Source organism: Ceratotherium simum, chromosome 3, assembly GCF_057802395.1.
Source record: "Ceratotherium simum simum isolate JZ-2026a chromosome 3, ASM5780239v1, whole genome shotgun sequence".
Classification (NCBI taxonomy): Eukaryota; Metazoa; Chordata; class Mammalia; order Perissodactyla; family Rhinocerotidae; genus Ceratotherium; species Ceratotherium simum.
This window is the reverse complement of record NC_141902.1, coordinates 26567485-26639573: the sequence shown is the minus strand read 5'-3', so window position 1 is coordinate 26639573 and position 72089 is coordinate 26567485. Positions and strand designations below refer to the sequence as shown.

At 39.3% G+C, this 72089-nt stretch overlaps 1 pseudogene and 1 gene segment (V, D, J or C); both read left to right on the top strand.

The window, feature by feature from the left end:
* The first annotated feature begins 9893 nt into the window (after nt 1-9893).
* Nucleotides 9894-10401, top strand: LOC147917467 (T cell receptor alpha variable 8-4-like). The segment is given in 2 exon segments: nt 9894-9905; nt 9997-10401. Coding segments are annotated over 2 exon segments (417 nt in total).
* Nucleotides 10402-17525: 7124 nt separating this feature from the next.
* LOC101392596 (uncharacterized) lies at nt 17526-52044 on the top strand (annotated as a pseudogene).
* Nucleotides 52045-72089: the final 20045 nt, after the last annotated feature.

Sequence of the window (72089 nt, the reverse complement as noted above, 5' to 3'; positions counted from 1 at the left end):
ACCTCACCTTATCAGGTGTGATCTGAATGAACTGGGTACACCTGAAGGCTAGTAATCCCATGGTGAAATATCTAAAAGACATATCGAAAAGACACTGGAAAGTACAAAAGTAACTTCAAGTCAAATAATTATGAGAACACGTCAAAGTTTTATTTCAAATTACTGCAAGAGAAAAGCTCCTCAGGAAACGAATTCAAATAATTAGCCCTGGTAGAGACATTTCATAGACTAGATTAATTTTTAAAAGTCTGGTTAAAGATCACTAGTATGATCAAGGACTGATTCAGGTTAAGTGGTCACAGCCTTACATTGTTGGCACACCCAGCAAGACATGTAGAGGTGAGAGAGACTCACAGTGAATTTTCAACAATAACCACTCCAAGGTCCTATATTGTGTTAGTTTCTAGAAATTTTTCTCACGAGTATGCTACTCCTTCAGCCATTCTGATTAATCTGACTGACAGAGACTGAGGCTACATCCATTTGATTTGTCTCATTTGATTTGATTAAAGCTACTATTAGCAGAACTCTGAGCAGCAGGTTGAGACCAATCTGCAGCATTAACCTCAATCATGCTTCCTAGGATCCAAGGTTCAGTCAACTGTGAATAAGTCCCAGGATACAGACAGCTAGGATGTAGTGTGATATTCATCGTGATTCATGTATGGGAGTTTAGACTGACACACTGATCTTTGGTTTAATTGCCAAAAAGGGACAATAAAGCAATGACCATTCCCAATGGAAAGATGTTCTGTCACCCCTTTCTCCCCAGATGTAAACATATAACCCAAAAGAGTACAGGTTAATCCAGTGTGGGATTAGTTGTTAAACTTGATTAGAATAAGCATTACATCACTTCAGTTAAGCTATATGAGCAGTGTTACTGTGTATTTGCAACCTCAAGAGCCATTCATGAGGCATAACTCATGACTGCTTAGACATCAGAAACATATACATTTGTACCAGTCAGACTGAAATAAGCTTGTGCTGATTTATGTGTTTGTACACATATGGGGATGGGAATCCATGTTGCAAAGCCTCCATCGATGGTGTCAGGTACAGCAGAATAGTTCAGGATAGGCCACATTCATATGAGTTTTTCTGTTTTCGTAGAACGTGAAAGACAATGACAAACAAGAGCAGGTCAGATTGCCAACTGCAGCTGTTGCTTGGCTCCAGCAGACCATATGGTTGTTTTGCTGGGCTGCAGTGCTAGATCTAGAATACAAAGAGGGCATTGATGCCCCACGCTCCCACTTTCCAGGGTCTAAGGTTTCCCTTTGCAGATGCCAGGGTTGTTGCTCTTTCTCCACCACCACAAAATTGGTGCACCATTTTAGTAGCCATTACTTTACTTCTTTTTCCAGTGTTTTCCTAATCACACTCAAAACTTTAAAAAAAAAGAGTAAACAGCAAGAGAGACAGGGGCATTTTCATGCCATTTAGAGAGACCAATTGTATTCACCATCTTGGTCCTCCTGGGCCACTGTGAGTGAAGTCTTAGAGCGGTGTATTCAAACAAATGGCAGCTATCTTCATGATATAGGACCATATTTATGCAACAAAAGGATCCAGATGGTTGAACCTGAATTAAATTTTAATACAATTTTGACTGGGCTGCTACTAGGAGGGTGTACCAACCAAGATGGTCTGAGATTTCTGTGTAGAGCAAAAAACAAGAACAATGCTTTCTACTTTTGAAAAATTGGAGTAGGTGTACTTTTTCCTACTCCCCCTCTTAAGCACAGCTAAAACCACTGGACCTTATGTAAAAACAAAACAAAACAAAAACAAAACATAAGAGAAGAAGCCAGACTAGCTAAGGAACTCGGGACCTGAGGAATGATAGAGCAGTGAGTTCCCTGAGTTTTGTTTTCCCTCAAATAACCCAACTGAGTCCTGGAGAAGCCAGTAACCTGGAAATGCCAACTGGTGAAGGGAAAAATCCAAGAAAATCCTTCTCTCTCTAACCAAAGGACCAAGAAAAGGGCAGCTTAGAAAGACGGAAAACTTTAAGACAATAACCAGTCTACTCCAGACAACACCACAGAAGGTTGTTCAGCAATCAAGCAAACACTTAAGAAAAAGGTAACTGAAACCTGGTAGGAGAGCGTTGTGGCATTTTAACTTACCCATGCTCTGTCTTCTCATCACTGGCTCCATGAGAGTTTTTAGACGGCAGCCTGCATTCCCAGTGTGGATTCCTGGTGGGGGAGGGAGCAGAGCAGACTTTGCTATCAAAGAATAGTGCTTAACTGCTTTGACCTCTCAGGTGGCTAGCTGAAGGACTAATGCAAAGGCTTGCCTATATTTCACATAACTCGGAACTCCCTCAGGACAGAGAAGCAGCAACACAGAGGAAATTTTCTAAGAAAAAAATTCACTAGAGGGATTCAACAGAAGATTTGGGTAGGCAGGAGAAAGAATCTGCAAACTTGAAGATATGTCAATTGAAATTATCCAGTCTGAGATCAGAAAGAAACAAGAAAGAAGAAATATGAATAGAACCTGAGAGACCTGTGGGACGTTGTAAAATGTACTGACATAAATATAACAGGAGTCCCAGAAGGGGAGGAGAGAAAGAGAGAAAGAGGCAGGAAGAATATTTAAAGAAATAATAACCAAAAACTTCTCAAATTTAATGGAACATGAATCTACATATCCAAGCAGTTCAACAAGCACCAAGTAGGATAAAAGCAAAGAAAATCACATTGAGATACATAATAATTAAACTATCAAAAGATAAAGACAAATTGAGAATCTTGAAACCTGTAAGAGAGAAGGGATTAATTACAAACAAATAAGATTAACAATCAATTTCTCATAGAAACCATGGAAGCCAGAAGGCAGTGGGATGATATATTTAAAGTTCTGAAAGAAAAAAACTGTTCACTCTAAATTCTATATCTGGCAAAACTATCTTTCAAAAGGAAAGGAGAAATTAAGGCATTCCCAGATAAACAAAACCTGAGGGTGTTCATCACTTGTAGATCTGCCTTACAAGAAATTCTAAAGGGGGTCCCTCATGCTGAAATGAAATTGCACCTAGGCAGTAACTTGGAGCCATACAAAAAATAATGAACAATGGTAAAGGTAACTACATAGATAAATATAAAGCCAGTATTTTTGTATTTTTTGTTTGTATATCCTATTTTTTCCTATATAGTTTAAAAACAAATGCATAAACAATAATTATAAAATTATGTTAATAGGAACACTATGTGTAAAGATGTGTATGTTTCCACATGTATAAAGATCTCCTTTGCCTTTTGTTTTTAATAGTACAACTCATATATTTCAAATGTGTACAAAATTAGTAGCATTTACAGTATCATAAGATAAATTGTCTTTGAATGGGAGCTTGCTTTGCGGTACTTTGAGGTTCATAAGACATACCTAAAAAGTTTATTACTGTGGAAAATGAAGACTACTGAAATCACATGGGGGAGGGGACCGTTGTTTTTCTTTTTGATTGATTGCCATAACGCTGTCCTTCAGTCATCTGAAGGAGTTTCACATATTCCTGAGACATCACTAAGAACAGAAGCTTTTGCGTGCAGGACCACTTTGATGCTATACCTATTCTGTCATTTTGCTAGCACTGATATGGCTTTGGATCCAATATTAGATCTATTAACCCATTTATATTAATTTTATTACAAATCTTAAAAACGAGAGTACTTATAAAAACTGTGCTTCAGGTCCACATTCTATTTTTAAGGTCATATTTGGTTTTCATAAATTTTCTAAGACTGTGTTGGTTGCTGTCTTATGTTGCTGTCACATCTGCTTTGTTTTTTATATTTCCTGAGAAATGGCTGTGTGGTTTCTGTGAAATGCAATATACCCTCAGAGAAAGGGATTTCAATATTAGCATCTTTTCCCTCATTCTGTTCCCTACACTGTTCTTGGTGGGAGTCCATCTTCAATGGGGACTGATTACATGGTTCTGGAAAAGGGCCTGCTGCATTACTGATCTCCAGCCACCAGCTTCTGCAAGGCCATGAGGCAGGTTGTGGAACAAGGAGGAACAGGATTTAACTGTGCTTGTTTCTCTGTAGACCCAGTTAAGCTTCTCGCATAGACAGACCTCTGATAAATCTGGTTTGCTGGTTAGGGCAGGGTGGAACTGCAGAGAGAGCGAGACCAGATCCATAACTTTTGCTGATTAATCCCTAGATACTAGGGCTTTATACAAGAAAAGGGAATAAGAGGAATTAGACAAATGAGCAGGAACATTGTGTTTTATTTACAGTCTAGGTACCGAAGGTCTCTATTGCAATAACAACAACAAAAATAGTAATAGCCTAAGGAAGCACAGATGTGTCATTGGTGCAAAATGGAGTGGAGAAACCTAAGCTCTTTTAGTCCCTGAGCTTGTTAAAAAATATTGCCCAGTTGTGAGCTGGAAACATGTTTGTTCAGTCATATTTTAGGCCATTCTGTCTTGAAATGATTCTTTTGAGTTAGAACAGATTTCTTTAAAAGTTAGAGGTAAGGGAATGAGATAGGTGGTGTCTGGCTGAAGTGGAGAAGAGCTACACGATGTGAAATCCTCCTTAAACTATGAGAACCTCACGCAGACCTCTAGAGTAGAGTACTTCATGACTGATTTCTCAGTGCAGTAAAGTGGCTCTTTGATACAAGTACTTTTGCTTAGACAAGAGTTCCAATTTGACGTAAAACACATACACATACACATTCCCCCTCCCCATACACCTTGACTTGGACCACGTGATTCTCCAATTCTTAATTTAACTAAAGTGGCAGATTTTTATTTTAATCAATTCACGTAATACGGGGCTATATTTTGAATATGTCTTTGATCACTGTCATAAGTCCACAAGATGGCAGTGTCTTCTCAGGGACTCGGAGGAAAGCTCTCAAGTACTCCTGTGTGTGTGCGAAGGCAAGAGAGAGACAGAGACAGAGAGATGAGAGGAAGGGCTGGCTGGTGTAGCAGGCGTAGTGAAAAAAGTCTCTTTTTTCTAATTGGTAGAACAGATTCTTTTTATGATTCCTAAAGCTGAGGAATTAGAAATGTCTGAGCTAGACTGATTTTTTAGGGTTTAAAATTTGAATCCTCAGTGAACCAGGGGAGGAAAGAATGATGAAATCCTCGGGAATTTTACTAGTGATCCTGTGGCTTCAGTTAACCTGTGAGTTTGGGGCATCTCTATGGGAATATAAAGAGCAATGTTTGGAATTATTGTCTATTCTGGGGCCATGGGTAGAAACGTGAATGTATTTTCCCTGTAACTAAGGGAGGGTAGGGGTGGGAGGCCTGTGAAAAGATAACGTAAATTCTGGAAAGTAAGCTTCCACTACCTGACCAATCCTCTTGGACTGACCATTGTCTTTTTGCATAGGGATGAGGAGCCAACAGAACAGAGTGGAACAGAGTCCTGGATCTCTGAGTGTTTCAGAGGGAGCCATTGTCTCTCTCAACTGCACTTACAGTGACCGTGCCTCCCAGAACTTCATGTGGTACAGACAGTATTCCGGGAAAGGTCCTGAGTTGCTGATGTACATATATTCCAATGGTGACAAGGATGAAGGGAGATTTACAGCACAGCTCAATAAAGCCAGCCTGTATGTCTCTCTGCTCATCAGAGATTCCCAGCCCAGCGATTCAGCCACCTACCTCTGTGCAGTGAGAACACAGTGCTCCCTCAGCACCTGCAGTCTGTACCCAAACCTGCTTGGGCCCCAGGGACGACTGATATAGAGATTAGGCTGAAAGGCAGAGAAATTCTGTTTGCTGTCTAGATGCGAATATAAATTAAAGGCATTAGCCATAGCCAGAGAATGCATCATATCCACAGGCAGGGTGCAGGAGCACAGAATGACTTCAGGTTTTCTGAAAAGGATCTTTGAGCAAGTATCTAAAAGAATTCCAGACACTGAAGAGCTTTGTTATGGTGATTAAAGACCTACATAGATCAATTATCAAAGACCACATCGTGTTGAGGATGTCTTAAAAAACAATGGTGAGGAAAGATGGAAACTCCAAAGATCATATGAATGCCCCTGTCCCCTGACTCCTTGGAACTATGGAATTGCCCTAGAACTTATGTCTAAGTCCAGGAAAAATGTCTGTGGCCCGATAGAAATAAGGCCTTCTAATAAATATTACAATTCTAGGAAAAAATTGAATTACAGGGAAAAAATTAAAAGTCACATTTACTGTAAAGCTGAAGATGTGGTCTGTTAGACATGACAGTGTTTATGTAGTCCAAAATGTGGGAAAACTTGGAAATGGGGAATTAAGATTTCTGTTCAGTTTTGTTCACATAGTCACTGACTAAAAGGATGCATCCCACTCAGGATTTGCTTCAAATTCTAAATCTGCATACTGAAGACTTTGCATGAATATTTTCAAATCATGGAAGAAAGATTTGTAAGGCAGTGAGAAAGAGCAGAAAGTTGTGCAGGAATCAAGATACTCGAATTCTAGTTCGACTTTATTGTGTGCTTCTGGTGTCTTGACACAGTGGAAAGAACCTGATTTGTGGTACCCGTTTGAATATCTTTTATGTTGTGAATGGGCCATTTGTTCTTAGCCTATACTGTTACATATATATTTCAGAATTGCTTCCAGGATTAAATGAGATAGCATATTGTTTTAGGTTGAGTTTCTAAAGGCAGAGCCTGGATTGGGGTTTCTTGTGCCATAATTTATTGAGGAAAGCAGGTTAAGACAGGAGGGAAAAGGCTAAGCATGGATGTAGTTCAGCTGGAGTTTTGATTCAGCCTGATCTTATGGGGAGCTCTGGAGTAGGAATTGCACCACAGAGTTGATCCCTCCCACCTTGAGTCAAGGGGGCAGACAGCTGAACTTTTGTACCCCCAGATAAGGTAGTCATTGGCTGTGGTCTTTCTTTGGGGTCGGAGTGTAATCTATTGGACAATGGTGACTATTATTGGCAGAGGTCAGTTTTCTGGGGAAGAGGGCAACAATGAGCCAAGAGTAGCCAACACTCACAGCTGGGGATTGGGTTCACCGGCCTGGAAAAGGGGATCTAGGCTTGGCACCAACAGTGTCTACTGTTAACATGGAACTGTCCTGACACGTGTCAGCATTCAATATATGATAGACAATATAATTACTGTACTCGAAATTTTAATTTCTTTCTCCATTTAATGAGGTTTATAAAGTTGGTCTTACCAATATGGAAGAACTGGAATAATGTAACTTAAAGCACTTGTTGAGAGAAAAAATCTAAATAAATATAAAGCCAAGACAGCCAAGACTTAGGATTTTTTGACAATAGTGACCAGGGAACCAGTGTATTATTCTCTTAGCTCCTTTGGCCAGTCTCAAAACACTACATTCCTATACTACAAGACCATAGAGCGTGACATTCTGCCATCACTTTGCATCCAGGTATAAATGTCTCTGATTATTGACACTTGGTGACTCTGGGCTTCTGTCTATGGAGAAACAGATGGAAAGAGCTACTATCTATATTTATAAATGACTAATGTTACCTTATTCTTGGTTTATATTTAAGAATGAAGGGCCAAGTAGCAGGATGGACTCCTTATGTTATTGTGCCTATCTTCCCCACAAAGTTTCTTCCTGAGCAGGGGGGTTGGCCAGTAGTCTGGGAAATCCGTGTTATATGGGCATACCGTGTTAATTGGCAGGCTTCTTATTAGGATGAGTGAGCAGGGAACTCGTTAAGTTGTTCCTCCCCTTCCCCTGCACTTAATGTCAGTTTTCAGGTGGCTTAAGTCTGTCAGCTACTCACACTAAAAGCTTAGCATTCCCAGGGGTGTTATTTCAACTTTAGTGAAGATTAAATGCCAGTGTAAAGGCTGGCCTACTAGGATTCTCACAGATAAGTATAGTATCAGGTTGGAGAGTACAGAGAACTAGTGTAGTTATTCCACAGGTTGACCTTCAATTTGTCCCTATGTTGTGCCCCTCCTGCCCTCCATCATACCCACTGTCTTTCTCAGCCAAGAACATCTCTAGGGTCCTAAGGAGTGGAGTAGTTTTCCTTCACTCACATGGCCACTGAAATCTTCTCATGGTTCATCCTGGGCTGTGTTTTCTCCTCTTGGTCTCACCATCAATGTACTCACATCCACTTTCTATCTTATGGAGATTGTTGATATCCTTCATCTTTTTATTATCTTCCCATTACAGATTTAGGTTCATCCTCTTTATATTTCTAAATTTTATTTCAGTAGGAATTTTGGAGAGAGAGGTAGAGAGTACACATCTTAGATATTTTGAATCAGAAGCATACCCTTGGCAACATTTAAAGTTTCAAACTGACTATATGATTTACTCTCACATATGAAAGAAAATCTATAGGCAGAGTCAAGAAGTAAATCAGAAGCCCGAGGGAGAACTGATTTCAAGCTGGTACAAGTCAACAGAATACTCAGAAAGGAGTGAGTTGTTCAGACCTTGTGAAAAGGACTCTTGTTGGCCAGATTCTCGTCTCACCCAAGATTTCTCTCCCTAGTTAGTTATTTCAGTTTTAGGTTCCAGCGGTCTCTATGCTAAAATAAATTGGGTGGCGATGAAGCTCTTCAGAGCTTCATCTTACTATCAGACCATAGAGCGACTTCTCTTGCTGATAGGCCCCGTCTCCCACCCGCATGAGACTGCTGCTTGCCTAGCCATGTCAAGTGTCACTGTCAACCTACTCCCACGTCTTCTATACCCCCCAGAATTTCCTCTCAGTCTGGTCTGCTCTCCTTCTCTGGTTGTACTCCTTCCAGCTTTATGGAGTCCATATAAGTTTACTTTCTTTTTTTCCTCCTTAATTCTTTCCAGAATCACTTATTTATATGTCATATTTTCCTTACATTTATAATTCTGCTCAGATTTCTCTGCCGATGTTCTTCTGTCAATGTTCTTAGTGTGAGGTCCTCATAATTTGGCATAACATATTAGTCTATTCTGATCACTGACAACTGGAACAGGACTCTCACTTTCTCCACTTAAACACATGGTGCCTAAGTATTTTCTCACAGCCTTAATATCAAACTTGCTCACCTGAAACCAAGGAGTCTTCTTCATACTTTCTGCTTAACAAAGAAAATTATTGCCTTTATTAGTTTGCATTGATTAGGTAATTAATGAAATGTATTACAAGCTGATTTTAAGTATGAGTCTCTCGTCTAATTTATTTTTGTTTCCTTTTAGCACCAAATAAAGGAATAATCTCTTTCCCCTGCTCTGATGCTCACATCCAGCGGCATAGGGCCATATAAAGCTCAGCTCATCTGAGGCAATTGATCTTATTATTTCAACCTGATGAATGGCTTTAAAAAACAATATAGAGGCCCGTAATGGTGTTCCAAAGTCTAGAATAGTCTTCTGTGACTAATGTCCTGGTGAAGTAAATTACTCTTCTGTTTCTACATGACTCTCATATCTATTAGGATTAAAACTACATACTACAGAAGGTGGCATCATGACAGATTCGGGAAGGAAGAAACACATTCTGTTGAAGTTGTGATGATCACATCTCTGAAATGAGAAGGAAACACAGCTCTCTTGCATCTCCGGTCCTGCCTCTGGCCTCCAGAGGGCGATGTTGCACAAATGAGATGTTTCTTCTGCTGCAAATCAGCACCATCCACGGAGCCCCTCCTCGACGCAGCTGGGTGATGTATCCTCACTGATGTCTGTGTAGATAGGAACCTGGGATGGGAACAAGAGGCCAGAAAAAATCCAAACTCATTAAGAGACAGAATCTCTTTTAACAGTTTTTGAAACTTTTCAAAGCAAGAGACTCATCCAGCCTAACCTCCCCACTTTTCCTAGCTCCGAAGGCTCAGTGACCTCAGCTGCTGTCCTCCCTGCTCCTCCTCCCGAGCCTGCAGCGTTTCCACTGCTCAGCCTCCTGCTGCTCATCCCAGCGCTTGAGATGGTTTTTGCCGTAAGTAACAAACATTCCATTCCCTTTCCTACTTTCATAAAACTAACCGTGTTTTAACTGAAATCTAAATAGAGACTTCCTTTCTTCATAGCTAAATCTACCCTGCTTTTACTTATACAGCGTTGATGTTTCAGGAGGGACCGGAGCCCAGTCGGTGACCCAGCCTGACGTCCACATCACTGTCTCTGAGGGAGCCCCTCTGGAGCTGAGGTGCAACTACTCAACTTCTCTTCCGTCGTATCTCTTCTGGTACGTGCAATATCCCAACCAAGGACTCCAGCTGCTCCTGAAGTACACGTCTGGAAATAGCCTTGTTTCAGGCATCAAAAGTTTTGAGGCTGAATTTAAGAAGAGTGAAATCTCCTTCCACCTGAGGAAACCTTCAGCCCATTGGAGCGACTTGGCCGAGTACTTCTGTGCTCTGAGTGCCACACGGTGCCTGGGACTGCAGGGGGAGCTGAACACAAACCTCCTGAGACACTGGAACTTTCTGTGATTCAAGACCTCAACCCGGGGAGTTTTCAAGAAGGTCTCTTTTTCTGTGAAGGCAAATAGGGCAGGATGGGCTGAGCCCTGGGGAGTGCTTGTCTCCTGAATAGTTGTTTCAACATCAATGCTGTGCCACATTCGGTTAGACTTTGTACCAGATGGAGGTCTTCTGATGAATTTCTCCAGGAGAGACCCCACCTACTCCCCACCCCCACTGCCGCACTGAAGAAAGCACATCATAAAGTGTCAGAGTTCTGAAGTAAAAAAGGCAAGAGCATTTTTATAAAAAAATCATTTCTAGCATTCATTGTGATAATTAGCACTGCCTCAGGTGTTGGTCAATATGTGGAAAACTGAAATACTTGGTTACACTGTTAGCTGACAAGCTGTGCCCCATATGTTCTCAACTAGGGCACCCTCTACAGCAGATTCTTAATTAGTGCAGTATGAATTCTCAACCTAGATATAAAGCTTAACTTCTGGCACATATATGATATCCCACTGTGTGATATTGACATATTTTAAAGTAAATTAGATATCATGTCACCAAGATTTCTAATCTTGTAAGCATTACACAAAACCAATATATAAACTGAATGTAATTGTTAATAGAATATTGAAAATCTAAAAGCCACCCAATTGGAATCGTTTTTTGAAAGAGTTATTCCAGTAATTTCCAAATATACATGTTATTAAACTTGGTATTATTTTCTCCTGCTAAAAAAAAAAATTTGAGGCCACTAACCCATAAAAATATGTCAAGTACAATAGATTAAACTACTGAAAAACTTTTAGGCATTTTATTTTTAGAGATCACACCAATTCATGATGTAATATAAAATTACATACTCAACAAAAATTTCCAGTCTTTCAAAGCACGTTAACAAACTTCATAGGAAAATAGACCTTCACTACCAAAGTCCACAATATGAGAGATTATGTTAATTCTAATAGGGATATTTAAGACCAGGGAACATATTTATTTCCTCTCAAATATTTGTACCAAAATCCAACATGTTTAAGATATTTTATACCCATTTTATATATATATATAATCCAAATTGTTATTTGTGATTTTTTTTTCAATATTCTATTTTTTTGTAGCACAGGATTCTCCCTGAGCTAGATAACGTCTGTTGCCAATCTTCCTCTTTTTCTTTTTGATTCTCCACAAAGCTCCAGTACATGATTGTATATCCTAGTTGTAAGTCCTTCTAATTCTTCTATGTGTGCTGCCACCACAGCATGGCAACTGACAGATGGGTGGTGTGGTTCCGCGACCACCTGGGAAACAAACCCAGGCCGCTGAAGCAGTGGGAGCACCAAACTTTAACCTCTAGACCATCAGGGCTGGCTCTGTTAATTTGTGATTTGATTCATATGATAGGATTAAAATAACTGCCCCCCAAAATATTACAAAAAGTTTACACACACAGAACTTAAGCCTCCCTTAATTTAACATTTCATAACTTCTAGTGGCAGAAATTATGAGGTGAATGATTTCACTTCTTAAAAAAATTTATAATTACCTAAATCTAATTTTTAAAAATGAGTTGAGGTAGGATCCTCATCTTATTATAAATGTGTCTCTAGAGTTATTAAAACATGCATTTAAAAATAGTTTATAAAAATAGTTCTATGAATTGAAAAGAAAGTAGACAGTCTATGTTCAAAGATATACACACTTGGCTTTTTCCTCTCTTGCATCAAAGATTCATCTGTTCTCAATTTTATTTCTTTGGCTGCTGTTGATTCCTTAGTTTCTAAGTCTTGGGGTGCCACCTCTTCCAATTTTCCTTTTGTTCCCCTTTTCATTTTTGTTTGGAGATTTTCTGACTGAAGATTTGTCTTGTCATTATGCCTTTTATGGTCCTTTAATTTTGCTTCGATCACGTCTTCCAGGGACAAGATTCTCACGGTTCTCCTCTGGGCTCCTCCTTCCCTTGTCCTTCACCAGAACCGACCTTCCTCCTGGGCATCTTGTTGAATGTGGGGCTCGCAGTGGTCGTGGTGCTGACTGGAGGCAGCCACTCTATGGCAGCTCGATCATATGCTTCCAACTTTCTTTGTCATTTAATTTTATTTTATTGTGCCTCTTAGGCAGTAGAGAACTAGATTTTGAAATGATACAGACTCTCTGTATCTTAATAGGAAAATTTAGCCTTTTTGTATTTATATATACATGCATTTATTAGTACAACTAGTATTTTTAACTTGTCTTACTTGGAGTAACATCTTAGTCAGTTGGGCCAAAGTACCATAGACTAGGTGGCTTATCAACAACAGGAATTTATCTCTCACAGTTCTGGAGGCTAGAATTCTGAGATCAGGGTGCCAGCATGTTTGGGTTCGGGCGAGAGCTCTCTTCTATTTTGCAGACTGATGACTTCTAGTTGTATCCTCACATGGCAGAGAGCACAGAGAGAAGCGAGCTTTATTGTGTCTCTTATAACGGCACCAATACCCTCATAAGGGCCCCACCTCCATGACCTAATTTCCTCCTAAAGTCCCCACCTCCTAAAACCATCACTTTGGGAGATTAGAGTTTCAACATATGAATTCTGGGGGACACAGGCATTCAGTCCATAGCAAAGAGTGTCAACATTTGACATTATAGAACACCTCCTTCTTGAAATACTTTATTTGGATTTAGAGAATCAGCAACTCATTCTTGATTCTCCTCCTATGTTGTCAGTTGCTCCTTCTCAATCTCGTTTGCTGGTATATTCTTCATCTTTCTGGTCTGTGAACATCAAAATGTCCCAGGAATTTATTCTTCGAACTCTTTACTCTCTACCAATACTTTATTCCCAGCTGATTCCATCCAGTCTCTTAGCTTTAAAAAACATTTAATTACATATATATATGGAACCCAGATGGGCTCCTCTAATTTCTGGACTCGTGTATGAAATGATCTATTTGACATCTCCTTCTTAATCCTCTGAAGATGATCTCTGATTTCGACCCCTTCAGCTCCTAAGCCCTGTTTACTTCACACCTGCTTCATGTGAACTCTTCCTCATTTAGGTAAAAGGCAATTCCATTTACCAATTTCTCTAGTCTCCTTGGCCAAAAACGTTGATGTCACCTGGGTCTTCTCAATTTTTCCCATACCCTTATTTGATCCATTAGGAAATCCAATCAGCTATTCCTTCAAAGTATACCTGGAATTGACCACTTTTCATGACCTCCAAGGCTCCCACCCTGATCCAAGGCACTCTCATCTCTTGGCGGGTTGATGGCAATGACCCTCACTGATCTCTCTTCTTTCATTCTTGCCCCTCTTCAGTCTGTTCTCCACCTAGCAGAGTGATCTTTTGAAAATATAATTCAGATCATGTGGTTTCTATGCTCACAACTCACCAGTTTCCCATCTCACTCAGATAAAAACCAAATTCTTTACTACAACCTACAAGGCTCTACTCCATCTGGCTCCCTGCCACCTCTTTGACATCAGCTGCTGTCTCCCCTCTTGCTAAGTCTCTCCAGCCTCATGCAGTTGCTGTTGCTCTAACATGGCAATTGTTTCCCTGCCCCAGAGTCTCTGCAGCTGCTCATTCCTCCACCTGGAGTGCATTGACCCCAGGTAGCCGCATAGTTTACTCCTTCACTTCATACTGGCCTCTGCTAAGGACACGTGCTCAAAACATTTATTGCAGTATTTGGTGGGGGGGTGGGGGTTGGTAATAGTGGAAAAAAGGAAAAGAAACACACAGATTTTTCTCACAGAGTGGCCAAAGAAGCAGAATAAATCCATTCTATAGACTATTATGAAGCAGATGTGTTAACATCAGTAGGTCATCAGGAACGTATAATCGAGTACTATAACTCAAGTTGCAAGCTGCTATGCATTTGGACAATGTAGTCAGATAAAAATTTTTATATACATGTATATAAAGAATTATATGTCCTTAAAATGATAAATTAATAACAAAGATTAGGCCATTATACTTCATATCCCCGAACTTCTTTCTACATCTCCATCTATCTCTTCCTCTTTCATTTTCATCTAGGAAGTGTCTCTGTTCCACTCCCAAGTGAATATCTCTCCTTCATCTCTTGATAACATTCCTTTCTATCTTTTCTAGGAAAAAGATAAAATCATCATGTTCTTATTAAATCTTTGTCTAAATGTCCTCTGTTATAAAAAAAAAGTCTTCTTATTTCTGCATTCATTTTGGGGGGCCACTTCATATATCAATACACATACACACACATTTGTCTTTCTTATCATGCTGCAATGTCTGTGGGTAGAGATCATTTTTCATTTATTTTTTAATTTCTTGAAATCTAGCACAAGATCTAGCTTATAGAAGACCTTCAATAAATTGCTGTGGACTTAGTTTGAAATAGATTGGAGAAATCACACTGTACCCTAAAAATGCAATTGTCAAAAGATTTTAAGATGGTAATCTGCATGAAATGGCATTTTGAAGAAGAAACAAGTTTACTTAAAAAAGAAATCCCCATCCAGCCTGAGAGTTCTTTTGCTCCTGATAATCTGTGGATGGTCCTCCGGAGAGAATGGAATGAGGGCTCTGGGGTTCTGGTGATGGCTGATGAATAGTTGGCCTGACGGTTTTAGACCATTAGGAGGCTCTCCAGAGCTTTGCTCCAAATGAGGAACTTTTTTCTCAACTTCTGAGATACTTATATGTTAGTGAAAATTTGAATGGGGTTTAGCAGCAGTTAGAGGAGCATCTGAACTAGTCATATACTATAAGAACAGGAGAAGTCTCCATATATTCATCTGCAAGGAAGGTCTGCCACTCTGATGAGTGCAACAGAGGTGATTCTCCAAGCACAACTGAACATAACTAGGGTCATGGTAAAGCTGAAAGCTCCTGAAGAAAACATCTACATTACCTATTTGCACTTTTGATTTTCATGACTAAAAATTCTGGAGTATGAGACTATACTCTCACTTAAAAATTATTGCAATGATTTCTACCTTCTATTATACCTCTTCTGAGATTAAAAAAAAAAAACAAGAAAAAAGGGGATGAAAACATGAAATGAGAGAAAAATAATAAATATATGTAGAGAAAGAGGGGAAAACAGAAAAGAAAAGAGACACTGGGGAGAAAGAAATAGGACACAATTACTTGAATTGTGGCCTGTACTTCACAGTCACAGAGCAGACTCAGCCAGGTCTACCTGCAAGGTGCAGGGGAAATTGTTGAACAGGAGAAGGGAGATGGACATGAGGTCAGGTGGCCATTGTATACATGTCCTATTTCTCTGTGTGTCAACCAAAGTCTTGTTGGAGATATTGTATTTGTTCATGATGACCATAAGGCTGAGGTTTACAGAATTCTCCTAATTTCATTTAATTGTATTTACTCCTTTAAGGGGATTACATAAGTATACCATGCTTTCAATGAGATATGCTTCCTTCATGAGAGCTTTCTTGTAGATGAGTTCTCAATCACTTTTCAAACTGTATGTCCTGATTTTTGGCTAAGGAAATTGGGTCACTGACTCTGATAATTTTTTAAGGCTATACTTCACCCAGATGAAGCCCTGTTCCTCTTTGAGGTATCCTCTCCCTTTCTTCATTCCCCTTCTGACATGTCTGCTTACAGGGGCACTTTAAGTGGAGGCAATCCTGTGAGACAGAAAAGCCTAGATGTTTCTGTGCCTGTGGTCAGCAGTGTAGCAGACAGCAGGGCACGGATATCAGCAGCAATAACAGCACCCTACTGAAAAACTAGAAGGAAATCTCTTTGCTCTTTGATGTCCTTGTACTCCTCCTCATGGAGGACATATGGGACTCAGCCTACCTTGACTTTCCTCTCAGCTATTTGGGGCCCAGAGGAGAGGCTTCTCAAGAGAATGAGTTTCCTTCTTAGAGGTCCACTGAGCTCTGCAGGTCAAGCTCCCTCCATGATCCATAGTTTTCTTCTCTTTATCCTGGAGTTCCCTGCTACCTGACCCCAGATTTAATTATGAGCCCCAAATGGGATACCTCACTTGAGCTCTCGTCATAGCCTGGCTGGTGACCACAGAAGCTCCTTGGCTGAGCACAGGGGATCAGAGACATTGTCAATCTACCATCTTTCTAGATCATCTTTCTAGAAATCTTTCTTTCTGCCATCTTTCTACCATCTTCATAGGCCAAATGATTGTTCCCGTGTTTATGGCCTAGTTTTTTAAAAATAAACTTGTAAAACTAAAATTTTGAAGGGCCACTTCCCAATTTGAGGAAGTTCAGAATGAATGATGGTGGATGGAAAATAGCTTCATCTGGTACTGTGTAAACATTTCATTGACGTACCTGTACAGAAATTTAAATTTCTATGAAGTGTGATCTATCAATATTTTCCCTTATGCTTTCTGTCATGCTTAGAAAATCCAGGACTATCCTAAATTTATTTTAAAAAGCTTATCTTTTATTTTATTTTGAAATATTAAATATTATTTCATTTGGATTTTATTTTGTAACAGATATTAAGGTAGGCATCCAAATTTATTTGTTAATTCCTAAATGACTCTCCTTTCATGAAGGCACATTTTACTGAATATACCGTCTTTTCTCCATTTTTATTATAAGTAAATTATCATAAGTAATTTTTATATTTGGACTTTCTGTTCTGTTCCATTGATCTCTCTATCTGGACCTTTTTAATAACATACTTTTCAATTAGTAGAGCATTACACTTTGTCTTATTAACTGTGGAGGAAATCCCTCTCCAATCTACTTGAGAATTTCAAAGTTTCCTAAAGCCTGAGATTATCTGCAGTATCAGATTTGGCCTCTAGAGGAAGATAATACACAATTGAACTTGGTAGAAAGCCAGAAAGCAACCAGCCCTTTGAGGAAGAGCTTTTGCTTTACCGCTGAGTAAACTCACTCACCGCTCTGTCAGAGTGTCCATGTGGCTGAATTGTTTCCAGAAAAGAGCCTCCTGTCTCCTCACAGCTCAGACAGGAAGCCCATCCTCATCTCAGTGCTTGTGATGATATTCACACTCAGTGAGTAAAGTCTCTTTTTATTCTGTCTTTCTATGGTCTTCTGATCTAGAATCAGTTTAAAGAAATATTGTCCTCAGTCTGCAAGACTCTCCCTGATTCAGAATTGGTGTTACAGGAGAAACAAGTCCCCAGACAGTGACTCAGCCTGAGGACCACATGTCTGTCTTCGAAGGGGCCCCGGTGCAGGTGAAGTGCAACTACTCGTATTCTGGGAGTCCTGATCTCTTCTGGTATGTCCAGTACCCCAAACAAGGCCTCCAGTTACTCCTGAAACATATCTCAAGAGAGACCATCAAAGGTTTCACGGCTGATCTTAACAAGGGTGATAGGTCCTTCCATCTGAAGAAACCATCAGCTCAAGAGGAAGACTCAGCTGTATATTACTGTGCTCTGAGTGCCACAGTGACTGGTTTTATAAGGGAGGCAGAGCACAAACCCTTTAGGGAGTTACAGAGAATATTTCTTTGTAAATTCTCCATATGGCCACAGAGGGGCATTCTTCCTCTAGAGACTGACATTGAGTTTACCTTTTAGATCCTATATCATCAGTTGTCAGTTAGCTATAGATTAACCTCAAAAATTTCTCCAAGAAAATTCTCATTACCTACCCTGCATAACTAGTTTTAAAAATAGTAAGTGTATATATTCTGTCTAGTTGTACCTGGAAAAAATAATTTTGAAATAAAAACTGCATAGCACAGCATAAAAAAGTCTTTTCTTGGCCCAGAAAAGAACCTGGGTCCCCCCAGGTTTAAGTGCTATGGTCCCACCTCTCCAACTCCTCTGCCAGCCCATCCACCCCCACATGTGTTCACCACCATATACTTAAGTTCAGTTCCTTAAAAGTATGGTACTGTTTCATGACGTGTGATTGCTGATCTTTCTGCATCTAATGCCTTTCCTGTTATGCACTTCACGGACTCCTACTATCTCAATCAAGGTGGAATCAGGAGAAAAAAAAAAACAGCAATATGAACAAGGAAAGTTTAATGTAAAGAATTATTAACTAAGAATGGAGAATTAATTACAAATGAGTAAAAAGAACTCAAAAGAACATAAGAATAGCATATGTAGGGAGAAGCTCTTAGCTTTGGGACTAAGCCAGAGTTCCAAAGTAGGTAACACATTGTAATACATACCATGTTCCCCAGCAGCAGAGATTCTCCTGATGAATCTATGATTCAGACCTCACTGGGGACTGTGTGTGGCTGTAGCCTGCTGGTTGGTGGAGAAGTGTGCTCAGGTGCCAGAGACAAAGGCTGCCAAGCAAGAAAACATCCACCAGGGTTTCAACAGAATTTATAGGAACCAGAAAAGGAGTGCTGATGAACTTGCTTGGGGTGCTCATGAAACTTGCCAAGAAACCACCTGTGGTCACTGAAGTTTGTTGGAGGTGAGTGTCACTGGGGTCCCACAGGCTGGCCAAGCACTGCAGGAACAAGAAGGTAGGAAAACATGCCAGAACCAGGAAGAGAAGCCTCTTCCTCCTACAGTGTCCTTCCAGTTCTCTCTACTGACAAAGCTTAATATCATGCCAGCCAGCAAGGGAGAAATGTGTACAAGGTCCAGGTCCAGAATCGCAAATTGGGCAACAAAGGGGGGGATTTGGAATTGAAAGTCAATAAATTGATAACTGGCATCCTACTGATTATTGGTCTTTCATAGGCACCCCTCCACACATTTGAACTTCCAAACAACAGTGAAATGACTCTATGTTCCCATCTAAAAAGCTAAAGCTATCCTTTGAACAAGTGAAGAAGTTCTCACCCTTTCCCCAAAATGAGGAGACTCCTAAAAACATAGTCCCAACATTCAAGGAAGTTTCACCGAATCTGCAGTGGAATTTAAATGCAGACTAAATTGTAAAGTTAATCTCTGACAATTTTTATATAAAATAATTATGGTGAGAGAGAAAAAGAAAATGGCAACATATACAAAAGAACACACACATATAACGAACAAAAAGAGAGTATAGAAATCTACTACATTCCTTGATTCCAGATTTGGTTATGAGGCTGCAAGTGACATAGACAGCTTATTTCTTTTATTACACATTTTGTATTTCCCTTGCCCTCAGCCATAACCTCAGTGGATTGGGTTATTTATCTTGTGGAGTGACCCAAATCTTCATTCTCAAAGAGTCTGAGTGCTCAACAATCTTGCCGTTTTATTTATTTCTGTAATTTTTCATTAACATTTACTTTGGGACATGAAAGCACCAAGAGGTTCCCCCAGAAAATCCCTTGGGTTCCAGACAGTCCTCTTTATATCTGTTATGTAGCAGCAACACAATTTCTCTTTGGTAATTGGCATCAATCGCTCCAGTCAGTAAAGTAATCTCTTGTTCTATTCATTGGTTCAGTGACATATGTAGCCCAAAATGGCCACATGGAAGTTTCATCTTCCAATTCAATGGAACCACTGTTGTGTCCCTTGGTGGAAGCATTTTTCCCCTTAGAGAATAAGACCTCCAAACTCTCACAGATCAAAGTTACAACGACTGGAAGCAAAAATTCTGCTAGTGAGTTACTGGTAATAACAGTGAGAGGATCCACTCCCAAGGACACTTCCTTGATGCCTGGACCCAAACATTCTGGCTATGGGTGAGACAACACCATATAATGGTCTCTGATATAAAGCATATATTGCATCTTGTAAGACAGAATCCCATATTTCCAGGGAATTGTTTTCCATCTGGTGCCATAACTGAATCAATAAGGCATTCTACATTTCAGCAGGCTAGCCACTTTTGGGTAAGGGGGTAAATGGTAAGACTGGATGATTCCATGGGCTTGTGCACACTGCTGTAATCCTTTGCTGTAAAAATAGTTCCTTCATCAGAAGAAATGCTATGGGGAATATCTTGATGAGAATAGGCATTCTGTGAGTTCATGAAAATGTCGCTGACAGAAGCATTACAAGCAAGGAAGACAAACACATCTGCAAGTATACAGATTCCACTGAGGACAAATTTCAGCCATCTCCATCATGGAAGAGGTCTAATGTGATCAACCTGTTACCATGTGTTTGGGCAGTCCTTCTGGGGAATGACACCATATCAGGGGCTCAGCATTAGTTTCTGTAGTTGACTAATTAGGCACTCAGCAGTAGCATTAGCTGGGTCAAACTTGATGAGGGGAAGTCAATATTTTTGAGCTTATGCATAACTTCTATTCCTGCTAACAAGTCCACTTTGTTCATGGAATCATTGAGCAAGCATTGGAGTGGCTGGGGAAAGATGTTGACACATCCATAGAGTTTATCATTTTGTTCATTATTAAGAGTTTCCACCGTAGTGGTTTTTGCCTTGGTCAGTATTCACATGGAGCATAACTATCTTGATAGTCTGTGCCCATTCTTAGGAGTCCTTCCAGTCACCTCTTCTCTAGATTTCCTTGTCACTAGTCTTGCAATCCTGTTCTTTCCAAGTCTCTTACCATCCAGAAAAACCATTAGCAACTGCCCGTGAATCAATGTATAGCAGTACTTCTAGCTGTCTCTCATTCTAGATGAAATGGAAAATCAAATGTACCATGTGATGTTTTCAGGGGATTTTCCTCCACCATTGTCCTTCAGTGAGGCTATAGTGCTAGTTTTGTGTGGTAGCAATATAATGTGCAAATCCATATGAAAAGTAGGCCTGATTTTTTTCTTCCTCAGTTCACTGATTGCAACGAACTCCCCAGGAGGCTAGGGGTATGGATTCAGGAAGAGTAGACAATACTAGAAAAGTTGGTGTCAAAGGAATCTGAGGCACTTACTCATGCAACTTACCTGTACCTTCTGGGTCTGCTTGAGCCCAATCGCTTATATATTATTTCCATTTGATGATAGATTTCTGCTGGGCGTGACTAACATTGTGGGTAAGTAGGTCAGACAACTCTTGGTTCACAATGGAAGTTCAAGCTTCATGGTCACTTGTTTTTCCTAAGTTGAATGTTCAGATTTCGCCAAGTCAATTTGCAAGTCAGAAACTGTTTCTCAAAAAAAGAATAGTTATTTGAAGAAAAGGCCATATATTCCCCCAAATGCTAGAGGACTATGTTGTGATTCTCCTACTGGTGTTTCCCAAAGTCTCCATCCTATTTGCCATGGAAACTTCAAGGATCATTGTTGGATCTGCTGGATCACAACACCAAAGTAGTAAAGTGAATTGCACTGAAGCCTGAACTTTCTGTACAGCTTCCTCTTGCACTGGTCCAGACTCAAAAATGGCAACTTTATAGGTGACTCTGCAAATAGGCAAAAGCAGCACACCCACATGAGGTATATGTGCCTCCCAAATCCAAAAAATCCTACCAACTGTTGTGCCTCTTTTTCTGTGGTAGATGATGTGAGGTGCAGCCACATGCCTTTCACCTTGGAGGTAACATATCAACATTCTCTAGACCATTGTACCCCTAGAAACTTCACTGAGGAGACAAGTCCTTGAACTGTTGTGACGCTTATCATCACACTTACTAATTTTTCAATTTCCAGCTCAATTGGCTTTTTATATTTTAAGCATCTCATGACTTCTGGAGCTACACCCTCACCCTCCCTTCTTACAAATGTACAATGTAGCTATTTTCACCCTGACGTCTGTCACAGTGCATTAAAACTTTACCCTGCCTCCTCTTCCTATTGGGCTGAAGGCTCCGGGGAACAGCTATTGTGTTCTCTCTGGTTTTTATCTAACTTTCTAACACAATTTTCAGCACACGATGTGTACTCATGAAAGGAATGTTAAGCAAATTATTGTAAAAATAAACGTAAGAGGTAACAATCCTTTTCCTTGCGACAGCCATCATAGATAGTAGATCAGAGATGTGCTTTATGTGTCCTTCCTATTTCATCACACAGAATATTAAAAAGATGTATACACAGCGGTCAAGATTTAACAATATTTTTTTTTTCTTCTTCATTAAGGACATTCCTAAGTAAAACTTTTTTTTCTTTTGCAAGTATGTGGTGGTGATGAGTAGATACAACAACTGCTAACACATTTTGGTGTCACTGATTTTTACTTGTGTTAAGATGTCAGCAATTTCATTTGCACCATCAATGTAAATGTCAACACAGTGAAAAACCCAAATAATATCTTAATGTTATTATTAAAAATAGTTTTTACCTTGCAGACCACCTGAAAGATTCTTGGGATCCTCCAGTGATCCGCAGACATACATTTGAGAAGTGCTGTTCTAACACTTACTGTTTCAGTGGAAATTAATCTGATTCTTTTTCTGGTAGGTAATTTTTTTTTCTTTGTCTAACTTGAAGATTATAAGACTTTACCACTTATTTGGGATAAAAAAAATTGAGTGTTACACTGAAAGGGCTGACAAACTGTCTAGTAGGATTGGCGATGGAGGACTGCACTAATACACAGCCATGTCCTAATACCATTTAGGATTCCTATATAAAGAGAATAATTCTTGAAATTTCAGATAGAAAAGAAAAAAAGCTACCTCTCCAGATTATTTTTCTAAAGGATGTATGAAAGATAAACTTCTTGAATCTGCTTTAGTTTGAAAATTCTTTGTTTTTCTGGTTAATATTAAATTTAAAAATTATTTTTCAAGTAGTATGAACTTTATAAAATTGACATTAATTTCTACTAATGTATAAAAATACACATTTCCTCTTTGTTTTATATTTCTTATAAAAGCTTTTAGTTTTCTTAGTTTGCTTAAGTTTCTTCCTAGATATTTAAATCTGTTTGTGGTATTATGAATAGAATCTTTTATATTATACTGTTATAAGGTTATTGTTGGGAAATTGTTTAATGAGTATTTATGAGTAACCTTTTCCTTTGTCTTAATTTTAAAATAAATGACATTTGTTTTTGACTATTGAGTATTTACATTTGCTAATAGTTTTTCGAACAGATGTGCTTATCTTGTAACAAGATTAGATATTTTATTTTTAACTAATTGAGACTTTGTATCAGGAATATATTTTGAAGTTTACTATTTTTTGTTATTTTGCAAAGTTATATGGATTTTGCTTTTTTCCACTTCAAGAATTATTTTAATGGGTATTCTAATGTTGAATCATCTTTGAGTTCCTGGAATAAAGCCTATTTGTTATATTTTTTCATTTATTTCATTTTTGAATGAGAAATGAATTCTCATGGTTTAAAATTCAAAAGGTACAATGAAAAGTTTCCCTTTCACTCCACTTAGCTAACCTCACAGTTCTCCTTCCCAGAGGACAGCAATGTTTCTGGTTTCTTTTTCTGCTCCTAGGTATACTTTTTGCATATACAGCCAAATATATACAAATATTAAGAGAACTAGATTCTTGCCCTCTTTGTTGTGAGACAGTGGACAAGTCTCTTAATTTCTTAGAGCCAAAGGGACATCATTTAACTAATATTCTAAATTTTCTCACAATTTTCAAAGCTATCTAGCACACAACAGAATAAAATTTAAACTTCTTAAATAGTTTTCTTAAATAACCTCACTTCCTTGCTCAAAAAGCTTGAATACTTCTTTGTTTCCTACTGACAAATCTTCAGATTTATTCTGGTAGTCATGCAACCCAAGCCATCTCCTCAACTCATCTCCTAGCACTCTCTAATCCATACATTGCTCCAGCCAACAAGCTCTTCCCTTCTTCCTTTCATCAAGGAAGAAGCAAGTTTTTTTTTTCCTTCTTCTCTTCCCCATCTCTCACTCCATTTTATGCACAGAATATTTTAAAATCAATTTTTGAAAACATTTATAAAATACCCTAGAAAATGTTTGCCATTCTTTTTGGCTTCTCAGCATCAGGACCCATTTTCTCGTAACAACAATAATTTTTGAGTCATTAGTAAGTGGAAGACCCTGCTCTAAAAAGCATTTTATTGTCTTATCAACAGCTTCAACAAGTCTAAAAAGGTAGCATTATTATTACTCATCATCCGTATTTTACAGCCAAGAGAATATAGGCAGAGAGGACATACACAGCTACTGAATAAGTAGATCTAATCTCAAGCTCAATGGCCTGACTGCAAAGCTTGGTCTCTTGGACTCTACCGCCTCCTGCCATAGAGACTGAAAATATCATATACTCATTGTTATGAGATGAATTCTATCCCCCAAAAAACTCGTATATTAGAGTCTTAACCCCCAGTACCTCAGAATGTGACTGTATTTGGAGATAGAACCTTTAATGAGGTAATTAAGTTAAAATGGGGGTGTTACGGTAGACCCTAATCCTATATGACTGGTGTCCTTATAAGAAGAGGAGATTAGGACACAGACAACACACACACACACACAGATGACCACGTGAAGACACGGCAAGAAGGTGGTTATCTGCAAGCTACAGAGAGAGACTTCAGAAAAAAACAAATCTGGCGATACCTTGATCTTGGACTTCCAGCCTCCAAAATTATGAGAAAGTAAATTACTGTTGTTTAAGCCACCCAGTCAATGGCAGTTTGTTATGGCAGCCCTAGCAAACTAATACACTCATATATCCACCCTACTGTGCAGATAAGTGTGGACACATGATCTTTCCCAAACTCTGACTCAGGAGCTACTTAGACAGAAAAGGAAAGATTGCTGGTAATTGCAACAAGATGAAGATGATAGCTCCAGGGCAACAGAGGCAGTGGATGTGCGGCTGTACACAGTGTCCTGTACTTGCAGCCTTGAAGGCACAGCCTGCAGTGGCTGGAGCTCAGAAGAGGAGCCTGTGGGACACTCAGAGGGACATTCTCCAGAGTGATTTTCTGTATTGTTCTTGACTCAACGGATTTGAGTCCAGTTCTCTGACCCTATTGGAGATTCTGAGGCAAAGCCAATATTAATTAGCATATTCCTTTTCTACTTATTTCAGCCAGAGTCAGTTTCTGTTGCTCACCAATAAGAACCCTGACTTATAAACAATCTCATTCCAGCATTAGGCAAATAGGAAAACAAAATGGAACTCATAGATACATTATCAGAGGTGATTGTAAGAAACCTAACAGTGCTTCTCAGAGGTATTCTAGAAGTACTGGGCACCAACATTCTTTCTTAATTGAATTCTTACCTGAATTAAACTGTATCTCTTCTTACTCTAGGCTGGAACTGGAGGTCAGTGAAGGCAGAGAATAGAAGAGCTTTGTACCTTCGTCTGAATCCGCTCTGTACGCACTTCACCTTTCCCGAGCACATTCTATCACAGGCACCACAAGAAGGCAGTGTCTCTCCTCAGACTCACTGGGTTTGAAATCACCGTGTGTGTTGAAAGCAAAGGGTTGAGCTTGCCTCTAATTGGCTAGGTAAGAAACCTGAGACTTTCTCTGGGATTTAGAGGGACTTGATATATATACCCGGTAAAGTGAGCTAACTCTTTAGGCTGAGGAAGCTGGCTCCGTTTCATGCCCCAGATCTGAGTCTTCTGTGATCCCAATAAGAAAGAAGAATGGAGAAACTCTTGGGAGTGTCTTTGGTGATTCTATGGCTTCAACTGGCCAGTGAGTTGGGGCTCTTGGTGACAGGAACAGGGTAAGCAAAATTCAGAGCCCACAAGACTGAGGGGCAAAGTCTCCTTGTTAACTTGGAAATGTACCAGAACATTACGGAAGGAAATGTAAACACTAGAGAGTAAAAATGCAATGACTAACTACTCATCTCTGGCCTGTGTTTCTGCCTAGGGGTGAACAGCCAACAAGGAAAACAGAATCTTCAGACTCTGAGCGTCCAGGAGGGTGAGAATGCCACCATGAACTGCAGTTATAAAACCACTATAACCATCTTACAGTGGTATAGACAAGATGCAGGTAGACGCCTTGCCCTACTGATTTTAATACGTTCAAATGAGAGAGAGAAACACAGTGGGAGACTGAGAGTCACGCTTGACACCTCCAGCAAAAGCAGCTGCCTGTCCATCAGGGCTTCCCGGGCTGCAGACGCTGCTGCTTACTTCTGTGCTGTGGATGCACAGTGTTCACCAGGCACCTGCAGCCCCTACACAAACTCTGCCAGAGCTGCCTCTTAGGAGCCCCAGCAGTGGGTAGAGTTGGTGGTTATGTCTTCCCACGGAGGAGAGTCTACAAACAGCTGGCAACATGAAAGGGAGGCCCTCTCAAATTTGTGATTTTTTTGGAAGCACCTTGACTAGGGCAAAGGGCATGTGATTCTGAATGGGAAACTAAAATGCCGAGTTCAGTTCTGCCAATCCCGGCTCCGTGGCCTTAGGCACACCATCAATGTAGCAGCCTTCGATTTCCTCACTGGAAATGAAGAATTTGGACTGATGAGCCCAAAAGACTCTTCAAGCTCTAATTTTATCCAAAAACTAGGCTCTGGACAGCTGTGGAGGATGAGGAGGGACCTCTCAGCACTAGAGGTCTCATCTGTTGTACGTACAAGCCCCTAAAGACTTCAGTGGGTCTTTGAGATGCATGAGATGACTTTTACAGTCCTCTAATTCCTGTATAGGAAACAGTAGATTCATCAGGCATTGGAATTAGAAAGCATCTTAGGACTCTTTCAACCAAACTTTTCATTTCAAAGGTGAGAAGTGGAAATATTATGTAAAAATAGAGATAAAGATCTGAATCTTTGGACTGTTTGAGACAAATCTGATTTTACCATTTACTAGCTGTGTGATTTCCAGGGCTCGATTTCTCCATTAGTAAAATGGGAACTTACAAGAAAGTCATAATTTTTCCCCTTCCCAGGGAGAGGTATGTGTTCTCCACTACCACATCCTGAAGTGTTGTTTTGTGAAAGTGGGTACTTGTATTATCAAATACATAACAATTTACCAACCATTTATTCTTATTCCTAGTAAGATAAATAAATGCTGAATATAGTTTTCTTAATACAGTTTTGATACTACTGAAAATGTGTTTGTGGACAAAATGAGGGAATTTGTATTTATGTGCATATTTGGTGAAAAAGATGGGAGAGGGCAAGGGATAAGTTTGTATAGGGCTGAGGTTCCCAAACGCCAGACCTTCAACCACCAACATGACTTGTATCAGAACCACCTAGAGCACCTTTGAAGATCTGATTATCAGGCTCTATCCCAGCTTATTCAGTCAGTCTCTGATGAAATGATGAACATCATCTGTATCAGTTAGATATTGGTTCAGCTTTTCAGTTACAGAAAACTCAAATAATAATGTTTTTAACAAGCTGGAGTTTATTTTTCTCTGACATAAAGAAACTCTATCATATGCAGGACTGGTATGCTAGCTTCATCATGTTGTAAGGGATTGAGGGTCTTTCTAGCTCACTGTATCTCATCCTTAAGGTGTCACTCTTGCTTTCACACTTTCAAGAAGCTGTTAGAGATTCATCCACTTTATACCCTTTCCATGCAGAAAGAAAGAGAAAGTCAAAGGCAGGTGGGCCCATGCTGGCTGAGTCAATCATTTCCAGAAAGTCCATCCAACAGCTTCTGCTTACATTTCATTTACAAGAGTATTATTTGAGGTCCCCACCCGCCCCCATCTGCAAGGGAGACTGAGATATAACAATTATTACTTTTTTTTATCTCAGTATGTTGCCACTAACATCAAAACTGGAGTTCTCTTAGTAAGAAGTAGGTGGGAATGCACATTGTATAGGGTGTCTAGCAGCTTCCACCATACCTTCACTTTAGGGAATATTAGGACTCATAGTGTTTTTTTTTTTTTTCTTTTCATAGTTATTTTTTTTTTTAAGGTAACTTTTTTTTTTGTTTGGAGGAAGATTGGCCCTGAGCTAACATCTGTTCCCAGTCTTCTTCCTTTTCTCCTTTTTTTTTCTCCTCAAGCCCCAGTAGATTGTCGTATGTCATAGTTGTACATCCTTCTAGTTGCTTTATGTGGGACGCTGCCTCACCATGTCTTGATGAGCTGTGTGTAGAGCCTCCCCCAGGTTCTGAACTCATGAAACCCGGGCCACTGAAGCAGAGCATGTGTACTTAACTGACTACCCCACCAGGCTGGCCCCTTATAGTTATTCATTTTTGAAATGCCACATCCAATCTGTCTCCCAGTCCTGTTGAATTTGCCTCCTAAAAGTCTTCCAGAAGACATCACAACCCTCACAATGCAATTCACCTCCACAATCCTAATCAAACATCCACCTCAATCCCTTGTTCCCCTGTCCCCAGCACATTTGACACACCCCATCACTCCTCAATCAGTGAGCGTGATCTTGTTAGAGAGCAAATTTGACCATGTCAATCGCCTGGATCCACATTTGCTCTTAGATTAAAGAAAAACTTCTTAATAAGATCTACAAAACTCTGCATAATTTAGTATCCTGCTGCCTCTCAAGGCTCATTCCACAATATGTTTCTGATCTCTCTCTCTCTCTCTCTCCGTCTTCAATAATACTGGTATTATTTAAGTTTCTTAAAAGCACATTGTTCCCCCTATACGACCCCTTCATAGTGATTTTAGGTGATTTTCTTATTCTTTTTCCTTTTCCTAAAATTCTTTCCCCTCGCTTAGAATGAGTAGAAACTAGTAAATTCTTGCTCGTTCTCGTATATCTGTCCAAGAGCCAGTAAGTGAAGGAAGCTCAATGTGCACTCAGAATCATAGACCTCTGCCTTTTCACACTTGCAGTTTTTCCTTTATTTCTTTGATTATTTGATTAAAAGCTATTTCCACTACTACTCTGTAAGCTTCTGAATGACAAGGACCATGCTTGAATCCTTAGAAGCAAAGTATCTTAGCCATTAAGATCATCAAATCTCCTTCCTCCTCCTTTCTATCCATTAATTTGTTTAACATACTTCCTTTATTTTTTTATTTATTTTCATGAGGAAGATCAGCCCTGAGCTAACATCCATGCTAATCCTCCTCTTTTTGCTGAGGAAGACTGGTTCTGAGCTAACGTCTATTGCCAATCCTCCTCCTTTTTTCTCCCCAAAGCCCCAGTAGGTAGTTGTATATCATAGTTGCACATCCTTCCAGTTGCTCTATGTGGGATGCGGCCTCAGCATGGCTGGAGAAGCGGTACATCGGTGCACGCCCGGGACCCGAACCCGGGCCTCCAGTAGCAGAGCACGTGCACTTAACCGCTAAACCACGGGGCCGGCCCACACTTCCTTTATTTTAAGCCTCCTCAAAGAGTTATGATAACATCATGGTGAAAGAACAAACAAGAAAATGTGGCTGAGTTTCTCAGACTCAAAGTCCAGGCCTTTTGGAGGTTTATGGGTAAATTCTTCTGGTTTAGCAGGGGTCGGCAAACTACAGCCCACAGGTCAAAGCTGCCTACACTCTGTTTTTGTAAAAAATGCTTTACTGGAAAACAACTGTGCCCATTTATTCATGCATCAACATGGCTGCTTTATGCTATATCCACAGAACTGAGTAGTTGCAACAGAGACCAAATGACTTCAAAGCCTAAAGTATTTGTTTTTTGGTCCTTTCTAGGAAAAAGTTTGCCAACCCCTGGGCTATAGGAATTACATGAGAATTTTTAGATTTGGAGTTTTCTGTTTGATGACAACAAAATAAAATAGTAAAGGCATATTTTTTATCATCTCTATGACCAACACAATATTCCTCTTGGTTTTGATGCTTTTGTGTTCTTCATGTCATTTTTACCAAATTAAAGACAAATGGAATAATGATACCATACAAATAAAGGTATCACAGTTGTTTAAATGGAGAAAAGTGTTCAGAAAATTTTGGTTACGATATGGCACATGGTGCTATGGACAGGCCAGACCCCGAAGAACCTAAGTTACCACAGTCACTTCCATATTTCCATTGAAAGATGTATTGCTCAAATTCATTGTTTGAATGTATCAACATGCAATTCAGTAGATGTACGAATAGCAGTAAATGAACAATGCATATTTTTTTCAGCGGTGATGTTTTGGGTGCTTTGTGAAATAATACAATTGAATAATGGTAGCTTAAATGGGTATTTTTGAAAAGGGAAAGTAAAAATACTAGAACTAGTTAGTCACAATAATTCTGACAGTAGTACATTAAGCTCCAAATCATTTCAATGAAGAGAGTTATTGAACTACACACATCTATAGCTTTCTTCTAATAAGCCTATACCAACTCTTTAATTTCAGCTAAAGATCATCCCACACATTAATATTTTAATTTGAATTTTATTGATTTTATATTTTGCTTGCATTTTTTGTTTAGTTTGGTAATTACGTAAGTCCTGTGAGACTAAGAAGTTTATACTTAACTTCATTTTTGTGTATATTAAGGCACCATAATATTTTTAAAATAGTCAATATGCGAGTGGTCGCTTCTATGAAGATCTGAACCTTATTCAATTTTGAGAAATGCTGACTGCACCTGTTATCCAGGTCCTGGATCTGACTCTGGAAGAAGCTAGTGACACCAGGGGTCTAAGACATATGCTGCCATAGAGACTCTACTTCACAAAAAGATAATTGTACCCACCAAACATGTCTACTCATTCATTTATTCACTCATGCTTCAGATATTTTTGGAGCATCTACTATGAACTAAGGGCCTAGATATTTTGAGAAATTGGTTATCAAGACTAATAAGATTAAATTCCTGATCTCAGGAACACCAAGTCTAGTTTGAAAAACAGGACATAGATGATTCTAACGTGATATAGTAATGACAGTGACAGATATGTGTACAAGGTACAGTGGGAAAAGAGATGGGCACACTCAGCCTGAAGAGCTGGGTGAGTGCTTTCTCAAGGAGGTGACATGTAAATTGGTTCTTAAAGAATGACTAGAAGTTACCTAGACATAGGTAAGGGAAAGAAGGGAGAACATTCTAAGCAGAGGGGCTCGTCCCCTGCTTCCAGGGGACCAGTAGGGGAATATGTCAAGAAGAGAACTAAGGTCATGCTTTTTATTTACACTCCCAGTATATCCTAAGATGCCCAAAACTAACTTAATATTCAGTGTGAACAGACATTAGATGCTGGGTCTAGGGAGACTTAAGGGGGCCACATTGCCCTGCATCTTAAAGAGGGTGACAGAGGAATTACCCACTGTCTCAGCCTCAGACACCACTGTGAAGTATGCAAAAAGTCTTTGGTGCTTCCTTCCTGGAGCCCTACCCCTCACCCCAGACACCTATTTCCCTTCTATGTCTACACCTTCAGCTCCATTCCGGGGTAAATATCAAATTCAAAGATCTGAAGCAGGCTGTAGAGATAAAGGAGGAACCACAAGAGGGCGCTGCTCCCTTAGGGTGGTGGTTTGATGCAAATTCATCTTCCATTTCTGAGCACACCTCTTATTCTACAGCCTGTGGCATAATCATGCAGGGCAGTCTGTCTTGCTTCAAACACAGACAAGATTTTCTAGAAGATTCCACCAAAGGATCAGGAAAATAGAGGAACAGCCCTCTCAGCTTTGGTGTATTCCTAAACAAAACCTGCTGCTGTTTCTCCTCCAGTCATGTTGTCTGCTTCCTGCTCAGGACTTGTCATCTTGTTGATGTTGAGTAAGTAACGTTTATGCAGAATTTCTAAGGTGTTCTATTCCTTGGTTTTAGGATGGCTTTCAACCCCTACCAAACTACAGACTATCCCTCTTACATTGTCAATATAACAAAGCCTTTACTATTTTTCAGGAGGGACCAATGGCGACTCGGTGACCCAGACAGAAGGCCCTGTTACCCTCCATGAGGGGGCATCTCTAACCCTGAACTGCACCTACCAGAGCATCTATTCAGTTTTCCTTTTCTGGTATGTCCAGTATCAAAACAAAGAGCCTGAGCTCCTCCTGAAAAGTTCATCAGAAAACCAGGAGGTGGGCAGCAGAGGTTTTTGGGCCAATCTTGTTAAGAGTGACAGCTCCTTCCACCTGCAGAAACCCTCAGTGCAAATGACTGACTCGGCCGTGTACTACTGCGCTCTGAGAGACACAGAGAGGGGGACTGCATGGGGAGCTGAGCACAAACCCAGACAGGGCAGGTGGGCCTGGCTGTGGGAGCCCTGGGAGAGGGTGTTATCTTCTCTTTCCTGTGTTCTCTGCTGGAGACATCTTCAAAGTACTTCCAACTCTGGTGCCTCAGAGCCAAGGAACCTTGGAATTCTTGGGTTACTCTGCAGAGAGGAACTGGGGGAAAGACAGTGTAAAGAGGAACCTAAGCTCTGTTCTCCAGAAAGGCCTCTGTTTTCAGCCCAGCCTCTTTCCCCCAGATGGCATATAATTCCTGGGAAGTTACATTAACTCTGCTCCATGACAGTTCAGTTGGTATATGCTGAAATATTTAACAACTTATTAATAAAAATTCCCCGAGCAAACAGTTCATGGATTAATGCGTGGCCTTGAAGCACATCCCTTGTTTTCACAATTCAGGCCAGGATTGTGTCTTGCTGAGTGTCACCTGCAGAAACCCCATCTCCAGGGGGCTTGCCCCATGGCTTAGTGGTTAAGTGCATGCGCTCCACTACTGGCGGCCCGGGTTCTGATTCCAGGCGCGCACCGACGCGCCACTTGTCCTGCCATGCTGAGGCGGTATCCCACATACAGCAACTAGAGAGATGTACAACAATGACGTACAGCTATCTACTGGGGCTTTGGGGAGAAAAGGGGGAAAAAAAAGGAGGAAGATTGGCAACAGATGTTAGCTCAGGGCTGATCTTCCTCACAAAAAAAAAAAGAAAAAAGAAACCCCAACTCCAGCAACTGGAACCTTTAGTCTCTCTTCCCTTGACTTTTCCTTCCCTAGTGGTCTCTCTAGAAATGCTGCTGCCTCAGTATGTTCTACGAGGAGAGCTTCCTGACGAGATTTTCCTTATGTCAAGGGCACTGGTTTCAGAACAGTTTGGTCAGTAAAAGCAGCGTCCATGGTGTGTCTTGCTCCCTCTGTGCTGACACATCTCCACATTTCTTCCTGTCATCATAGCAGCTCTTTGTTGTGACATTAAATAATGATCAGGGTTCTGGACTTGAGGATCTGTGCCATGAGGAGTTGTGGATTCTGGACATGGCCGTGACTATGTAACCTAATGTATTATTCTGCCATTGCCATTATGCCTGTGATCCTTCTGAAGTGTGTCAAAATCAGGGCTCAAGGAAACATTCAGGTGTCTGTTTAAAAAGAGAGAAGGATACACATGGTTTCTTGTTCACTGTGACCCCAAATGGATAAAATAATCCCAAGTTTAGAGTCACTACCATTCCTCTTTTACCCCAGCCACGGGCAACCACTAATCTACTTCCTGTCTCTATGGATTTGTCTTCTCAGGACATTTCATGTAAATAGAGTCATATAGTAAATGGCCTTTTGTGTCTGGTTTATTTCATATAGCATAGTCTTTTCAGGGTACATCCACGCATCAGTACGTCACTACTTTTCATGACCACATAATAATCTATCGGATGAAAATCCCATGTTTTCTTTATCCATTCATGAGTTGATGGGCATTTCGGTTGTTTCTACTTTTTGGCTATTATGAATAAAGCTACTATGAGCATTCTTGTACAGGAGATCTGTTATTTTAAACTGTAACATATTTTGAATTGGAAATTTCTGTTTGTTTTGTTTTGCTTTTTTTTGGTACCAACATTTCTTTATGGATATAAAAATGAGTAAATATATGAGAAAATATCCCTTAAAAGTAATGATTTATATCAAAGTGAGATATTATTCCTAGCTACACCTACATTCACTCAAGAAAACTTTTTGAGCACCTACTCACATGTGCTCATCATTTTAGTAAATGTTTGGCATAGAGTTTACAAGATGGAGTCTCCTGCTTTACGATTTTAGAACATGGTGCATTAAAATAGCACACAAGTCTTAAAATAATGCTTCTTTCACAAATCATTTTATTCACTCACTGAACTATATTTGTTCCCAAGTATTTCTGGCACTTTCAGTTTTATGGGCAATGGACTAAGTGTTTTAAATTCCTCCCCACCTCTCTAGATGGATATTACCAAATTCTCAGTTTACAGATGACAATACTGAGGTTTAGGGATGTTAAGTCACTTGATCAAAGCTACATAACCAGTTGAGAGCAAAGCTTGGGCCAGGACCTAAATCTATCTGATGCATGACCAATATTCTTAACTACTAGTTGATAGAACAACCTAGAAGTCTGTCTTTTTTTCTCCAGAATATAATTGTATTCTTAGATGTTGTAATTGTTGATGCTTTCATTTGATGAAGAAGAATCTGATGCAATATTAAAAGCTATAGTTTACTCAACTGGCACTCACAGGAGTCTATATATACCTGCATATTGAAGCCAAAAACTCAGTCATCATCTTCTGTGTTCTTGAACCATGAAGTTGCTCGGATGCTCTCTGATGGAATAGCCTGGCTCTTCCAGGAGCCATAGCTGAGCCTCAGTGCCTGTTATCAGGAGACATACAGGTATTTGTCATGGAAATGGGGACTGTATTTTCCAAATACAAACAAAAATACTTGATATGGCAAGTATGTCTACTCATTGAGAATGCAGGACACAGCATTTTCTGTTCTGCTTCAGTGTATATCTCATTAAAATAAATTCCTTTTTACACAATTATTAAATAGATGTATGGTGTCAATATGATGTGGAAGATTCCTTGATTCTCTGTGATTTCCTAAGCACATTAATAATTCATTTCAAACCAAAGAACTATCAAGGGCAAGTTTCTCACTATTAAAAAGGTCTCAACTCTACGTTAGTGTTAGCAGAGTTTGTTTTAGTGGCTTCAAGAATTTCTAGGGTTCTCAAGGTAAAGCTACCTGGTGAAGCTGAGAGTGAGGATTAAAAAGACTGGGGCTATCCCCACCTCTAGTGTTGAAAATATTGATTTATTAATAATAATAACTTTTAAAATTTTTATAAACGTGGTCTTATTGGAAATACATGTTCTCATGGATCTATATCTAGAGAGGTAAAACAGAAGTCCCAATATTTAAGGCAGCAAAGAGTTTATTATGATGCAAGGGACAAATGTCAGTGGAGATTGAACTCTGCTGGTATTTTTAATAGGATTTCTATTGTTTTTGATAATGCTTTGGCTACAAAGTTGTATGTTTTTAGGGTTTTCCTTATCCCAATTTCCGCCGTAATTAATGCGTGTGGTTTGGAAGAGCAGGAGGTATTTCAGAAATACACGTATTGAGTTATAACAGATGTTCCTGTACTTAGGCATTGAGTGGAATTTTCTGAGTTTATTTTTGTTTACACACACGCGTAATGTGTGTATATATATACATGTATCCTTTTTACCTGCTCTCACTAAACATGGCACACGCACTTGACAAACTTTGTGACTCAGGAGGCATGATGTGAAGCCATTCATTAACAACAAAATATTTCTCGTGTAACTTTTAGTGGATTCCATACAAGGTAGGAACAAAGATTGAGACTAAAAGTTTTGCCTTCCTGTTAGAGAGTCAAAACCTCATGATTACTTTTCGTTTTGATTCTTTCAGGAGAAAAGGAGGCATATATGAGACCAAAAGGTGCATTCTATGTTATTCCATGTATTTACCACAGCTAATAATAAATTGTATTCTATGAAAGTCCCACATTTTCCATCAAAGAAGAATGAACTGAACATGATTCAGTTTTACCACTGTTTATTTCCAGTCCAATAAGTTATAATTAGACAAAATAGGTGCTCAGGTGTCTAGCATTTCTCTCCTATACAGGAAACATGTGACAAGACACAGGCAAACTTGTCCTATATCTGCTAACTCTATTTCCCTTAAGGGGGTAGATGCATCACACAGCCCAGGAACTTTGCCCATTCCTCTTGAGCACAGGGTTCAGAATTAAGATCTGGATTTGAGATGGAATAGAGGACATTTCACTCAAGAGAAGAGCTACCAATAAGCTGATCGCCAATGTGCTGAGGGCAGTCACAGCCTCTATGTGTCTTGGTAAGGACGGCCACAAACACAGGACTCAAGCTCCTCTCAGTTCTGAAGGTTGCGGGGAGAGGCAGATAATTGTTGTCTGGTGAGGCTTAATAGGGAGAGATAATGGACAATGCAACCAGAGCAGTGGGTCCTAAAGCCAATTCATCCCTTATACCCTCATGGTTACAAAGAATGGATCAGTCTATTTCTTTCCTCTTTCCATGCTGGATACAGCATGACCCAAAAGGTAACTAAGCCCAGTCTGTAATTTCTGTAGTGGAGAAGGAGGCTGCAAACTTGGACAGTATATATGAAGCTGTAGTTACAGTTATTATTTATTCTGATACAAACAGCTACCAAGTGGGAAAATGGTTTTCCTTATTCATCAGGAGTCTTACAATGAACAAAATACAACAGAGGGTCAGTATTCTCCAGACTTCCAGAAACCAGCCAGTTCCACCAGCGTGACCATCACAGCCTCACAGCTCGGGGACTCAGCAGTGTATTTCTGCACTCTGAGAGAGGCCATAGTGATGTGGGATCCTGTGAGAGCCCCACAAAAACCTCACCATGAGATAGGGCCGTTGGGGAGAGACTCCATCACAGACAGGAACAGCAGGGGCTGTGTCAGCACAGGAGGGGGTTTGGCAAGGAAACCTTAGTTCAATTCATATAGAATGTCTAGATACGTCATTCATTAACAGCATATACATCTTCTATTCTTTAGAATAAATTAAGATAGACTATGTAGCACATTAAAAATTATAAAACAAAAAGGGCAATAAGAAAATCTATTAAACTTGTGTTGGTTTGATTGAGGAGAGAAAATTATCTAGTTCTCTTCAGACCAAATAAGTGAATCCATTGATGACTTGTTAAATCTTCAGAATCATTCATACATTTATGCAATCATTACCATAAACCATGCTTTAATCTACTTGTAATAAAAATGACTTTCATTGATTTTTCTCAAAAAAGCTATCACTACTCAATGAGATAGAATGAATTATTTAATTTAGATTTATTTCCATAATCATACTAATGACTACTTGCACAACAGAATAGATTTGAAATGTTCCTCAAATCACCTCTCTTTAGTTCCTCTCTTTTTGTGACATGATTATGCTTTTTACAAAGCATCTAAATACGTTGTCCTCATTTAGAGGTTGCCTACAGAAGGAGATATTTAAGGCGAAATTTGTCCTAACCTATCACGTCTCTTGCCTTCTTTCTCCCCTCCAGCACCCCGGACCAGGATGACAGCTGCCATGACAACCAGTACCTGTCTGGTCTTCTCCAGCATCTATTTCCTGTCCAAACGTATATATTTTTACAGGTGTTATGACAGGTACTCAGGAACAAGCATTTGTATTTCTTGCTCCACACAAGTTTTCTTTTTATTTTTTAACAATTTTTTTTTTTTTGTGAGGAAGATCCGGCCTGAGCTAACATCCATGCCAATCCTCCTCTTTTTGCTGAGGAATACAGGCCCTGAGCTAACATCTAACATCTGTTTTTTCCCTTTTTTCTCCCCAAAGCCTCGGTAGATAATTGTATGTCGTAGTTGCACATCCTGCTAGTTGCTGTATGTGGGGCTCCGCCTCAGCATGGCCGGACAAGTGGTGCATCATTGCGCGCCCAGGATCTGAACCCGGGCCACCAGTAGTGGAGCATGCACACTTAACTGCTAAGCCACGGATCCGATCCCTCCACACAAATTTTTAAAAACCCCTGAGTTAATTGTCAACATTTAAAAGTCAGACATCACATTAAAAAATAGTTTTCTAGCTTTTCTATAATAATTGGAAGATCTTGGAACAGAGATTCTCTGGGGTAGAGGTCCAAAGTTCTGTTTGAATATGTAGTGACTTTGACGCAGTCTCACCTTATTTTTAAAATCATGCAAATTTACCATTCACAATATAAATTAATCTAAAAGTAAAATTTTTAATTATTAGTTATAATATATAAGCTAATCCACTAGACAGACAAATCTGAATTAACATCTCATTTAACTATGCCTATCTTTTCCCTATGACTTCATATACCACAGTGTGTATCACAGTCTGAAAAACTCCAGTATAGTTTATTCGTTAATTCAAAAGATATGTAGTTTCTATGGCAAACATTGGGGAGACATTAGTTAGCAAGACAGAGACGATTTCTGCCTTTATGGAGGTCATGTTCCCATGGGCTGTGGTGGTATCCAGTGTAGAATAGCAGGCAGAAAGAACATTATACTGCAGTTTTAGAGTTTATTACACAAACAACCTGCATGACTTGAAGCAAGTTGTTAACTTCTGTGAATCTCTGTTTCCTCATCTGTAAAATGTAGAGGTTTAATTAGGAAGTTGCTGTGAATAGACCTTCCCAAAATTGTACTAGCCTCACGGGAGAACTTAGGTCACAGTCCTTTCTGAGTTCCTAACAGTAGGTAACCCCCTTTTATTTAGGAAAGGACTGTTAATTGTTATAGAAATCACCATGGTTCTCACACATTGTGTGATCATATCATGGTGATAACAGGAGCCAAAGGGAGCAGCAGAGAGGAGAGTGACTTGGGAAGTCATCTGCTTTCAACACACAGGAGTTGCTGATCTGTTAGCTAGGCAGGAGGTGCAGCGGGGAGAGAGGAAAGGAGGAGCGAGGAGAGAACAGGCGCAAACTCATAAGTAAAATAGCTTTTATTTGAATTTGATGTTATGGTTTCTTTCACAAGGCATTAGACATGCTTTCTCTCCTCAGTTTAGCAGAATCGGGAAATGTAGAAGACATACATTTGGCGAGCATGAGGTCACACTGGACTTTGACCAGCTGGCTGGACCTCCAGAGGACACAGCTCCTCCTGTGAAGTCCTAAGGAAGGTTGAGAGATAGATTTTTCTAGTCACAGGGAAGCCAAACATCCTTGTAAAATGAAGATAATTCACTGGGCCCTAGAAAAACTAAGAACATTGTCACTGGGTGAGGCTCTTTCAAAATCAGAGCGTTCCCTCTAGAACAGGGCTGCAAATACAAAGACTCATAGGTTCTAAGCACAGAATGAAAGTGAGTGTGGTTGTCCAAGTGGTTAAAAAAAAGGTGGAAACCCCCAAAATAAATGTAACCTCATCACTATAACATACACCCACAAGACAAGATAGAATAAGGTATAACAAGAACGACGTAGAAGGGGAAGAGGAAAGTGATTGAATTGACTTAGTATAAGGAAATAGGAGGCCATCAGATAATGGACTGTATCATACACAAGATTTTTTATACAAACCTCCAGGTAACCACTAAACAAATAATCAAAACAAAATCACATATGATAAACAAAGAGAAAACTAGAAGAGTCATAAGACAGAACAACCAAACAATTGGCAGTCCAAAACACATGGGACAAGAAACAAAGCAAATGCAAAAGAACCAGAAAATAAGTGACAAAACAGCAACATTAAGCCCTCATATATCAATAATTACCCTAAATGTGAATGGATTGACTCCTCCAATCAAAAGATACAGAGTGGCAGGATGGATTAAAAAGCGAGACCCAACAATACACTGCCTCCAGGAAACACATCTCAGCTCTAAAGACAAGCACAGGCTCAGAGTGAAAGGATGCAAGACAATACTCCAAGCTAATGACAAACAAAGGAAAGCAGGTGTTGCCATACTCATATCAGACAAAGTAGACTTCAAGATAAAACAGGTTAAGAAAGACAAAGAAGGGAACTATATAATGATAAAAGGGATAATCCACCAAGAAGACATATCACATGTAAATATATATGCACCCAACATAGGAGCACCAATGTACATAAAGCAACTATTAACAAACTTAAAAGGAGTCATTAACAACAACACAATAATAATAGGGGATCTTAATACCCCACTTACATCAATGGATAGATCATCCAGACAAAAGGTCAATAAAGAAATAGTGGACTTAAATGAAAAACTGGACGAGATGGACCTAGTAGACATATACAGAGCACTCCATCCAAAAACAGCTGACTACACATTCTTCTTAAGCACGCATGGAACATTCTGAAGGATGACCATATGTTGTGAAACAAAGCAAGCCTCAATAAATTTAAGAAGATTGAAATCATAACAAGCATCTGTTCAGACCATAGTGCTATGAAACTGGAAACCAACCACGAAAAAAAACTGGGAAAGTGACAAAAATGTGGAGATTAAACAACATGCTACTGAACAACCAATGGATCATTGATGAAATTAAAGGAGAAATCAAAAACTATCTGGAAACAAACAAAAATGAAAATATGCCATACCAAACCATATAGGATGCAGCAAAAGCAGTCCCGAGAGGGAAACTCATAACGATACAAGCCCACCTTAACAAACAAAAAAAAAGCCCAAATAAGCAACCTTAAATTAGACTTAACAGAACTAGAAAAAGAAGAATAAACAAAGCCCAAAGTCAGCAGAAGGAGAGAAATAATAAAAATCAGAGCAGAAATAAATGAAATTGAGACCAAAAAAACAGTAGAAAGGATTAATGAAACAAAGAGTTGGTTCTTTGATAAGATAAACAAAATTGACAAACTCTTAGCCAGACTTACTATGAAAAAAAGAGAAAAGGCTCAAGTAAATAAAATTAGAAATTAAAGATGAGAAATTACAATGGATACCACGGAAATACAAAGGATTATAAGAGAATACTATGAGAAATTATATACCAATCAATTGGAAAATCTAGAAGAAATGGATAAATTCTTAGACTCATACAACCTCCCAAAACTGAACCAAGGAGAAATGGAGAATCTGAATAGACCAATCACAAGTAAAGAGACTGAAATAGTAATCAAAAACCTCCCCAAAAATAAAAGTCCATGACCAGATGGCTTCTCCTGTGAATTTTACCAAACATTCAAAGAAGATATAATATCCATCCTTCTCAAACTATTCCAAAAAATAGAGGAAGATGGAACACTTCCTAAATCGTTCTACAAGGCCAACATCACCCTGATACCAAAGCCAGACAAAGACAATACGAAGAAGGAAAATTATAGGCCAATATCGCTGATGAACATAGATGCAAAAATCCTCAACAAAATATTGACAAACCGAATACAGCAATACTTAAAAAGATCATACACCATGATCAAGTGGGATTTATACTAGGGACACAGGGATGGTTCAACATCTGCAAATCAATCAATGTGATACACCACATCAACAAAAAAAAGAATAAAAACCACATGGTCATCTCAATAGACACAGAGAAGGCATTTGACAAGATACAACATCCATTTATGATAAAAACTCTCAACAAAATGCGTATAGAAGGAAAGTACCTCAATATAACACAGGCCAGTTATGACAAACCTACAGCCAGCATCATACTCAACGGGGAAAGACTGAAAGCTATTCCTCTGAGAGCAGGAACGAGGCAGGGCTGCCCACTCTCACCACTTCTATTCAACATAGTACTGTAGGTTTTGGCAGAGCAATTAGGCAAGAAAAAGGAATAAAAGGAATCCAAATAAGCAACGAAGAAGTGAAACTCTCACTATTTGCAGATTACATGATTTTATATATAGAAAACTCTAAAGAATCCATTGGAAAACTATTAGAAATAATCAACAACTTCAGCAAAGTCACAGGGTACAAAATCAATCTACAAAAATCAGTTCCATTTCTGTATGCTAATAACGAACTAACAGAAAAAGAGCTCAAAAAGATAATACCATTTACAATTGCATGAAAAATAATAAAATATCTAGGAATAAATCTTACCAAGGAGGTGAAACACCTATACAATGAAAACTACAAGACATAATTGAAAGAAATCGATGACGACATAAAGAGATGGAAAGACAGCCCATGCACATGGAGTGGAAGAATAAACATAGTTAAAATGTCTATATTACCTAAAACAATATACAGATTCAATGCAATCCCAATCTGAATCCCAATGATATTCTTCACGGAAATAGAAGAAAGTATACTAAATTAATATGGGGCAACAAAAGACCCCGAATAGCTAAAGCAATCCTAAGAAAAAAGAACAAAGCAGGAGGCATCACAATCCCTGACTTCAAAACATACTACGAAGCAATAGTAATCAAAACAGCATGGTACTGGTACAAAAACAGACACACAGATCAATTGAACAGAATTGAAAGCCAAGAAATAAAACCACACATATACGGACAGCTAATTTTTGACAAAGGAACTAAGAACATACAATGGAGAAAGGAAAGTTTCTTCAATAAATGGTGTTGGGAAAACTGGACAGCCACATGCAAAAGAATGAAAGTGGACCATCTGCTATCGCCATTCACAAAAATTAACTCAAAGTGGATCAAAGACCTGAAGGTGAGACCTGAAACGATAAAACTCATAGAAGAAAATATAGGCAACACACTATTTCACATTGGTCATAAATGAATCTTTTCAGGTGACATGCCTACTGAGACTAGGGAAACTAAAGGAAAAATAAGCTAGTGGGACTTTATCAGACTAAAGAGCTTCTATAAGACAAATGTAACCAGAATCAAGATGAACAGACAATTCACCAGCTGGGAGAAAATATTTGCAAAACATATATCTGACGAGGGGTTAATCTCCATAATATATAAAGAACTCACACAACTGAACAACAAAAAAACAAACAACCCGATCAAAAAATGGGCAGAGGAAATGAACAGACACTTCTCCAAAGAATATATACAGATGGCCAATCGGAACATGAAAAGATGTTCAACATCACTAATCATCAGGAAAATGCAAATCAAAACAACACTAAGATATCACCTCATGCCCGTTAGAAGGGCTACAATCACCAGGACAAAAACAACAAATGTTGGAGAGGATGTGGAGAAACAGGAACCCTCATACACAGCTGGTGGGAATGCAAACTGGTGCAGCCTCTATGGAAAATGGTATGGAGATTCCTCAAAGAATTAAAAATAGAAATACCCTATGATCCAGCTATCCCACTACTGGGAATCTATCCAAAGAACCTGAAATCAACAATCCAAAGAGGCTTATACTCCCCTGTGTTCATTGCAGCATTATTCACTATAGCCAAGAAGTGGAAGCAACCTAAGTGTCCCTCGACTGATGACTGGATCAAGAAGATGTGGTATATATATATATATATATATATATATATATATATATATATATATATATATATATACACAACGGAATACTACTCAGCCATAAAAAAAGACAAAATCGTCCCATTTGCAACAACATGGATGGGCCTGGAGGGTATTATGCTAAGTGAAATAAGCCAGAACGAGAAAGACAAACACTGTATGATCTCACTCATATGTGGAATATAAACCAACACAGGGACAGAGAAAACTGTATTCTGGTTACCAGGGAAAATGGGGGTGGGGGTGGGCACAAGGGGTGAAGGGAGACATATATATGGTGATGGACAAACAAAAATGTACAACCGAAAATTTCACAATGTTATAAATTATTAAAACATCAATAAAAAAAAAAAAGAAAAAAAAAAGAAAACAGGTGGAAGCCCTAACTAGCACTGTGCCTCGGTGTCACAGGGATGAAAGAAAGTGATGTTGTAAAGTCCAGACTTCTCCCAAGAAGACTGAGAGCCCTGAAAGGTTATTAAAAGATTGATGTTCCCCCTGAGTCCCACCCAAGTCAGGCTGCACGTGTATTAAACATGGACAGGCTGACGCACAGAAGCTATAATATAGGGAGCCTCTGGGGAGGGTCAGGAGATGTGAAGCTGCCACAGCCCACAGGACGACTGAGGCCTATCCCAGTCCCTTGAATAAGGCAACTGATCATGGCCATCAGCCTCCAGCCCCTGCTCCTTCTTAATCCTTCCCCCTCTTCATGTGTTCCCTGAAATTAGTCACCCTCATACCCCACATCTCAGAGACTCTGATCTTGCACATGATATCTCTACTGCAAAGCTGTTCCAGTATCGCAGGTTAGAATTTGATTTAAATCAAATAAAGCAAAGTAAAAAAAAAAAATTAAATAAATAAATAAAAAGTTACTGCTTGCTCAATGAGCTGTCCAGTTTCCTGAATCACTTAGAAAACACACAATCCCCTGTAGGTTTTTTTAAAAGAAGGAATGAAAATAGATATTAGGCCCATATTACATGCGATACAGATAAGCGCTGAAGTCACCCCTTCCCCCCTCCACTTGACTACATGTGGCCGTTGCCTTCTGTCTGGTTCCTGGAGCCACCTGTCCACTACCTACACCCTCTGCTGTGTTGTCCTCACGCCCATCTCCTTCCCGACGATGGGATGCAGATTCAACAGCTTAGTGCCCCCCACAATGTCATCCTTAAAAACCCTTTTACTGGATTTCATAACGAAAGTTTCCTTTTCTTTGAAGAGAATAAAATTGCCCATCAGAATCAGATGTCCTTGGGAGGGAACAGTATGATGCCAAATGTGTACTCTCCTCAGAAGTAGGTGGAATCCCCTATGTTTCACACCATCGTTATTCCATAATCTCCAGTCTTCCTCAGCATTTCTAAACAGAGAGAAAGAAGTTTAGCTGGACTTGAAACAGTAACTCAATCAAATGAGCTTCCTAAAGAAGTGAAATCATCTTTGTTTATTCTTTACCAGATGTAAAAAGATACTGTCTTCTAGATACAATCATCAATTTACAAGAAGTACAAAGGACAGAGGAACATATTAAACCCATCAGAAGTATACAATGAGCAAAATCCACAATACGGAAAGCTCCATAGGACAAACCTGATTTTTTAAAAATAAACTACAAAGAATAAAACAGAGTGAAGGGACCTATAGACTAAAAGAAGCTTAAAAAACATATCAACCAGTCACAGCGTGTGGTCCATAGGTGGATTCTGAATCAAACAAACTAAAATAAATGGCCTTTGAACATATTCGATTGGTGATTGTATTAAGAAATTTTAGGCGCCGTGATGCCATTGTGGCTGTGTTTTTAAAAATCAAAATTTAGAGATATATGCTAAAACAATCAAAGAGAAAATAATAAGACATCTGGGATATTTTTTTAAAAGATGGGATGAGAAAATGTAGGTGGGGGTATAAATGATACAAGACTGACCATGAATTGATAATTGATGAAACTGAGGGATGGGTACGTGGGGCTTCATTGTTCCATACTGTAGTTATCCTTAATAAAGTTATCTTTAATAAAATGAAAAATTGAAATTGGCTAGATTCGAATCCTGTCATCTCCACTGCAGTGTGACTTTGATGTATTCTTTAACCTGTCTGTGCTTCTGTTTCTTCATGTGTAAAATGGTGATGATAGAACTTACTTCACGGAGTTGAGTTGAGAATTGAACAGAATCATGTGTATACAATTATTATAAAATTAAGTTATATATAAACACACACAGACATATATGTATATATATGTAATAAAATTTTAGCACAGGTACATAGCAGGGCATCTCGACACAGTATGGACTCAATTCATGATGACATAAAGGGCAGAACTGGTTCTAGGGCCTACAACAGATTCTCATCACGTACTCCTTTCATAACACCAAGCTGCTCCTTGACATGTTTTTCAAGGACAGAACAAAGCTCTGAACAGGCAGGGACATCTTGACACTGCTTGAGAACTCACCCCAAAAGGGGGTCTGGGTGGCCTCTGGTAAAGACCCCACTCACAGCTCCCCTCCCCCCCCCCCCCACTTTCTGACAAGCCCAGATCCTGACAGAGCAGGAGCAGATGACTGATGTTTAAGGTAGACGTGCTGTTCTCAGGGGCAGGCAGGGCCACTTTAATTCCCCTGACTAGATCATTTAAGGTGTGTTTTCTCATGTTTGCTGACGAACCAAAGAAGAAATGATCTGAGATATGATCAATATTCACACCAGCCTTCACCCTGATTTGGTTTCGGCCATGAACATTATTGAAATAACTTCCAGAAAAGTTCCACATGTCAAGATAAAAGCTAACAAAGAAATGGTATTTTCCCCCCTGAGCAAATATATGACTAATAGATAAGTTGTGAGACTCTAAATCTCTATAGATGATGGAGGGTTTTTTCCCCTCTTTTAATTTAAGAGTATAGAAATATTTTTTAAACATATCTGAAATATGACTGATTGATGAATTAATTTTCCCTGAGTTGAGGTAATTATTGGCAGAAAGGATATTCTCATCCTGTATCCAGCATAAATGCAAGCTGTCTTGGGAGTGGGATGAGCTTTCTAACCTGCTTAAGAAACCAGGAGAAAGTATCACCCGCTCCCACAGCTCGGTACATCTCCTCATGCCTCTGCTCATTAACAGGAATGTGGATGCCACTGTGTCTGTACACCGATCATTTCTGCTAAAATTGTTCCCATGGCAGAATATCCTCTCTCCATGTCTACAGCCAAAAATCCTGTCTACACCTCCTGCGACCATACTTTCTGGAATGAAAATGGGGAGAACAGCAGGTAAGAAAAGATATCTGTTTCACTGCTTGTTAGTTTGGAATATGTGGCCTAGACACTGAATCGCTGTCATTTCATAATGTAAAAGCACAATTATTAAAATGTAGAGTGGTCCTGGAGAAGGTATAGTCATCTTCTTTATCCTACAAGGCCTAGCCCTCCTGACCCAAATATACAATAAATGTAATCTCTTGTCCTCCAAACTTCACAATCACTCCTTAACCCTTCTTGTACTTACACTTGATACTTCGTGTTGTGATTCTGAAAAATCATATCTACAACTACACCATGAACAGAATGACTAAAATGAAGAAGAAGAACACAGTGTTTATAAGAACATGGAGCAAAAGGAATTCTCATATACTGCTGGAGCCATGTGAACTGGTACAACTTTGGAAACCATTTGGTGATATCTACTAAAGCTGAACATAAGCATATCCTATGATCCAGCACTTAATGCTTCTAGATATATATCCAACAAAAATGTGACATATGTTCATTCATGAAACATGTACAAGAATAAGAACATATATTACATTGATAATTGCAATACCCTAAATCTAGAAAACAACCTAGATATTCAACAGCAACTTCAAGGATAAATAAATTATGATAATGGAAAATTACACAGTAATGAAAATGAATAAACTTACTATATGCTTAATGTGGAATGAATCTCACAAAATTACTGCGTGAAAGAAGTAAAACAATAGACAAAACTAATCTATGGAGTTATATGTCAGGAAAGTAGAGATAGTGATTATCTTTATGGGGAGATAGTGACTGGGAGATAGGACAGCGGAGGCTTCTGGGATGTTGGTAATGCTCTGTTTCTCAATCTGGGTGCCAGTAACATGAGTGAGTTCACTTTGTGAAAATTCAGCAAGCTCTACCCTTAAGTTTTGTGTACTTTTCTGAATGTATATTAACTTCGATAAAGTTAAAAAAATTACTCCCTATTTACCTCATTAACTAAATTCTGAGAACACCATAATTAATATTCAATCATTTTCATATCCTCACTACCCCTCACACTGTGCCATCATTTGACAGATGCTTAATAATGTTTGCTCAATGAGCAAACATTAATCTTTTTGATCCATATTTGCAAAGGTGCTGTGCTCTCTGTTCCAAGAACCCAACATGTTACTAGGTAAACTTGAACTTCCCTCTGTTGCTTGCTGGTTCCTGCCCCAAGTTCAGACCCTCAGTGTCTCACATCTGGTTTTCTGTAACAGCCTTTTAACTGTCCTCCCTCCTACCAGGGTCTCCTCCCCATAATCTTCCTCACATCCTATAGAATGATTTATTCTTTTAAAAAACACAGCGTCAATCACACCAGTCTGCTGTTTAACAACCTTCAGTGATCATCCTTTGCCTGTAATAGTAATGTTAAGGCTTTTGGTGTGGCTCTCATTGGCCTCTACAATTTTGTCATGACCTTTCTGCTTCACCAGATTAAGTCTGACTCAAGAATGAGGTTGGGGAGCTCCATAAAACCCTTGCCTACGGCCCTTTGCTCCCGTCATCACCTCTGTCTGAATGCTTGACTTCATTCTTCCTCCCAATCCTGGGGACTGTCTCAGATCGTTCCTGCCTCATGAAGAGTTTCCTGGTCACTCCAGCCCACTGCCATCTCTCCCTTCTTAGGAAAAGTCCTGTCGCTAATTATTGGCTCTGATAAATTACCTGGTATTTTTCAAATATTTCAATTGCATCACCTAATTTTACAATGCACTTTCACAAGCATTATCTCATTTGCTCCTCATAATAATGTTGTGAGCAAGAGAAGGTACAGAGAATTAATCTCATTTCACAGATTAAAAAACTAAGGTTCAGAGAAGTGAAGTGACTTGAACCAGTGTACTAGGCCAAGGGTGGAGCCCATTCTCATCCAAGAGCTCTACACCAAATCACCTGGCTGTGAGTTCATATCTTATCACTCCAAAAAGATTACACATATTTTGAAATGTGTTTACACTTTTGTATCCCTCATAGCACTGGACAAGGCACTTAGGGCACTGTGCAGAGTCGGGTCATTTTATTTCAACATTGTCCCCTCTCGGCTCAAGGACTAATAAAGGCACACGACTGCCCGATAGGACTCCTGTAGCAACAGCTGAGTGGTTGGAAGAAGCACATCACTGCATCTGCAGAATGGTCTAGCTTTGGGGAGAAGGGAGGAGGGAAGAGCCCTTCAAAGGTCAGGGCAGCTTTAATTTTACCCCCATATCCTAGGCTCTAAATTGAAAAAAGTTTCAAAGGAGGCCAGCAAGGATTGTGGCAATGGGCTTCAAGAACCACAATTTAATCACAAATAAGCTTCAGATCAATCAAATCCCAAGGACCGCTCCTCAAATAATGCAACTTTCAGGCAAAATGGAGAACTTCTTGATTTTGAAACTCAGCTTTATAAAATTTAAGATATATTAATATGAAACAATTTTATTTATTCCAATGGCGACACCATACCTGATCTTTCTGGAAGATAGTCAGAGAACTAATGTGATGAAGGAGGAGAAGGAAGAAAGCACTAGGTGTGTGTCTGGAGACCCGAACCTGAAGGTCAATCTGCCTTCTTCCCTGACCTTCTGGACTCCTGCACACTGAGTGTGAGACACCTGAGCATCAGAGGTTAAACATCTTGACAGACAGGCGTGAGAAAGGGAGAGGGAGATGGAAGAACAAAATAAATCCAAACACTGGAAGTAAGACATTCAAACAGGTTTTCCTCACCTCTTGATAAATGCATCAGCTGTCTGTTTCCAGTCTGGTCCCTCATCCCACACGCCTGGGCCTGGGTTCGAGGGAGTGTGAACAGGAAATAGGGTTTGTTTTATTGATCTGCTTCTCACTTGACTGACAGCAATTTGAGATAGGAATCGTGTCTCGTTTTGGTTTATGTTTTTTGACAGAGCTTTACATATCGTGGATAACTCTGTAAATTTCCAGAATCAATGTGTGCGCTTAGGGATTCCTGAAGGTGCACAATAGTTTAAGAACAACTGGTGATCTTCTTAGCCAGAGAATCTTGCCAGTGTGATAACTCTACTCAAGACCCTAATTTTAGTAACAGTTAAAACAAAGTTAATTTAAATTGGTGAGAAAATAAATTTAGGTGAATATTTATTATTTGAAGAAGGTGATTCTTGTGTTCAACTGATTTAGTCACAGCCATTGTTACTGTGTTGACAGCATTGCCCCTGAGAGCCTGTGTAAGAAAACATCACAGTGTCTGCACTCAGAGTCCCAATGCCGTAAAACGGTTCATGTGAGCAGGAAACAATGTTCTGACTTCTTACTATTAGACAATAACACCTGGCATAAAGTAAACCCAATCCTAGAGAAATAACAAGCTATGAAAATAACCCTTTTAAATCTTTTTCTGGGTTTATTTCAGTAGCACAAATAATTACAAAGGAAACCAGATAAACAAGCCAACAGACCCTGAGCAAACGGTACTTTTAGTTAAGATTCCTGAATTCCCTAATAAAACAAATAAACAGGAGACAGAAAAATACCATATGCATGCCTCTGGAATGAAGAGAGCCTGGCTGATAATATTAAGCATCTAACCTTGACTTTCTAAAAGAAAATAGTTGGATTAAAACAGTGATGTGACAAGAAGTGAAAAGATGGTGTTTCAAGACCAAGTTACTTGGCTGGCCCGGTGGTGTAGTGGTTAGGTGCAAGAGCTCCGCTTTGGTGGCCTGAGGGTTCGCAGGGATTCTGGGCTCACACTATCGCACCACTTGTCAAGCCATGCTGTGGCAGTGTCCCATATAAAGTGGAGGAAGATGGGCACGGATGTTAGCCCAGGGCCAATCTTCCTTGGCAAAAAGAGGAGGATTGGCATCGGATATTAGCTCAGGGCTGATGTTCCTGACACACACACACAAATAAAATAAAAATAAAAACATTTATAAAAATAAAATAACCAAGTTGCCTGAGTGAGGTTACCTATCCCTCCTGAGGCTAAAGTTGTAAGGCTGCTGTCATCCAATTGTGGTCCAGGGACCCCTGAAAGACCCTTTCAGGGAGCCTGGGACACCATACTCAGTGAGTTTCCTCTCGTGTGTACTCAGCCAAAAATTCAAAGTGACCCCCCCCGTCGTTTTCTCTCTCTCTCTCACTGTGCACATCCCTCCTCTCTGGTCCACTGGTCCACAAATTCTAGATGCTTCATTTCCCCAAACTCCTCTTCTGTCTCAACACAGTGAGTCAGCTGGGATATTTCTGGCAAATCCTCCCTGCACTGGTGCCTAGAAACCACCTCCAGGAAGTAAGCTGGGGTGATGTTAGAGTTCACCTCATTTACTTTCCTTGTTTCTGTGCTGCCTGTAGCCCAATGTCCAAAAGTTATTGTTTCATTTTGTCTAATCTTCTACTTGGAAAGTCAACTCTGCCTTTATCAGTGAAACAGTAATTTATTTATATTGTATTTGACAAATGTATCAGTCCATCACGGGTTGGGGAAAAAACTGCTCATTCAACCACAGATTATTTGAGAACTGCACAAGATAATGTTTCCTCTATCAGATGGCATGTTGTTTGAATCTTGGAGATGAATAGAACTAGTTAAATTAAAGGACTGGAGGAGACTAGGGAGGACTTTCTAGAAGGAGGGATCCTTCTCTGACCCATGGGAACCAGGGGGACACATGGAAGGAAGAGAACTAGATTATTTCACTTAAAATATTTAGTAATAATCCTTTAAGAATTATTTAGATCTCTGTACCTTTAGAAAATGATTTAAGTAATAATTGAATAATTTCCCAAACATAGTTGTGAACATATAAAGAGAATGTTTAGTGCTTTCTTCTTATAGTCCCAGCCCATTCTTCTGTACCTATCCTTCAGGCAATTTTTAGAAGGAATAGGGTCAGAAATGGCTGAGGTGCAATTTTCGGCATGACCATCAGGCAGTGCTGCTTCCTTCAGATGTGGTTACAGGTTTTTTCAAGCAGTAGTTTGACTCGCCTTCCTTTGTAGCCACAAAACAGACTGTTGCTGTGCAGAAGGGGCTCTTAGTTTATGAGTGAGGAGTTTCTATAAGATCTCGCTGGACACTAGCCTATTGGATTTGGTGTACTCCAGGGAGCAAGGATCATTTTCTTCTGCGAAGATGCTTTCTGCCACCTGCTCAGTTCTTGTGATCTTAATACTCAGTAAGTAACAATTTATCCTAAATCTTAGTGGCTTTTCATTTTTCTGTAATCATAGATTACATAGATAATGAAATCATAGATAACCTTTCATTTTCTTCTCTGGCTGAAAACTCTCCTCCTGTACATTCTAACATAACAGAGTAATTATTTTCTAGGAGGGACCGATGGAGACTCAGTGACCCAGACAGAAGGCCCAGTCATCCTCTCAGATGGGGCACCTGTGATCCTGAACTGCACTTACCAGACCAGTGATTCAATGCCGTTCCTTTCCTGGTATGTCCAGTATCTCAATAAAGCTCCTCAACTCCTCCTGAAGAGCTCAACAGAAAACCAGAGGACAGAGCATCAAGGTTTTCAGGCCAACCTTGTTAAGAGTGACAGCTCCTTCCATCTGCAGAAACCCTCAGTGCAAATGTCAGACTTGGCCGTGTACTACTGCGCTCTGAGAGACACAGTGAGGGGGACTGCAGGGTGAGCTGAACACAAACCCACAAGGCACAGGAGGGGCTGAAGGTGAGCTGCCCTAGGAGGGAGAGTTACATTCTCTCGCTAGGCAGTGTTGAGTTTATTTAGAGTTTCCTCAGGACAATGAACCAAGCTCAGATCTAATTCCTAGAAACCTAGAGGTTGGGAATTGCTCTGCAGATGGGATAAGGTGATGTCAGTGTTGAAGAGAACCCAATCTTTGATCCCCGGAAGTGCCCATGCTCAGCCAGGAAGGCTCCTCTCTTCTCCAAACTACAAAACCTCTCATAGGAAATAGTTCCAGGAAAACCTTGTCATGGGATTAATCTCTACCAATATATTTTAAATATTTAAAAGCCCAAGAAATCTTGTGCTTTTCATGCAACATTCATGAACCAAACAGGGGACATAGAATCTGGTCTTTAGTATCCTGCATAATCTCTGCAACTAAGCTGGGTTTTGCCCCTCCCTGGCTCAGTTCCTGCTGCAGACAGTTCAACCCAGCTCCCCATTAACCCTTCATTCCATAAAGCTGCCCAGGAAACACTGCTATGGAGGGACTGGCAGGCCGACACTGAGGGATGTCCCCTCCTCCCGTCCACACTACACATTAGGTGAGAGGCAGCCAGTCAGGAAAGGCTGTGTCCAGGGAATCCTCACTCTGCGTGTTCAATCTCCTCTCCCATCACCAGATCTTTAAATCCCAAGGATGTGATGTGGTCAGTCACTTGGGTTGGGCTTTAGATTCGATCATAATTCCTCTGAAAGGAGGCCAGGATTTTGACTCATCTCAGCTCTTTAAACTAAAACATTTCAATATTCTTATATGTTTCTCTGTAAAACAAGAAAGAGCTGTATGCAAAGATCATGGATGCCTCTCACAGGAAGAACCCATGTCAGTCTATAGAGAAAGAAATATAAAGAGTATAGAGAATAGGAAAGTATATTAGTCGGCTTGGGCTGCCATAACAAATACCACAGGATGGGTGGCTTAAGCAACAGAAATTTATTTTTTCACAGTTCTGGAGGCCTGGACCCAAGATCTAAGTACCAGCAAGTTAGGTTCCTGGCGAGTCTCTCTTCCTGCCTGGCAGACGGCTGCCCTCTTACAGTGTCCTCACGTGACCTTTCCTCTGTACGAAAGTGCAGAGAGAGAGAGAGACAGATCTAATGTCTCTTTCTATTCTTACAAGGACACCAGTCCTGTTGGATTAGGGCCCCTCCCTTATGATCTCATATTACTTTATTACCTCCTCAAAAGCCCTGTCTCCAGATATAGTCACATTGGAGGTCAGGGCTTCAGCATATGATTTTTAGGGAGGCACAATTCAGTCCATAAGAGAAAGATACACACTGTCTATTATTAACTAGGGAGCCAAATGGATGATGTAATCCCATGTTTCTGGATTCCCAATTTGAGCCATAATAGCAGACACAGGAAAACAAGGGTCTCTCACCTGAACATTGATCAAACTTCAAACCATAGGATAAACAACTCTCAATTTTAATAATAAACAATGGAGAATTCTCTTGGGCTCTTTTTACTGACCTTATGACTTCAGCTGCGCTGTAAATTGAGAAGTTGACAGAGATGGGAGCAAGGAGACCCAGGGTTTATTCCTCCCATGCCTCCTTTCTTAGTTATTCTTGGTTTGCCGTTTCACCCAAATCCTTGCTTCCTCCCCATCTGTCCTGTTCTATGCCCTAGTAGTCCAACCTCTGTGGGTGGGAAGAGAGAGAGATAAAGTATATTTTTTTGCCCCCTGCCTGCTAGGATGTAGTGGTTCTGACATTGGCTAATGGACTAAATGTTTGAGTCCCTCAAAATTCATATGTTGGAGTGCTAACCCCCCATGACATGGAGTTTGGAGGAGGAACCTTTGGGAGGTAATTAGGTTTGGATGAGAGAGGGGCCTCCTTGATGGGATTAGTGTCCTTATTCTTTTTAAGACCTTTTTTGGGGGGCAATATAATAAACACAAAGAAGGCCCCACCTAGGACAACACAATCAAAATTCTGAAAAAAAAATAAAAGATCAGACTTTAAAAAGCAGTCAGAAGAAAAAGAGAGATACATTACATGCATGTAGGAAGAATAATACAAATGATAATCGACTTTTTACCAAAAACACTGGAAACCAGAAGACAATGAAAAAACATATTTAAAGTGCTGAAAGAAAAAAAAAAGTGACCACCTAGAATTCTGTGGCCAGCAAAAATATCCTTTAGAAACAAAGGCAAAATAAATATTTTGAGAGAGACAAAAGTGAAGATCACTTGTCTCCAGCTGACCTGAGCACAAGAAATGCTGAAAGAAAGTCTTCATGCTATATAGATGTCACATGGAAACTCAGATTCACAAAAAGAAGCAAAGAATGCTAGAAAGAGTACATATCTGGGCAAAATTTTAAAAGTTTTCTTGGTAATTTTAATAAAATAATTTACTTTAAAAAGCTATTGTGTCTTTAAATCAAAATTAAAACAAAGTGTTGTGGGTGTTTATAATGTATTCAGATGTAAAAAGAAGATATTTTCTTCATAAAAGGAAATAATGTTATTTGAAAATGGACTGGGATAAATTAAAGATGCATATTTTAATCTCAAAAGCTACTGCTGTACTAAAAATAGCACGAAACAAGTAGACAATATCTTTGAGACCTCAGAGTAGGCAGAGATTTCCTCGGCATGGTGTAAAATATACTAACCATGAAAGAAAGATTGGTAAGCAGGACATAAGCAAAATTTAAAATTTCTACTTATCAAAAAACAATATGAAGAAAGTCAATATGCAAACTAAAGTCTGTAAAAAAAAATTCCAGAAAGATAAATCTGTAGAAAGATTATTTCCAGAATATATACAAGGAACTCTCATAAATCAACAGTAAAAGATAACACAACAACAAAACACATCAATAGGATGACTAATATGTACATAAAATACACTCAGCATCGTTAGTTATTAGGGAGATGCAAACTAAACCCATATTCAGACGCCATTCACCCTCACTGGAAGGACTAAAACAACCTCCAATATTGGCAAGTATATGAAACAACTGGACCTTTCACGAACCGCTGGTGGGAATGCAAAATGATAGTCAATTTGGGGAGGTGCTAAGGCCCAGCAAATCCACTAACAGGTCTTTACTGAAGAGAAGTGAAAACATGGAGCACAAATGCCCCATACAAAAATGTGTGTAGCAGCCTCATTCATATTTGCCACAAACTGGAAACAACCCAAATGTCTATCGAGAGGAGAATGTGCAAACAATTATGGTACATGAGGACTGTTTCTCAGTGATACAAAGGAATGAACCACTGACAGCAGCAGGGTGGGTCTCTAAATCCTTACACTGAGCAATAGAAGTCAGACTCTCCTGCCCAAACACTAATGATTCCATTTATATGAAATTCAAGAACATAAAAAACAAAACTATGGTTAGAAGGAAAAAGGTGGTTTCCTCTGGGAAGGAGGGTTTGACTGGAGAGGGGCACAAGGGGACTTTCTGGGGTGAAGGAAATATTCTCCATTTTGTGTGGGTGGTGACTATACAGGTATATAAAATCCTCAAACACATTGAAATGAGCATACAGGAACCATGATTTTATTGTAAGTAAATTATACTTCAATGAAAAAGGAACCGCAATAAAATAAAATAACCTACACACAGAGAGATGGGAACCTGCAGAATTAGAGAGCTAGATGAATTGTCACAATTCCAAAAACCCAGGTAACCAGCATCCATATGGAGAAACAAGACATTACCCATGTGTCAGGCCACTCCTGTCTTGACCACCCCAAGTAACCACGATCCTGACATCAACTGCACAGATTAGTTTTCTCTGTTTTTCTGCTTTATGCAAATAGAATCATTTAGCATGTTCTCTGGTATCTGGCTTCTTTTACACAATCTTACCTTTGTGAGATTTATTGGTATTATTATGTGTGGCTGTAGATCTTTATTCTCAGAGCTGTACAGTATTCCATTTTCTTTAATCATTTCATTTGTGTGTATTCAGCCTCTCAGAGCACATTAATGTCCCGCCAATCTTTGTTGATTTTGAGTCTCGAGCATTGTCAGAGGGGTTGGGCGTGGGCTGTAATCACAGCAGACAACAGCTGTTCTGTAACAATTAGAAAAGCACAAATAAATTTCTGCAACAACTACACAAAGCTGGACAAATTAATTTTCTCTGTGTATATTTTATTTTATTTTGGTTCTCTTCTTTATTGAGGTATAATATTTTTCTACAATGAAATGCTCAGATCTTACATGCTCGGTTCAATGTGCCTTGAGAATTACATACCTCCATGTAACAAAACAATATACAGAATATTTCCTTTACCCCAGACGCCCCCTTGTGCTTTTCTTCAGTCAAATCCCTCTTCCTAGAGACAATCACTTTCTGATATTTTTATCACTAGTGGAATCATCCTTGACATTTAAAAATTCTATTTTCTCATAATGTAACACGGATGTTAGATGTCACTAAATTAATATATTCATTTAGGGAAGAAAAAATAAGTAGGTGATTAAAAGCAGCAATCAACTGACTCACAATGATAAATCAGCACATTGATGCTAGGCAAATCAGACACCAGCTTCCGTGCTGCTGAGACATAAAGCTATAGAGGTCCTGCTCCCAGTGAAAGCCTTTGAGCCACAGCTGCTGTGGCAGTGGGATGAAGAGGCATTTGCAATTTTTGAATGGCTGCATTTTTGGTATAAGAAAATAAGGATGAATGATCTCGAAAGTTTGACTGTACTCCTCTTGCCTACGGGGTGCAATATTCGAAAGCAAGATTTTTTTAGCATAATTGGTAATTAAAGTACAAAATGACTAGATAGGCAGGTTAGAATCTCCAACCACATCAACAATGGCATGACACAGGCAAACTGATGTCAGCAAATCACATTTCCTGTCCTGGCACAGAAGCGTCTTACAGTTCAGTAATTGTGCACATGCCCTGTCAGGCACAGGCCAGGTGTTGAGACCTGAATCTGAGACAGAACACAGCACATTTCACTCAGAGGAGAACTTCCAACATGCTGCTCTCTGGCCTGCTGAGAGTAGTCACAACCTGCATCTGCCTTGGTAAGGCTGGTAAGGATGGCCACAAACACAGCTCAGGCTCCTCTCAGCTCCCAAGTTTGGGGGTAGAGGCAGGTTATTATTGTCTGGAGGGTCTTTGGAGAGCAGAGTTAGAGGGCAGGGGACTCAGAACTCTCAGTCTACATTAGTTCCATAAAACCTGATGGTTACCACCAGGAGGATCAGCCTAATTCTCCTTCTCTTTATTTGCAGGATCCAGCATGGCCCAGAAGGTAACTCAAGCCCAGCCTGCAGTTTCTGTGCTGGAGAAGGAAGCTGCAACCTTGGATTGTGTATATGAAACTAGTAGTTATGGTTATTATTTATTCTGTTACAAACAAACACCAAGTGGGGAAATGATTTTCCTTATTCATCAGGATTCTTACAGTGAGCAAAATGCAACAAAGGATCGGTATTTTTTGAACTTCCGGAAACCAGCCAGTTCCATCAGCCTCAGCATCACAGCCTCACAGCTCGGGGACTCAGCAGTGTATTTCTGTGCTCTGAGAGAGGCCACAGTGATGTGGGTGCCTGTGGGAGCCCCACAAAAACCTCAGATCTCAACATGAGGCATACCCGACCTGTGAACACCTGGGCGAGAGTCTCAGTGTGGACAGGAAGGGGCAGGGACCGTGTGAGCAGTAGTGGGGGGTTTAGAGGAGGAAGCTTCACTCTAAGGAAAATGCTCTATCTCTGGCTCAGAGAGCATATCTAAAGTGTCACTCATCAAAAGATCTTTGTCTTCAGTTCTTTATCTTGAAGTAGATCAGTTGGCAAAATATTTAAAAAAAAAATTTTTTTGTGGTGATTCTGTTAAAGTGGCAGACCCCAAATCTAAATGGCTTCCCTGTTCCAGCCTGTGCTGCCAAAGTTGATGCTCGTCACACTGCACCCCAGATCCGTCCCGGTGTTAAAGGGGACTTTAGGAAGCTTCAGTGGAAGGACCAGGACCTCCCAGAGACTGAAGCTGGGTCTGTTCTCTTTCTTGTTCGTACTTTTGGTTTCAAGAAGCCCCCCCTCTGTCCCCTTCGGATTACTCCCTGCCCTTCCAGGAAATCACCAACCCCACAGATCAGTTTTGCTGGTTTTTGAACTTTATATAAATAGAATAATATCATTTGGATTTTTTTATATCTAGATTCTTCTCTTAATATTATATTTCTAAGATTCATCCATGTTGTGTACAGTTTAGTTTGTTGGTTCTCATTGCTGTATGAATATACCACAGTTTATTTAGCCATCTACTTAAATGGTTATTTGGATTTTTCTAGTCTTTGGCTGCTATCAACAGTGTTGTTATGAATATTCTCATACATGCTCTTTGGTGGACATATTTACACACTGCTATTGGGCATATATGTTAGAATTTCTAGATCAAAGAGTACACCTATATCTGGCTTTAATTCTTCCACTACTTAAGCCCTCAAAAATAGTACTAATGACTTCTGTGTTGTAAGTAACAGAAATTTTCAGTTCTCATCACAGCTGACCTTTCAGAAACTTTTGACACGTGAGTTGTGACCACTTACTCTTTCTTAAACTCTCTCTTCCTCAGGCTTCTCTGACAAACCACTCTCTGGGGTTCTTACCTACTTCTTGGGCTGCTTGCTCTTTGACTCCTGCACACGCTCTCATCTCCCTTCCGATTATTAACTGCTGGACGTTTGTGAGCTTTAGCCTTAGGCTGTCTCCTCTCCTGATGTTGTTCTCTCTGTGATGTTTTATCATGCCTGTGACTCACATATTTACGTCCCTGTACCAGGCCTCACCAGCTACTTTCTCTTAGCTTTGACTCAATTAAAAACATATGAGTCACCTATCTGTCATGTATATACGTAGATAAAAATAATAGAATAATCAGCCTTCTGGCCATAAATGTAGTACAGTAAGAGAAATTGTCATTGCAACCTAGAATGACCCTCTACATCCTCCGAACTCCTGGGCACTCATTTCAAACTCTCTGAGCAATCTTTTGAATCTCCCTAACTTGACTTGAGGAAGATTGGAAATGCCTCACCCCCACGGCTTCACTCCTAATCTCTCCAACTCTTAGTGAATTTTCAACTTTCTCATACATCTTTACTGTAGATAATAGGCTAAGGAAAGTAAAAAAAAAAAAATGTTTTTTTTTGTTTGTTTTGCAAGCTTCCCCAAGCATGTATTGTGGTCTCTTTCCATGTGGTCTCATGTATTGAAGGCTCTCTCCGAAGTCCAAGACAAAAGGAAATGTTGCAGTTAATATACTTTTATGTATCTACATCTATATCTATACTTATGTATAGATTTTTAAAATTCCTGTTATGTCTATAACTGTGAGCTCTATAGGGTCAGGAAACATATGTACTGTACATTACACAGTACTTGGCACATAGTGGTTGCACATTAAATATTTGTTGACTAAAGAAGAATAATTAATTGATACATCAACAGACACAGAGCTTCTATCCTTTGGATGCTGTTAGATAAGCATGGATTAATTATTTCTTGTACTTGTCCATTTCTCATCACCATGAGAACACTCCTTTTTGCATGTGCCATAAATTCCCTTTCTGTTTCTACGGATTTTTCTTATATGGCACCATTTCCAGTTTTGCAAATAAGAGTCCTACAAAGCTAAGAGCGGTAGTGGGGGAGGTGTCCAGGCTGAAAGAAAATCACAGTTAACTCAGCTCTGTGTCCCCATAGTTTTCCTTTCTGTCATCCTAATTTCTGGGCACAAATGAAATTACCTTTGTACTGGAGATGTTCTCCATACACTGGATGCTGCCCTTCTGTACAACTGGATGAGGTCAGACCATCTGTTGCCATTAGTCTTTACTATTGCCATGGCTTGCTCTGCTTCTTTGCATATATTTTTTTCAAGTCTAGTGACCTAGTTGATTTACTTAGCTTTGGGGTAGTCTTACCATTGGGAGTCCTAGCCTAAGACTTAAGGAAAATGATCCTGTTTTTCTAATTTCCTAACTTTGTTTCCAAGGGCTGAATTACTTCAATCAAGAATCCTTTAGGGGCCGGCCCCGTGGCTTAGCGGTTGGGTACGCGCGCTCCGCTGCTGGCAGCCCGGGTTCAGATCCCGGGCGTGCACCGACGCACCGCTTCTCCGGCCATGCTGGGGCCGCGTCCCACATGCAGCAACTGGAAGGATGTGCAGCTGTGACGTGCAGCTATCTACTGGGGCTTTGGGGAAAATAAATAAATAAATAAAATCTAAAAAAAAAAAAGAATCCTTTAAAGCTCCTGGATTCTTAACCCTTAAGAAAACTTTAGAAAGTATTACTCACAATTGCAATACTGGTCTTTTCAAAATCCCCCCACGAGAGATAAATCAGAACTCTGCCCCCGGGACAGTAGGAAGAAGCATCACTACATCCTGGGAACTGAGCTCTTTGGCCTTGGGACTGTGGCTGTGACAAGAGGGAGATGAAAGCATGTATTTTAGAAAAAAGTAATAACAAAAAGAGGGATTTTTCATTCTTGGGGCAATTTGAAGAGAATATTCTTTTCTTAAGAAACACGTGCTCAATTATCAGGAAAGAAGTTATAGACAAGGCAGGAGAATCTCACTTTTAGTTCAGCTTGATGACTTAAAGATGGATGGACATTTTTCTCAGAGAATTTGAAAATTCAAAAGAATGTGAATGTTAGGAAAGATTACAGTTATCCTTGATCATAAGATAGATGTAACCATGTTCCAAATTTGTACTAGAAATCATTGCCCTGTAATACATGATAGGGAATTTCAGAGGCTGATGAGTTGAGAAGGGTTTGGTTTGGGTCTTATATTTTTAAATTTATTTTTCCATGGAGAAATCATAGTAAGTATAAAAAGGGAAATTAAAGGCTCAAAATTTAAGAAGTTTTTTCACTCTCTATGAGAAGTCCTCAACCTACATTTTGGTTTTGCTGCTTTGAGCTGGTTACTTGATCACAGCAAACAGGTAAAGCTTAAGACAAAGATAATGACACATTCCTCTTAAAAAAAAATCCTTTAAAATATGAGCATTATAAAAAATTAACTCAAAATGGATCATGGGCTTAAATGTAAAGCATAAATCTATGAAACTTTTAGAAAAAAGGTAGGAGAAATTTTCAGGGCCTGGGGCTAGGTGAAGAGTTCTTAGATTTGATGCCAAAAGCATCACACACTCACACTCACACACACACATTGGACTTCATTAAAATCAAAAACTTTTCCTCTGCAAAAGACCCTGTTAAGAATATGAAAAGATAAGCTACATACTGGGAGTAAATATTTACAAACCAGGTATCTGACACAGGACTTGTATCTAGAATATGTGAAGAACACTCAAAACTCAACACTAAAAACAGCAAAAATCTGGAAACAGCCCATATGTCCTTCGATGGATGACTGGTTAAGCAAACTGTGGTAAACCTACCTTGGAATACTACTCAGAAATAAAAAGGAATAACCAGGTTGGATACACCCAATAACTTGGATAGATCTGATGGTTTTTTTACTCATGCTGAGTGAAAAAAAAAACAATGTCAAAAGGTTACTACTATATGATTCTGTTTATATAACACCATTGACATAACAAAATTGTAGAAGTGAGAAGAGGTTAGTGATGGTCAGGGGTTAATGATGGGAGGATGGGATGCATGTGGCTACAGAGGGGTAGCATGGGGAAGTGCTGTGGTCATGAAATAGTTGTGCGTCTTTATTGTGGCAGTGAATCGATACATATGATACACATCAATGCAAGAATCTGAAATACGTAAAGTTGCATAGAACTACACAAACACACACACATGAGTGCATATAAAAGTGGAAAACTAGATAAACTCTGTTGACTGTACCAGTGTCAGTTTCCTGGTTTAGATACTACTGGAGGAGAGGGGTGAAGAGACACTGGGACCTCTCTGTACATTTTTTGAAACTTCCATGAATCTATAATTATTTTAAATTAAAAATATTTTTTAAAATTAAAATTTTTGTAAAACTCCCAACTGTGAATCATCTTCTCTGGCTCTGTTACACATCACATATTCAGCCCCTTGGTTCCTTTAGTTTCTACCCTGCAAAGAGCCCTTGCACTAATCGTGCAGTTATCTTTTTCACCTTCTTTCTGACATGCACATATTCAGAAATAGAGAAAAACTGTTTATTTATACAAATGGTGGTTAACTTAACAGGATAAACACGTGCTCAATGACAAAATCCAATGGTGTGTCATAGAATCAAACAAATTAAGCACTACTAGTTTGCCATAGATATCTTAGCCTAGTGTTGCTAATTTCAATATTCTTAGAAAAAACAGCTTGGGATTTAAGTCAAGATATTATTAAAGTTAATTTTCGTGAGGTAATTACTCTCTAAATTCAATAGCTCTTATTTCTGTAGGAATATGATATTGTCTAAAATATGATTACTTTGAAATTTTCACTTACTTATTTGAAACTAGACATGCTGATTCTAAAATTCAAGTGAAGACTAAATATGCAGAAAATAAGAAACAGTTTTGAAACAAGAATAATGGGGGTGGGGTGGAGACAAGCTCTATCACATTAAATAATATCATAAAGCTGGAATAATTAAAAATAGCTGTTACTAGCAAATGTATAACTAGATAGGCTGATAGAAGAGAAGAGAGAAGAAAGAAACAGAAACAAACTACATGCAGACAATTACTATACTACAAGGTTAATACTAATCAGGGGGAAAACAATTGACTATTCAACAGATAATCATCTGTTGAATCCTTGATGATAATCATCATCTACATCAATATATATTTCAAAGGATTCTCACAGCAATTCTATAAGATGTGTACTATTCTGTCTCCATTATTCAGTTGAGGAAACTTAGAGAGAGTCACTGAGCAACTTGTTCAGAATCTCACAGCAAATAAACTATAGAGCTGGAGTTTGATTCCTGTCATTCTAACTCCAAAGCTAACACTTAAACAGAATTTTGAGTAGACTTTTCAAAGAGAGACATGCAAATATATTTAAAAATTATTCTCTAAATCTCAGCTTTACTAATAATAAAGAAATAAAAAATGATATTGTGAATTCGTATTTTTCACTTATTAAATCAAGAAAGATAAAAAAGTTTGATTATGTAATATGTTGGCAAGGGAATGGAGAAACAGACACTCTGACACATTTTAAATGTGTAAATTGCTGTTTGTTTAGAGGCACATTGGCAATGCTTATTAAATGAAAAATGCATGGATCCTTTGTCTCAGTTTTTAACTTTCAATAATTATTTTGTTTGTGTTGGCAAACTTCTTTGTATGAGGACATTCATTTCAGCATACTCTGTGGCAGTAAGAGATTGGAAATAATTTAAAATTGCAAAAATACAAAACTGCTTAAGTAAAATATGGCATATCCATACAGTGGTATGCCATGTGGCCATTTTGCGTGACAAAAAGCAACGCACAGAATTGCGTGTATAGGTTTGTCTGACAATAATGAATGTGTATGTGTGAGAGAGATAGTAGCCTCTATGGATGAACTGTGGTACTGAAGGATAAATGAGGAAGGAAGACTAAAATTTACTGTATATTATTTATATCATGTAAAATGCTTATGATTTGCGTCGATAATACTTACCCCCTACCCCCACCCAGGTGACTTTCTGATCTCTCTCAAGTTCTGAAATGGAGAGTTCTTTTTTCCATCTGCTATACTCTTCCCTCCCTCCCTGCTAAGATCTGTCAAGTTTGTGAGCCTGAGTTTTGGTCACACATGGTCCCTGTAGCCAGGCATAAAATTACTTGATGAAATGGATTTCTTAACTTTTCTTCCTAATCTCTGTCAAAGAGGTTTCCGGACTTTTCCACAACCTAGTTGATTCTCCTTTTTTCAGCGCTCTAGTCCTTTGAAGGTTTCACCTGCTGAGATTCTTGTGTATTATAATCAATTACACCTACCCTTGGGTTAAACTCTTTTATAACCTCTGGCAGCAGTTTAAAGGCCATTCAAGGAACAATGAAACCATTAAAAGTGTCAGTAAGAGAAGGCTTTTCTGATGACTGCTTTAACCTCACATACTCTATGTCCACCAAATATCAAAAATGTCCTTCCCTCAATTTTCTTTGTAGGTGATGTGAAGTGGGTACTGTGAGACTGTGTTGGTGACCACGAGGTGGCAGTGGCTCCACTCCTCTCATTCTACGAATGCCTTAAACATCAAAAGCATGTAAGTTACTAGACGATTTGCTTTGACTGGCTGAACTATCAACAGCAAGGCTCTCTCGCTCCTCAGAGAACAAGAGCTAAGACACAGAAACAGCTCCTCAGAGAAGAGACGGTTTGGAAACATCACAAATTGTATCAAAACTGAGATATCAATTTGGAGAACATGCTGGAATGTGCCTTCATAGTCTTGTGGCTTCAGCTTGGCTGTAAGTTGGAGGTGAAGAGATGAGAACCATAAGGGCACAGTTATCCAAAACTGGGTAGAAGAGATAGGGGTTTAGTCTCAGCTCATCCCAGGTTTCTTGATGGAATTTTTCAAAACTGCTGAACTAAAAGCTGTGTATCATTTCTGATTTTGTTTTCCTGAACAGGGTTCAGTGGAGAAGACCAGGTGGACCAGAGTCCTCAGACCCTGAGACTCCAGGAGGGAGACAGTCTCAGCCTAAACTGCAGTTACACGGTCAACTATTTGGGAGGGCTACAGTGGTATAGGCAGGATCCCGAGAGAGGCCCTGAACTCCTCTTCCTCCTGTATTCATATTGGGGGTGAAAAGCAGAAAGAAAGACTAAAAGCCACGGTGTCAAAAGAGGAAGTTCTCTGCACATCACAGCCCCTAAACCTGAAGACTCAGCCACTTACCTCTGTGCCATGGAGACACAGTGCTCCCCAGGCACCTGCAAGCCTACACCAAAACCCTGCAGATAGGGCTCTGGAATAAGGGCATCTCTGTTGTTTTTCCTCCTTGAGAATATATTCACTTAGCACTCAGAACCTCTTTCCAAGTGGTCCTATGGAGAATGAAGTCTTCTGACATAGCCAGAAACCAGAGGTTACAGTTCATTCTGTCCAGGGATCCTAGACAGGCCCCTTTGTGTGTACATGTGTCAGTCTACTCTTTATAACAGCCCAGAGCTTCCCTCACATAGATTCAGAAGGGACAGTTGTGATATGGAGAGTCTTGGTTTCTAGTCTTGGCCACTTGAAAAGAGACTGCACAGGAATATACACTCTTCCCTGAAATAATTTTTTTGCCATAATAATCTGGTCATATGTCTGTAAGTGAATCTTTCCCACTTAAATATAGTCTTCTTGAAGCCCACAGCTCCACCAGCCACATTTCTACATTTCTCTTCTCCTTACTAATCAAATTAGTTGAAAGAATTGTCTCTACTTACTGTCTCCATTTCCTCAATTCCCATTCCTCACCTCCATGCACTTGAATCTGGCTTCTGTTAGCATCACTCTAAGAGAAGCTCTCACCTTAACACCAGTGGCTTTGGTGTTGAAAAGCTAATGGACATTTTTTAGTCTTCATCTTGTCTGAGATTCTCAGCAGTCTCTCTTCCCTCCTTTTTAAAAATAAATTTTATTTTTATCAAGATAATACTCTCGTATGTTTACAAAATCAAATAGCACTCTCTTTTTGTCTCACTCCTCCCAATGCTCATCATCACTCCCCAATGGAAATGCTGTTAATTCTCAGGTGATGGCACTGATGTCTATCTCAATATTTTAAAATACTGTTTCTTTGTTTTTTCTTCACTCGTTTTTTGGTAATTGAGGTATAATACATATAATAAAGTGCACAAACTTAAGCCTACTTAGTTTTTAGCCTACAACGAAATTTTATACTTGTTTATATCTACAAAATACTATCCAGATCTAAATATTGAACATCTCTGTTACTCCAGGAGATTTCCACCTGCCCTTTGCATTTCAACAGCCCTCCCTCCCATTCTCCACCCTAAGTAACCACTCTTCTGACTTCTATCACCTGTTCTTGAACCTCATGTCACTGAAATTGTACAGGACGCTACAGTACATATTCTCAGATCTGGCTTCCTTCACTCAACATAGTATCTTTGCAATTCATTAATGCTGCTTTGTGTGTCAGTTGTTTGTTCTTTTACATTGATGTGTAGAGGTCCTCTGTGTGAATACACAACAATTTATTTATCCATTCTCCTTGAAGTAGACATTTGGGTTGTTTGGATTGTCTACAGTTTGGCACCATTATGAAAAATGCTGTATATAAAAAAAAAAATCCAGATTTTTTCCTTCCTGTGTAGGGAAAAATCCAGTTCTTTCCTATATGTCTTCCTTTCCTGTGAGTCTTCTTTACTACTCGCACAGAACACTTGTACTTTTGACACTTCTGGTCACCAAATGTGTGCAGGTTTTTCCTCACATCAAGCAATTCTCTAGGACACCAGCTGGAAGTCCTCCCATTCAACTCAATTCTGACTCTGTCTAGCTGGAGAGAGAATCAGCCCCAAAGGTTAAGGGTTCAGTCCCACAGGACTGTCCCCACACACACTTCAGACGGCAATCGCAAGCCCAGGTTATCATTTGTGCCTCTGAAAAACGGACTACAGATTGGAGGTTCCAGCAAATGCCTGGGTTTGGTTAATTTACTAGAGCTGCTCAGAGAACTCAGAGAAATATTTACTTAACGTTTACTGGTTTATTATAAAAGGATATGATAAAGGATGCAGATGAACATCGGGATGGAAGAGATGCACAGAGCGAGATGTGTGGGAAAGGACGTGGGGCTTCCATGCCCTCTATGGGTGCCCCACTCTCCCAGCACCTCCACACGTTCACCGACCAGGAAGCTCTCCAGTCCCCTCATCAGTCCCCTGCAGGTCCAGGCAGCCGATCTGTGGGAAGGGGAGATTGACTTCCTTGCCCCACTTGGGGCCCGGTATTTTCATTTTGCACCGGGCCCCACAAATTATGTAGCAAGTCCTGCTTAACTCGCTAGGATTGCTTTTAAAATGTTGAAGAGAATTTTTCTTACTCTCAAACTCAAGGGTAAAGCATTCAATATTTCGCCATGACTATTAATTATGGTGTGTTTATTTGGTAAATAGCATTTATCTAATTTAATTATTGAGGAAGTCCCTTTTGATTTGTAATTTGTTGAGAGTTGCTATCATAAATGTAGAATGAATTTTATCAAGTATCAAAAGCTTTTTCTCTATATGCTAGGATGATTATATATTAATGTTGCAAATTAAATTGATTTTCAAATGTTAAACCAACTTTCATTTCTAGAATAAAATGTACTTAGTACTGTTGCATTATCCTTTTCACATATTGCACATGGATTTGCTATTATTTTGTTGAGGATTTTCATTTCCGTGTTCCTGAGTGTTACTGGTATTCAACTTTTTCTTTTCAATGTCTATGTCAGATTTTGGTATCAAGGTTATAATGATTCATTAGATGAGTTGCAATTTATTGCTTTTTTCTATCTATAGAAGAATTTGTGTAGTATTCTTGTTAATTTTTAAAAATTTTCTCAGAAAATTCACTAGTGAAGCCATCTAGGCATAGAGTTTCACTTTGCGACAGTTTTAAATTGTGGATTCAGTTAATTTAACAGCTAAGGAGTTCTTCATGTATTTGATTTTCTCTTGTGAAAGTTGGTAAATTGTGTTTTAGTTTTTCTGCTTATATTTTATTATTTGTTTCCTTTACTTTCTTTGGATTTAACTGACTACTTTTTCTAGTTCTTTGAGTTGCTATTTTGACCACTGATTTCAACTTTTCTTCTGTCCCAATGCACTTAAATCCATAATTTTGCCTCTAATTACTGCTTTAGCTGTATCCCACATATTTTGATATGTCATATAGTTATTATTATTCAACTAAAATCTTTTCTAATTTCCATTTGAAATAGGGATTTTATGTCATATGATGGTATTGCCAGAGATCTAAGAATGGCCGGATCCTGCCCTGCTCACCACTAGGAAGATTCCTGAGGGTGCTGTATGTATAGTAGCTTAATACCAGAATGGAAAGTGAAGAAGGACTTTTAACTGAACCAGCACTGGATTACTTCCAAAGTAGGAAAGGTTGTTTGAGGTTCGAGGGCGAAGTAGAGTTTCCTGCTTCCTTCTGAATCCAGGAAAGCAAGATCAGAATTCCTAAAAGGATGAGTAGGAGAGATAGACCAAGACTCACATTGGGCCATGAGTTGACTTACTTTTCAGCACCTGGAGTGAAATGGAAAGAGAAAGAGTTAGCCAATCACAGGGGCCTAAATTTGCTCTATTTGTATCTGCTTATTATCACAGGTAGGCAAAGACTTAAAAATGCAAGAGAGATAAACAAAGTGAGTGGAGTCTGGGGTCCTGCCTATATATTCAGGAGAAGAATTCAGAAAATTTTCATGGGATTCTTGTTTCCGCCTTCCCTGATTTTGTTACTCTCATTCACCATCATTATCATCTTTAGTATCATTTATTGAACCCTTACCATATGCCAAGTCCATTACTTAGCACATTAAATACTCATTTAATAATCCCAAATTATAGAGTAGTATTAACTTATCCTCAGATGAGGAAACTAAGGCTTAAGTACATTTAAAAATGAAGAAATTTCTGAGATAAAGTACATGCTGCAGGCAACATAAAATGAAATTAAAAAATAAAACCTCCACAGTTAACCAATTGGACAGCACTTTTCAAATTTTACTGTACATTTAAGAAACATGTGAAGAGTTTATTTTAACAGACTAGATCTGATTCTGATCAAGAGGTTCTGATTCAATAGGTCTGGCATGAGGTTAGGAGTCTGCTTTTTAGTGAGTTTCCTGATAATTTTGGTTCAAGTGATTGGGAAATCTTACTTTGAAAAACACTGCAATTGGGAGACTGCTGCATTTCGGGAGGATGGATGATATAGACCTGCAAGTATTAACTTAGCTAGAGGTGCTCAGGGAAACTCGAACTCCACCTGGAGGTGCCTTAACACAGGTAACACCTTATTTCTGATTAAACCATATCCTATTTTGATTAGGAGAATGTCTCCTTTTTAATCATAAGGAAGGTAATGATTTTTGATTTCAACAACAACAAAAGGAAATTTACCCATGATTTGAAAAGCAGCAGAGAGGAGTAGAGGATAGAGAAGCCTTTTAGTTGTAGACTTCTTAACCAGAAAACAGGCAAGAACAACTTATTCCATTCTTCAATATGGATAAAAGTCTTTTCAAGCTTTATTTTTAATTAAAAAGTAAAATCCCTCTATATTTTAAAGGCCATAAGTGAATTATCTCTTAATATTTCCCCCTCCTTTCTAAAATTTAAACATATTTTACTTAATTATTTTAATTAATCTTTTCACTCTCTCTGGATTCTTTACATTTTAACTGCACGTTGAAGAAAACTGGGTACAACACTGATACAAATTTCTGCTTATTGCAGAATGTAGCACAATAGTTTTCTAACATTTGCCATTACACATATCACAATAATTTCCAATGACTCACAAACATTTCATGACCATGTTTAATCTTCTACCATATCTTCATAGCCAGGCCTTCTCTTTTCTAAATCTACGGTGAATTTTGGTTGATGTGAGGCTTGTTATTGAATTTTGTCCCCCAAACTCACCTAATATTAAAGGAAGATTCTTAATATTACTAATATTATTGGAATATATATATATATTATTGGAACTTACATTTATATATTTATAGTGTATATATTATATACTATATATTATATATAATATATAATTATTGGAATATATATGTGTTTTTATTTTGTCTTTTGAAGAATTAGAAACTTTTATTTAGAATCACTTATAGAATCAAACAGAATTTTTTTTCCACGTTAGATGAAGAGGATATACTGTGGGGCATTTTCCATTGTCACGAATTTGGCAGCTAGGACCCAAAACTAAGGACCAAGAGGCATTCAGTACCCACCATTTTCCGTTAAGAACCCCTTATGGTCGGACACTCCAGGATTTATGAAGAAGCAACTGAACAGGCTCGGCAACTCCCAGTCTTCACCCCCTTAGCTTATGTGAGGGATGGGAGAGGTCAAGAGGAGAACATCATCAGAGTGTTCCACTTTACCCACAAGCCACTTGAGGAGTCAATAACCCAAAATAATTTCTTTTAGAGACACACGTCACCTGAATAAAAAGGAATATTGCATGGCAATCCGTCTTTGCATATCTGCTTCTGAAGCAGATTTAGATCTACTTTTGCATCGATTTCAGAAGAAGACAAGGAAACTGAAGAGAGGCGGTGGAGTGGGGAAGGACAGCAATGGGGCTACCTGGGTGTCTCCATTAGGCATGATGAGGAGGAGCGAGTTCTCTGTTGGGCAAGTGCTGCCTCTGAAGGCAGCAGGGCCTGGGCTGACCTGCCAATGCTTCTACGAGGAGAAGAGAGAGGAAGAGGCTGTGGGAGTGCTCCCTCAGTGGGAACTGACAGGAAGGGGAGGACTCTGCCTGGAGGAGGCCCCTGAGGTGCTCCCTCCCAGAGCTACTCACTGCACAGAGGCCATCAGTGGTTGGCCAGGGAGGCAACAACACCCAAGGGTGCACACCAGGTAAGTAAGAAAATTCTTGCTGTTTTTCTTGTCCTTCTTAATCTTTTTCTCCTGCCCTAATCTCAGGGGAAATAGAACCAAGGCAAAAATGCGGAGGAAGAGAACAAAGTAGCCCATACTGACCTCATTGCAGCCTGGAGTCAAGCCTCAAGTTAGGAGAGCAGAGGAGAGAAATGAAGATGGAAGTTTTAAACAGGGCTGCACTGAGATGTATTTAATGACTGAAAGTGGCCCAGAGGTTTTGTGGTTTTCTTCCAAGATGTTTTTAAGGGGATAAGGTCCAGCATCCCTCCAAAGACCCCATCAATACTTAAGCCTCTTTGCTTTTCTTTGATACTCTTTCCTCTCCCCTTTTCTCCAGTTAGAAAATGTTTATTTTGTCTCAGGTAGGCAGACTTGTATTACTTCATTGTATCATCTCCTAAATCTATAGTTTATGCCAGATCCTTTCATTTGCCCATAAGGCTGAATCTTTTGAAATAAAATGGTAAGAAAGGCATATTTACTTTCTTTTTTCAGCTGTATGGCCTTTCTTTGAAGTGATGAGCAAGGAATCACCTGACTGCCTGAATGGAGGAAAGATCATGCGGTTTTAAAAATGGAAAAAAAGCAAAAATCAATTAAATGATTGCAAAAATTGTCCTGTCCCACATGAAGATTATTCTGAAACCACAAATGACCAAAATTGGTTAGTCCTTTCTGTAACATCATGAGCACATCAAAGCTGTTGTCCTCCATATCTGTAAAGCAACTTTACAAAAGCAGGTTGGTGGACTTGCCCGGGATCTAAACGAAGGCATTCACGTGTTTAGTCACAAGAGGAGGCTGTCGTGTCTGGGAATAACATCCCTGATCAGCTGAAGAAAAAGTGGTTGGCTCATATTCAATATTGAAGTTGTGCAGAAACTGTGACAAATGGTATATTTTATTCTCTTTGTTATTGCAGAACAGCCTGTGCACAGCTTCCAATGTTCAACGATTCCTTGCCTTGTCGCAATCCATTATGAAAGGATTTCTTTCCATTCAAAATAGGAAGACAAAAATGGTGGAAGACAAGAAGTGGCTGTGCAGCCTTCAACCTTAATTGATCTGTTTTTGGCAATTTTTTTGTAGTGACAGAGAAAAGTAGAATTTTTTTTGTTGGGAAGGAAATTATTTTTCTCAATCTATTTCAGTTTTCTTAAATTTGAGAAGATAAGAAAAAGTGTTGAAACCTACTCTCTCCTTCTTTCTTGTACTCCCTTTCCTTCCCTCCCTCCTTTCTCTCCTCTGTTGGTCAACTGTGTGTGTGAGACCACTAGACATACACAGAGAATGGGGAAAGGGGGGTTATGAACAAGG